This window comes from Neoarius graeffei, chromosome 3 (genome assembly GCF_027579695.1).
Source record: "Neoarius graeffei isolate fNeoGra1 chromosome 3, fNeoGra1.pri, whole genome shotgun sequence".
Lineage (NCBI taxonomy): Eukaryota > Metazoa > Chordata > Actinopteri > Siluriformes > Ariidae > Neoarius > Neoarius graeffei.
In genome coordinates, this window is record NC_083571.1 from 84,182,432 (window position 1) to 84,254,520 (window position 72,089).

General features: G+C 44.7%; 2 protein-coding genes across 2 annotated transcripts; both read right to left on the bottom strand.

The window, feature by feature from the left end:
• Window positions 1–2,671: 2,671 nt before the first annotated feature.
• caiap (CARD- and ANK-containing Inflammasome Adaptor Protein) lies at window positions 2,672–5,153 on the bottom strand. The gene is made up of 2 exons (XM_060916069.1): window positions 3,747–5,153; window positions 2,672–3,523 (listed from the first exon to the last, which is right to left on the bottom strand). The coding sequence occupies exons 1-2, from the start codon at window positions 5,151–5,153 to the stop codon at window positions 2,672–2,674; spliced, it is 2,259 nt and encodes a 752-aa protein (XP_060772052.1).
• A 2,786-nt stretch (window positions 5,154–7,939) lies between these two features.
• jun (Jun proto-oncogene, AP-1 transcription factor subunit) lies at window positions 7,940–10,176 on the bottom strand. Its single transcript, XM_060917543.1, has 2 exons — window positions 9,736–10,176; window positions 7,940–9,599 (listed from the first exon to the last, which is right to left on the bottom strand). Exon 2 carries the CDS (start codon window positions 9,597–9,599, stop codon window positions 8,649–8,651), a length of 951 nt encoding a protein of 316 aa, XP_060773526.1. The 5' UTR covers window positions 9,736–10,176; the 3' UTR covers window positions 7,940–8,648.
• Window positions 10,177–72,089: the final 61,913 nt, after the last annotated feature.

Consider the following 72,089-nt stretch of genomic DNA (forward strand, 5'->3'; position numbering starts at 1 on the left):
TAATTACAGGGTATCATTAATATTTGCACACTAATTCCGTTACCTTGTTATGGCTCCTTATTCTTCTCTTTTATTTCCGAGAAAACACCAATCAACGTTTCTTCTATCTAATCCATGTCTTGGATGGTTACAAATGATATATCTGTTAGTGATCATTATCTCCATCACATTATAAAGATATGAAGCGAGTATGATTGGTATATAACTTGGGTTATTAATTTCTTTTCCTGGCTTTCTTTTTGGAATTACTCATATTTACATCTAGAAGGTAAATTCTTTTTTTTTTCAAACACTGTTATACATGTACAAATGTTGTTTAATGTCTTATGATTTAAGTTCTTCAGCATTACATAACATAAAGATAATGCTTATCTGCGTTCAGCATTTAGACCCTTCTACTGCTTATCCCAGATTTTACTGTATATTCCAAACCCTATCCCTTTTGTACCATGCCACTTTTGTCCTATGCACCCGCTGTAAGTGGCAAGAATTTCTTTAAGAAAATGTGCGGATTACAGAGGAAGGATGTACGAACACCCTGAACATACCTTTCTATCAGTTTCGATATGAATGAAGTTACTTATACAGACAATTCACCCAAAAGGAAAAATTAATGAGTATGGAGTATATTAGTCTGTAATGGTAACTATGTAGAGTTTAACATTTTTATGTATTAATTCCACACCAATAATCACCACTATAAACCAATATAGCGTTTAGTAGGCTAAAATATTGAATCTTTACCTCATTGGGTTGTATAAAATGTGGCATTTTGGTGACACCTAGTGGCCAGATGGTTATGTAGAATTAATTTGAATAATAAATAATCTTACGTGCATTCCATGAAAAATAAGCCTTATGTGTACTCCATGTACAGTGTCTTGCAAAAGTATTCATTCCCCTTGGTGTTTGTCCTGTTTGGTCGCATTACAAGCTGGAATTAAAATGGATTTTTGGAGGGTTAGCACCATTTGATTTACACAACATACCTACAACTTTAAAGGTGAAAATTGTTTTAGTGTGACACAAACAATAATTAAGATGAAACACCCCCCCCCCCCCCCCAAAAAAAAAAAAAAAAAAACAGAAATCTGGAGTGTGAATAGGTATCCCACCCCCAGCTCTCCAAAAAGTCAATACTTTGTAGAGCCACCTTTTGCTGCAATTACAGCTGCAAGTCTCTTTGGGGAATGTCTCTATTAACTTAGCACATCTAGACACTGGGATTTTTGCCCATTCCTCAAGACAAAACTGCTCCAACTCCTTCAAGTTAGATGGGTTGCGTTGGTGTACAGCAATCTTCAATTTATGCCACAGATTCTCAATTGGATTGAGGTCTGGGCTTTGACTAGGCCATTCCAAGACATTTAAATGTTTCCCTTTAAACCACTCCAGTGTAGCTTTAGCAGTATGTTTAGGGTCATTGTCCTGCTGGAATGTGAGCCTTCATCCCAGTCTCAAACTGCTGGCTGACTCAAACAGGTTTTCCTCCAGAATTGCCCTGTATTTTGTGTCATCCATCTTTCCTTCAGTCCTGACCAGCTTTCCTGGCCATGCAGATGAAAAATATCCCCACAGCATGATGCCGCCACCACCACCATGCTTCACTGTAGGAATGATGTTCTCAGGTTGTTGGGTTTGCACCACACATGGCATTTCCCATGATAGCCAAAAAAAATCAATTTTAGTCTCATTTGATCAGAGAATCTTCTTCCATGTGTTTGGGGAGTCTGCCACATGTTGTTGAGCAAACTCCAAATGTGTTTTCTTAAGCAATGACTTTTTTTTTCTGGCAACTCTTCCATAAAGCCCCGCTTTGTGTAGTGTACAGCTTAAAGTGGTTCTATGGACAGATACTCTTATCTCCACTGTGGATCTTTGCAGCTCCTTCAGTGTTATCTTCAGTGTCTTTGTTGCATCTCTGATTAATGCCCTCCTTGCCCAATTTGTAAGTTTTGGTGGGTGGCCTTCTCTTGTCAGGTTTGTAGTGGTGCCATTTTCTTTCCATTTTGCTATAATGAATTTAATGGTGCTCCATGGGATATTCAAAGTTCTGGATATTATTTATAACCCAACCCTGGTCCCTGATCTATACTTCTCCACAACTTTATCTTTGACATGTTTGGAGTGCTCCTTGGTTCTCATGTTGCTTGCTTAGTAGCATTGCAGAGTCAGGGTCCTTCCAGAACAGGCTGATTTATCCAGACAAAATGCGACAGATCATGTTACACTTTGATTGCACACAGGTGGATCTTAATCAACTAATTATGTGATTTATGAAGTGAATTGGTTGGACCAGCTCTTATTTAGGAGTTTCATATGAAAGGAGGTGAATACCTATGCACACTCCAAATTTGTGGGGGTTTTTTTCATCTTAATTATTGTTTGTGTCACAATAATACAACAATTTCCACCTTTAAAGTGGTAGGCATGTTGTGTAAATCAAATGGTGCTAACTCCCCCCCCCCCCCCCCCAAAAAAAAGTGACAAAACAGAACAAACACCAAGGGGGGTAAATACTTTTGCAAGACACTGTATGTCGTTATATTATATTGCCTGGTTATAGTTCGTCAAATGTGCAGTGTCATAAAACAGATTTCAACCCCAATTTAAATAAGCTTTTAATCAACATGTTTTTTTTTCAACAAACCATTCTGACATGGCTTTATTTTTATTTAATAAGAAACATCTTCCTTTTCAGCAGTACAGCGATGTTCTGATGGTTTAGGGTGCCCTCAGCTTCTGCTACCTGCAGTGGTGTTTTATTCACATTGTTAGTAGCCTGGAGTTTTAATTTCTCCCCATGAGTCCAGTTCACCAGCTTTTGCACTGTACCCAGATGCCCTGTTCGACAGGCCCAATGTAATGGCATGTCTTTATTATTGTCAGTGGCATTAATCTTGGCTTGTCTTTCCAGCAGCAGACCAACCACAAGCTCCTGCCCGTGTTCTGCAGCCAAATGTAGAGGTGTCCTCCTCCAAACGTTCCTGTCATTCACATTTTTATTGCTACAATTGATGAGGAGAGCAGCAGCCACACGTACATGGCCATTGCTGGCAGCGTAATGCAGAGCCGTACATCCATCCATGTCTTTGGCTGCAACTTTTGCCTTCGCAGTAAGCAGTGTTGAGATGGTCTGAGTGTGTCCTGCCATTGCTGCTAGGTGTAATGGAGTCTTTCTTTCTTTCTCAACATCATTGACATTGGAGCCAGCAAAAAGAAGCAGTTTTATGATGTCTACATCACCTTGAGCAGCAGCCCAGTGTAGCGCTGTCCTAGCCTGTCTGTCCTTTGCATGGAGATCTGCCTTTCCTTCCAACAGCTGGGCTACAGCCTCCTTGTGTCCACTTTGGCAAGCAAGATGGAGGGCAGTGAACCCATCCTGAGTCACTGCATTGATTTGTGCCCCTTTGTGGAGCAGCAGGGTCATCAGTGCTGGTTGGTTGTGTAAGGCACTAAGATGAAGAGGCATCTGCTCTTTGGGACCAATCATGTTGGGGTCCATGCCCATATCTAGTAATATCTAGAAGAAACTTTTAGAAGTTACTTAAAGAAAATAATGGTGATACTCGGGTAAATAACGTATTTTGAGTTTTCAAAAGTTATTTGCTTTTATATGAATGTGAATATACATGCAAAGAGGTCTTTTACCATATACATAAATGATTTTGATTTACTATGATCATTGTTTCTGTCCAGCATAAATGTACTTTAATATGGATGTGATACCAAAATAATTAACATACCTCTGTCATTGGTGTACTGCCACTTTGGATGGCCAGGTGAAGAGCAGACATCTGATTAGGTAGTCTCTTATCCAGCTGGGCTTTATTTGAGACCAACACTTTAAAGACCTCCAAATTGTTCAGCTCTATGGCTAGGAGCAGTGGTGTGTAACCCAGGTTATTACACACATTAACATCAGCTCCACTTTCAATAAGAGCAGCTACAATCCTGTCCAAGTTCCTCTGTACTGCTTTGAACAGAATAGATTGTACTTCATTTTGAGACATTGCTGTCTTAATGTTCTTCAGAAGCAGAGACAGCACAGGTTTCTGGTTTAGTTCTAATGCAGCCTCAATAATCCCAGAATCTACCTGAGCTCCAGCTTGAAGAAGCACGGCAGCTGTCTTCTCATTTCCTTGGCTAATGGCATGGAACAGTGCCGTCTTTCTCTGGCCATCTCGGGTATCTACTGAGGCACCATTTCTCAATAAAATTTCTGCCAGCACAGAGTCATCATCTACCGCAGCCATGTGCAGGAATGTAGTCTTTTTCTTGAAGCTTCTTCTTTCCTCCAGCACCAGTGTTCTGACTGTGTTCTCATGACAATTTTGTGCTGCTAAATGTTGTGGGGTTTTTGAGGATTGGTCTGTGGCATAGATGTCAGCTCCAGCCCTGACAAGAGCCGCTACAGCCGATGTGTGCCCCATCTCTGATGCCTTGTGGAGGGCAGTGCGACCTAAGCAATCCCTCAAATCCAGTTTTGCTCCTTGACGAAGCAAAAAGTTTATAACTGACACTTGGCCGTGTTCTGCAGCAAGATGTAGGATGGTACCACAGGATGCATTTCCATCATTGATATTTATGCCTCTTATAAGTTCCTGCAGTAGAGGCATATCACCCATAGACACTGCTTTGAGAATTGCATTTGATAATCCTTTGGGTTTTGCAGAACTCTTCTTTAACTCATCTGAGGAAGAAGGCAGCTCTGTCTTTTTTGATTTATGCTCCACTTCTTCATTCAAAGGGTTCCTAGATGTGTCCTGTAATTTTTTTATTGGCCCTTCTCTATCTTTTTCTAGCAGATATCCAATCAACTGCCTTCGTGTATCCTTAAAGTTTTCATTCAGCTGGCCCAAACAGGTTTTCAAGTTCTGGTAGAGGTCAGGTTGAGCACTCTTCAGACAGGGGTAGAAGAAGATGCGACATGCCCTCTCCCCTTGTGACACCAGGATGTTCAGCATTCGGGAATTCTTTTCCTCTTGTGCTGTAATGCTGGACACAAGAACTTTGTTCTCAGGTAGAAGGACTCCATTAGAGACCAGAAGGTCCAGTAAATCTTCCGTGTTGGAGATGCCACCAACTAACTCTTTCCTTTTAGTTCGGATTACTTCAATAGCATATGGATTTGTAAACTTGGTTGAACCCATGGCAATTCTCTAAAACATCAGTAAATGGTTAGAGTTCCAGCAGTGTCTTCTATGCCAAAAATCCTTTGAGAAGTCTGAACATAGGTGTGGCTAAAATGGCTTCAGTTATTACCAAGCATGCAAATATATCTTAGCAACCACATATCCGCAAAATGCAGGTGAATGTCCATTTCATGAATGCATGTTGTCTTGAGTGTAATTCTTTTTATACTGTAGTTATTTGAAAAAAAAAAGTTTTATTTAAACATGCTATATATTTATGAAAACAACCCCTCTCCCACACGCTATACTTTGGAATAGTTTAATTCCACATCTTGTTTAAGGTGTCTCCTCCTATGTAATCTGATACATGACTACTGTACCCATAACAATAATTTGTTGTTTCATTTGTGTTCAGGTATTACCAAGACACACTTTAATATATGCAAATCTTCTCACATAAGGTCTTTGTGTAGCCTGCATTGTTGAAGAAATGTCAAACTATAGATTTTTTTTCAAAGGATAGAACATACTGAAATTAAGCTTGGGTCTTTATTATTATTATTATTATTATTATTATTATTATTATTATTATTATTATTTGGTCACAGCCTGTGCATATGAACATCAGTGTCTATATATAGCCTATATGTTTACTTTTTGAAATCATCACCCTTATATGTGATACATTAAGTGTTTAGCTAAGTAAACTAGTAATGTATTCTTGCAATGTTGATGTTTCTGGGAATATAAGAGAAATTTTAGTATAATATTAAAAGACATTTCAATCTTTTAATCTATATAACTACAATTCTTGAGAAAGAAAGAAAGAAAGAAAGAAAGAAAGAAAGAAAGAAAGAAAGAAAGAAAGAAAGAAAAAGACCCATTCTTCATCTAGTTATATATTTATTATAGCAAAAGCAAAGAGCGGTCAAAGACTGAAGCATGGACCACTGGCTGAGGAGTTCCACTTCCCGGAAGACACGCCTACTGTCTGCTGAAATGACGCTGGGCTTCCGACCCTTGTCTCGCCTTATTTGGGCATGTGGGGAACAGCTTTCCGGTATGATGTCACCCTTTAACAAGTGTGGCCCGTGAAGAGGATAAATATTGTATGAAATGATATTATAAATTAAATATTGCATGAAATATGACATCTGTTTGAAATGAATTTGAAATGGGGAAGGCTACACAGGAAAATTGCCTGAGTAAAATTTACTCAAATTGAAGTAATTTTACTCTCGCCAGATAACATTTGGTCCCTCTCAAAAAAAAAAAAAAAAAATCTTCAATTTGAGTAAATTTTACTCAGGGACATTTCCTGTGTACACTTCTTTTGTCAGCTTGTAATGCATTTTTTTTAAATATGAAATATTTATAAAATGTGATTTTATAGGCATTCTTTTAACCAACATAAATAACTAGAAACTAATGAATATTACACATATTAAATAACAGGTCTGGACTGCACTTGTTTTAATCTATATCAGAATTACGAGGAAAGTGACTCATTGTGCTTATAGACGTTAAAATAAAATAAGAGTGGACAATATAAAACAAATGTACATGAGTCTATCTATCTATCTTCTGATAAGCTTAAAGCTTATATACCCGAACAGTTTCAACTTTAAATTATAACTAGTACACGTTGTTTTGTATTGTAAAATTGTTCACATTAATCACAGTTCCATAGACTATTTTCATGCATATAAATGTAGTTGGATTGCATATTTTATTATTTATTTTCTGCTCTAAAAGAACTGATCAGCTGATCATCAGGCCATTACAGGGTTGTGGTAGTGGTTCTAGTGTAATGAAAACACTGTGTTTATGGCAGGTGTATAGTACTTCAGGGATGAGCAAACCTTCCCTGAAGTCAACCTGTGCTGATTTAACACGGACTGATGGCGACCTCTAGCGGTACAAAACGATTATTGATGAGAAACCAGCTGGTGAGACAAAATTATAGACGTGTCCAAGTTTTATAATCGACTTTATAAAGATGACTTATTACATGTTCTACAGTTACTAAATAAAAGTTATTGAATTAGAATATAAAATTAATTTGGATTTTAAGTTAATTGATAAGGTTTATTGTTGTTACAGTGATATAATTTATGGAATGTATGTTTATTGTGTACAAACCATGACATCCTAGCACTCTTTATGACTAAATGTAAACGTGGGCACATCTAAAATACTAATGCAGTGTCAGTAAAATTACTTTATTTTAATATGTTAATAGCTCAGGCCACTCTTTTGTAAATAAAATCACTAAGTGAAGGATGTAAGTGTTCCAAAATGGCACAAATATCCATTAAGTGATGCACAGTTACAGTCCAGAAGTTTGCTGAATTCTTTGTTCACTGACACTTCACTGAACATACCAGTTAATTACCAGGTTTACTAGGTCGCCTATTAAAGTAGATAAATCATTAATCTATGGACTCTGGCCCTTCATGACTATAGGCAGGCACTCCTGTATGAACACTACCTATATATTGTGAAATGTAACTACATGTAAAGAACATAATTAGGCTACTGGTGGTGCTGAATGCTTTATTCACAACACATTAGTTTAAAGTATTAATTGTGTATTAGATAAACTATACCAAAACAAGTGAACAAAACTTTTTATGTAGTCTATTTATGTGCTGTTCGAGTAGAGATACATTCAGCTTTGCTGTAATTTGTCTTTCAGGCCGTGTGTAAAATGTTCCTTGCACTAGTTGCTCATGGGTCAATATGTTTGTGTTGGCGCGAACACACACATTTCCACAGAAACAAGAGACATTATTTTCGTTCGACATACTTTTATTACAGTTCATAAATATTGTTTAGTTTCTGATGAGGCCAGAAAACAAACATAAAAAAATTATGTAGTACTTTTATTACAAATGGTAAACTTAAGTACTCCTCTTTGTCTTTATTTACACATAACAATGAGTGAAACCTCATTAAAAAAACTTTTTAGAAAAAGAAACTGCTGAAGCTCGACTAACTCAACGTCAATTTGATTCAGTTTAAGAGCAGTAAAAGTACATTGCAAGTCAGGAGTCAGGCAGCTTGTGTCGATTTTTTTTTCTTCCAGATTTAAGTGGACGCAAATTCCTGCTTTTGGCGCGCCAGTACAGGCGACAACGTTCTTATCACAGTTCTCTCTTCTAATACTGAGTGCTCCTGTAAAGCTTAGGTCCATGCACAACTTGGTCAAAAGTGAGCAAGGTTGAGTCTCTTTTTGTCATTAGGAAAAAAAGAAGAAACAACATGTAACAGTGCGAGGCTCTCATGCTGTCCGGTGGTATCCCAGTCTGTCACCAGTGGACGCAGTCGGTGGAGTTTTCAACTCCAATTCGGACATCCTTTTACGCGCCAAAGCGTAAAGGCGCGCGCTCACACAGTTCCCGGTCCTGGTGGACTATTGCCAGTAGAGATGCTTTTACCGGCCAGCCACCTCTGGTTTGCGTGTCCTTTCAGTTCGTTACGCGACAACTTCCATGTCTTCTCTGACCCTTTTCAGAATGTCTGCAGCTGCTGCGTCAACATGAGCTGACAGCCGCTGTTGACGTGGTTCATGACTTTCTGTTTGAGCTGGGCGACCTGTTCGCGCAGCATATTGGCGGTGGATGCCAGCTCCGAGTTCTGCGACTTGAGCGTCTTGACCTTTTCCTCGAGGCGGGAGATTCTCTCCAGTTTCCTCTTACGGCACTTGGAAGCGGCGATGCGGTTGCGCATGCGCTTGCGCTCGGCCTTGATGCGCTCCTGGCTCTCCATGTCGATGGGTGAGAGCGGCGGCGTCTCCCCGGGCATTTCGGGGACCGTTTGTGGCTCCTCTTTGAGCGCCTGCAGGCGCGGGTGCTGCACGGCCATGGTGTGCTGCTGCTGCGGTGGCACAGAAGTGGTCGTGTAGCTGCTCATGGCCGGATTGGCACTGGTGAAGCTGGGTGCCGTGGTGATAGCCGGGTTAAACGTGCTCAGGTCGGCGTAGACCGGTGGTTCCGAGCGCACGGTCGAGCTGTAAACGGCTGCGCCCGCCATAGACGACACGGGCGCCATGGAGTTGTTGATCGTAGTCTGAGGGGTCGTGGTGACGCTGCTGGGCGGCATGTGCTGATGATGGAGCTCGGCCAGCGCTCGCACAAAGCCCTCAGCGAAACCCTCTTGCTCGTCAGTGACATTTTTAGGACACAGGAACTGGGTTGGTGTGGGAGTCGTGGTGATCAGACCATTGCTGGACTGAATGATAAGGCGCTCGAGCTCAGGAGAGGCCAACTTGAGTAGGCCGACGTCCGGCGACGTGAGAATGTCATTGGCTTTTGGTCGCAGGTGCGGCTTGAGCGTGCTGCTCGGGTCCGACAGGTTCAGTGTCATGCTGTGCTTCAGCGCTTTGGCGTTGTATCCGAACGCGGCGCCGTCGTGCTGCGTGAACGCGCCGCTCAGAGAGTCGTCGTAGAAAGTAGTTTCCATCTTAGTAGACATAGAAAGAGAAACCAAAACTTTTGGCTCAAACAGTCGTTTCACTCACAGTCCCGATTCTACTTTAGTCTTTCTTCTTTCAGCTTTATTTTTGTTTTAAATAAAACAATAGTGTCAGGGAGCCTACCAACAGCAGGCGGCTTCAAACTTCAGAGTCCTTTTTTGGTTAAACTCCGAAAGTCCTGTAACAAACTTCAGCGAGAAATAATAATAATAAAAAAAGTTATCAGCACGAACTAAACCACTCGGAGACGAGATTAAAACAGATACACGAATATATCTGGCTCTGTTATGAGCTTTCAAAGTGTCGGCAGTCGGAAAGCGTATGATTCTTAAACTTTTTGTTTATGATTTCTGCACCGCTCGTCTCTCAGCTGTTCCTCTGTGGCGAAGTCTGTATACTCTGAGCTCCTCCAGCGTGGAGGCCAACCTTATCTGCTACCACTGCCACACTAAAAATAGGCCTCCCAATGATGTCATGCCTGAAGTCTCTTATTGGCTGGAGGCGATTCGTTGGGCGTTCCACAGTGTTCAGATAAGGCGCGTTGCCTAGACTACCATACCACCAGAAGATTCTTCTCTAGTCCTCGCAAAGCCTTATGGGATGAGGTAATGCTGCAAGTCGATGAACGGTGCATTATGGGATTACGTATTGTTTTTGAATATCTAGTTACGCGCTTAGCTGTTTCACATATACAAAGTCTGTGAGATGATATTGTGTTGCTGTGTTATTGTCACTCTATACGATTAGAAATAAAGTTTTAACAGTGTTTTGTACGTTTTTGTTACAAGTGATACTTTTCTGAAGGGGATGAACGCTTCAAGGATTATTTCGAAAGGAATATCCGATATAAGAAGTTATTCCTGGTGTTGATTTAAAATTAAAAAGAGAATAGACAAAACGCATTTAATTGAATTCTGGTAGAAACTTACTTGACTGTAATTGTTATATTAATTTTAAAGAAAAATCAGAAGTCGTAGTGAGACTAGCCTACTTCATGTCCATGTGTGTGATTGCGCGTTTCCCTGTTCAGCCAATGGGAATAGCAGAGGAGGCGGGTCCTCTAGTGGAGTGACAGCATGTCATAGGACTCATCGGCTTTAGGGAGCGTGTCAAAATTCCCTCTGTAGTCTTACAGCACTAACAACCAAACACGAAACATTTAATAGCGCAAATATTATAGGAAATACATGATATTACATAGACTATTATTACTTGAATTAAGTCTCTGACTGGTATATTCAGGATTCCATGTATAGTTTTGTAAACATTGGTTTTGTTTCTGTATCAAGACTTTTGCCATTCGCCCTAAAGCAACTTGACACTTGTTTACGTTCTCTGGCGCTTTTCAGTCTGTTGGATAGTCAGTTCACTGTCCCAAAATACCACGTAACCATGACGTTGTAGCCTCGACTACACATGTTCATGAACTATGATCCTAAATCAAATTGAACCCACACACACACGCATTAATGCCTAAAAGTTAGTGGCTGTACTTTTGATTCCTGACTCAATAAAACGTTCACAACAAAATAACTTTTAGTTTGACCTTTCCTCCATAAAGCTACAGTAGGTAATTTTGTTAGGAGCATTTTTGTTATTATTTCTTGAAATTCTCTTTACATCCTGACAGCAATGAATAAATAAAATGCTCTAACAATAAAAAGAAAAAAAATCCATTATCTGCGGCAGTTGCAGGGCTGTAAAAAGCCTGTCGAATAATTTCATTCGGTCCAAATGTAATGATTGAAAGGACTACCTGCCTGTCTACCTGTGCGCGCTCTGCCCTTGCAGTCATTGCACATGACCGGAGTCTTCCACAAGGCTAGGCAGACATCTTGCAGACATATCGCTAAAGCTAGTTGAACTAAAAATATCGCTAGAGCTAGTCGACAGCTGTGAGGACTAACAATAGCCGTGTTAGTTATTTACATTCATTATGATAATATTAGGGCAGCACGATGGTGTAGTGGTTAGCACTGTCGGCTCACAACAAGAAAATCCTGGGTTCGAGGCCGGTGAAGGCCTTTCTGTGTGGAGTTTGCATATTCTCCCCGTGTCTGTGCGGGTTTCCTCCGGGTGCTCCGGTTTCCCCCACAGTCCAAAGACATGCAGGTTAGGTTAATTGGTGGCTCTAAATTGACCGTAGGTGTGAATGTGAGTGTGAATGGTTGTTTGTGTCTATGTGTCAGCCCTGCGATAACCTGGTGACTTGTCCAGGGTGTACCCTGCCTCTCGCCCATAGTCAGCTGGGATAGACTCCAGCTTGCCTGCGATCCTGTCGAACAGGATAAGCAGCTACAGATAATGGATGGATGATAATATTAGGTGTTTTCTTACATGTGAATGAGACTTGAGGGAGTTGGATTTGACAACGAAGTGCTGCATTCCTCTCCCAACACTTCCTCATGGACTCGTCCACCAGCAGTAGTCAGGCAGTATGCGTTCATGTGTTTTGGAGGAGTCGCTTTGGACGGAGGACTGAAGGGAGGCTGTGGGATTTTTCAGTTGGATACTTTCAAAACCTAGCTTACTCTTGCTAGTTTCTCCAAAATTTAAAATTCTTTAAAAATGTTATTAAAGATATTGTTCTTGACTTATATAGGTTTAATAAAAGCCTATTTAATATTTAATAACAGAGGCTTATAGTCTACAAACTATTATACTGTATTAAAATATAACTAATGTCATATGATATTTCCATCCATCTCATCTCATTATCTCTAGCCACTTTATCCTGTTCTACAGGGTCGCTGGCAAGCTGGAGCCTATCCCAGCTGACTACGGGCGAAAGGCGGGGTACACCCTGGACAAGTCACCAGGTCATCACAGGGCTGACACATAGACACAGACAACCATTCACACTCACATTCACACCTACGGTCAATTTAGAGTCACCAGTTAACCTAACCTGCATGTCTTTGGACTGTGGGGGAAACTGGAGCACCCGGAGGAAACCCACGCAGACACGGGGAGAACATGCAAACTCCGCACAGAAAGACCCTCGCCAGCCACGGGGCTCGGACCTGGACCTTCTTGCTGTGAGGCGACAGCGCTAACCACTACACCACCATGCCGCCTACTTAAGTAATATAATATATTTTGACAAATATAAATATAATATATTTATGCAGGATTCTTTTCTGATTACTATGGTTGTAAAGAGTAGTTATTTACCATAAAGCTATTGTAGCCTTCCTGCTAATCTGGCCATTCTCCTCTGACCTCTCTCATCAAAAAGGAGTCTGAAAATTCTAGGAGTAGTTTCGAGCAAGGGGCGGCACGGTGGTGTAGTGGTTAGCGCTGTCGCCTCACAGCAAGAAGGTCCTGGGTTCGAGCCCCGGGGCCGGCGAGGGCCTTTCTGTGTGGAGTTTGCATGTTCTCCCTGTGTCCGCGTGGGTTTCCTCCGGGTGCTCCGGTTTCCCCCACAGTCCAAAGACATGCAGGTTAGGTTAACTGGTGACTCTAAATTGACCGTAGGTGTGAATGTGAGTGAATGGTTGTCTGTGTCTATGTGTCAGCCCTGTGATGACCTGGCGACTTGTCTAGGGTGTACCCCGCCTTTCGCCCGTAGTCAGCTGGGATAGGCTCCAGCTTGCCTGCGACCCTGTAGAAGGATAAAGCGGCTAGAGATAATGAGATGAGATGAGTTTCGAGCAATTTCCGAAATACTCAAACCAGCCCATCTGGCAGCAGCAACCATGCCACAGTCAGTCACTAAGATAGCATTTTTCATGATGCTTATGTTTGATGTGAACATTAACTGAAGCTCTTGACCTGTAACTGCACTGTTGCCACAAAAGTGGCTGATCAGATAATTGAATGAATCTACTTCCTAATAAAGGGGATGGGGAAAATATGTTCTAGACAGGAACATGTTTAGACACGAAAACAGATACATTGCAATGCCACTCATCCTTAATCCTTCCCAATGTGTCATCTGCAGTGTAGGGGCTAATAATATTTAAATCATGGATAATCCATCCATCCATTATCTGTAGCCACTTATCCTGTACAGGGTCGCAGGTGGCTACAGATCTGACTATGGACGAGAGGCAGGGTACACCCTGGACAAGTCACCAGGTCATCGCAGGGCTAACACATAGAGACAAACAACCATTCACACTTAAGCCAAGTTTACATTAGACTGTATCTGTCTCATTTTCTTCGTGGATGCACTGTCCGTTTACATTAAAACGCCTGGAAACGCCGGGAAACGGGAATCCGTCAGGGTCCACATATTCAATCCAGATCGTGTCTGGTCCGGTGCTGTGTAAACATTGAGAATACGCGGATACGCTGTGCTGAGCTCTAGCTGGCGTCGTCATTGGACAACGTCACTGTGACATCCACCTTCCTGATTCGCTGGCGTTGGTCATGTGACGCGACTGCTGAAAAACGGCACGGACTTCCGCCTTGTATCACCTTTCATTAAAGAGTATAAAAGTATGAAAATACTGCAAATACTGATGCAAATACTGCCCATTGTGTAGTTATGATTGTCTTTAGGCTTGCCATCCTTCCACTTGCAAGTGGTAAGTGATATGCACTGGGATCACACACACAGCGGCTCAGTCCCGAATCACTGCTCGTGCACTTCACTCACGCGCTCTGTGAGCTGCGCAGGGCCGGAGTGCGCACCCTCCAGAGGGCACTCGCTGTTCAGGGCGGAGTGATTTGGAGCACAGGATGCCTGCGGAGCCAAGCGTATCCATGTATTGACGTTGCTGTGTGCACGCGAATTGTGTATTGGCGTTGCTGTGTGCACGCTAATCGTTTTAAAAATGTTAATCTGATGATCCGCTGATACGGTCTAATGTAAACCCCACCTTACATTCACACCTACAGTCAAATTAGGCCCTGTCCACACAGCAACGGATTCAGGTGACTCCGATACAATTGCTTATCGTTTAGGCCTGGCGTCCACACGGCACCGGCATTTTGGGTGCCCAAAACACAATCTTTTTGAGAACGGGTTCCAGAGTGGAAAGATCTGGCAACGTTGCCGTTGTGAAGTCGTCTGGATGAGTAGAATGGATTTGTTTATGATGACGTCACAACCACATGACTGTGAGTGCTTCACGCCGGGTAGAAGTGTAACGAACTCAATGCGAGTTGTCAACAAATCCTGTAACTTGGTTCATGAAACGTGCTTACAAAATATTTTCACTGTGAATATTTATTGTGTAATGGTGCAAAGTGAGAGAGAGAGAGAGAGAGAGAGAGAGAGAGAGAATAGCCCTTAGGGCAGAGTCAATCCCGCCAGCAAAACTAGGGAAAAAAAGGAGCGATCTCACCTCTTCAGATGTTGGTTTAAGTCCTACAATACATTCCTCAAAAAGGGCATAGAAGAGCAAATTAATCCATCAACGTGTAGCATTCAATTTATTCCGGACCATTAAAGACGCCGCCTTCCGCGTAGAATCATACGTCATCCTCGCCGCCATACTGGATAGGTCAAAGCGGAGAATAAAGATTCATGTGCTGCGTTTAACTGTACCAACAGGTTTACTGTCCAAACGAGATCACATGGGCTTACCTTTCACAGGTGAGAAACAACAAATTAATCCATTAACGTTTAGCATTCAATTTATTCCGGACCATTAAAGATGCCGCCTTCCGCGTAGAATCATACGTCATCCTCGCCGCCATATTGGATAGGTCAAAGCGGAGAATAAAGATTAGCTGCGTTTAACTGTACCAACAGGTTTGCCGTCCAAACGAAATCACATGGGATTACCTTTCACAGGTGAGACTGGAAAAATACTTTTCATTGTATTTGGTCATTATAATGTAATTTTATGAACAGATTTTCCTGACTTTGTGGCTAATATGAAGTCTCGCGCATAATAGTTTATGCGCATGCGTCCTTACTTCTTCTATTGTTCTGGTGTCTCCGAAGGGACCGTCTTACAGCGCCCCTAGAGATGTGGCATGTGTATTGCATCGTTTTCAGCAAGCGTTGCGTTGCCATATGGATATGCCACCTGATATTTTACTGATCGTTGCCCATTTGGATGCGATATCTCATCTCATCTCATTATCTCTAGCCGCTTTATCCTTCTACAGGGTCGCAGGCAAGCTGGAGCCTATCCCAGCTAACTACAGGCGAAAGGCGGGGTACACCCTGGACAAGTCGCCAGGTCATCGCAGGGCTGACACATAGACACAGACAACCATTCACACTCACATTCACACCTACGGTCAATTTAGAGTCACCAGTTAACCTAACCTGCATGTCTTTGGACTGTGGGGGAAACCGGAGCACCCGGAGGAAACCCACGCGGACACGGGGAGAACATGCAAACTCCGCACAGAAAGGCCCTCGCCGGCCACGGGGATCGAACCCGGACCTTCTTGCTGTGAGGAGACAGCGCTATGGACGCGATATATTTTTAAATAACATCTCGTTGCCGTTGTCGTGTGGATGTAGCCTTAGAGCCACCAATTAGCCTAATCTGCATGTCTTTGGACTGTGGGGGAAACCGGAGCACACGGAGAGAACATGCAAACTCCACACAGAAAGGCCCTTGTTAACCGCTGGGCTCAGACCCAGGACCTTCTTGCTGTGAGGCGACAGTGCTAACCACTACACCACCGTGCCGCCCATGAATAATCACTGCTGAATGGAAATTTTTGGACTCACACCAACTGGTGCATGGATAAGCAGAGATAAAGAAACAACAAGAAAGTTAAGATTTGCATTCCTATTGGCAGTAGTAAAGATTAAGCATAACCAAAAAGAGGGAGGAGTATGTACCATCTGTATACTAGGCCTGTTAACAGATTTTCAGATAACAGTCAAGGATTATAGCCACTGAGCTTCGTATTGCTCAGTGTTCTGCCCTCAGGATCAGGACAGACAACACTCATACAAGAACACAGCATTTCAAAAACATATCTTGAGTGTATTGATTTATTATGAAGATTATAATGTTGTAAAGAAATACTAGTTGATAACAATGAATTACATAGTATTTTGTTCAAACAAACTCTGTAGCAACATATCCACAGATACAAGTTGAATTGTACTTTGTGTACAACTGATTTAATGAGAAACAAATAAAACAGTAAGAGTGATGTGCTAATAAACAGTAAATTACTACAGCATTCACTAAATGTTGATGTGTGGAGCAGCCATCTTGGATCTTGAGGTTGGGTTTGGTGAGGTTCCTCCAGCTTTCCAAGTTGGAAATCTGACTTCAGGGGCATTCCAGTTGACATTTCCGACTGGGAACTTGGAAATCCTGACTTCCCCATACAAATGGAACGCACCATATGTATGTAGACCCCATTTATAAAGTGTAGAAAGTCATAGTGTATTTACAGGTGCGTTACCTTTTACCGAATATAAAATAAAATGATTACGTAAAACATATCGGTTAACTATTCTTAAAAATGCTGGGCATGATGTAGCCATAGGTCATTCATACCCTTATTTCTGTGTTGTTCTGCCTACTAAGATTATTTTTGATTCACTTTTTAGAAAGTTTACACTTAGTTACAATAAGTAATTTTAAAACAGCAAAAACAATTGTAATTGCAATCAATTTTGTTTATATATTTAATTACATTTATTTTTTTACTTTTATTTTCTTAAAATGTATTTAATATAATTATCATTACATTAAGCAGGGTACATTTAAATACAATGTATTTTTCACTTAAATAAAACAGCTATGCTATGCATGTTATAATACAATTTAGAGCATTTTACTTACAAACATACTGCAACATTAAAATATATAATTATCAGCTAAACACAACAAAATTAAACGAACCACTGACAATGACAAGATGCATGAACTACTTTAGAACAGAACAAGACACTAAATTTCGCTCAGTAGTTTTGGTGACCAGACTTGTTATTCAGTCATGAAGACATTTGAGCACTGATGAGGGGCTTCCTCAGTTCTACCTACAGATGGGAAAATCCCCACCATTAAATTGCTCTTTGACTCACACCTGTGGCATCATGAAACTGACATGACACTGGAGTCCAGAGATGTGAATCAGAAGCAGACATGTCAACATGATGTGGTGGGTAGATGATAGATGTTGTTGGAAACCCTTTCCTTTGTTCTGAAATGGGTTTGGTCCACGGTTTTATTTTGAGCTGACAGGAAGGGAGAAAACAGTCTTTACACACAGAAAAGCATCAGAACACACAACACATCAAGCTTTGAGAGGTATAGGCTGTAACAGCAGAAGACCACTCCTGGGTCAGGGTCCCACTCCTATCAGCCAAGAACAGGAACGCAGGTTCTACTGTGGACTGTTCACAAAACTGGACTGTTAAAATTGGAAGGTGAATCTTGATTTCTGCTGCACATTGTAGGGTGGCGGCACGGTGGTGTAGTGGTTAGCGCTGTCGCCTCACAGCAAGAAGGTCCTGGGTTCGAGCCCCGGGGCCGGCGAGGGCCTTTCTGTGTGGAGTTTGCATGTTCTCCCCGTGTCCGCGTGGGTTTCCTCCGGGTGCTCTGGTTTCCCCCACAGTCCAAAGACATGCAGGTTAGGTTAACTGGTGACTCTAAATTGACCGTAGGTGTGAGTGTGAATGGTTGTCTGTGTCTATGTGTCAGCCCTGTGATGACCTGGCGACTTGTCCAGGGTGTACCCCGCCTTTCGCCCATAGTCAGCTGGGATAGGCTCCAGCTTGCCTGCGACCCTGTAGAAGGATAAAGCGGCTAGAGATAATGAGATGAGATGAGACATTGTAGGGTCAAAATTTGGACCTAACCTGAATTCAATAGAGTGCCTTTGGTATGTGGTAGAATGGGAGATTTGTAGCATTCATGTGCAACTGAGAAATCTGTCACAATTATATGATGTAATTATATCAACATGGACCAGAATCTAAAATATAGTCATATTTAGCTGTCTGTGAAATAAGGCCATGCAGAAAAATTTCTGAGTTCAACAAGTATAGAGTTAGCTAGATATAATTCACTTAATAATAAAATAATTGACAGGAATAACATAAAATGATTGCCTGTATTTCCAGGATCATCTCTGGATCCACCATGACACTATCCCTGATAAAGCAGGTGCTAAAGATGAATGAATAAATGAATAAAATAAAATATTTGATTCTGTTTTTTTTCTCTAGCCTTACTCTTGTGAATTGGACAGCAAGATTTCATCTCAGACATCTGCATCTAATATCATTCACATATACTCATATCATACATTCACTTATATCATTAATATAGTTGCCACATAGCATTTGTGTACAGCTCAGCTATCTTGACTGTTTAAGTGTCAGTTTAGCAGAACCTTGGGGAACAATAATATGTAGCCATGTTGGTCGTTTTTGCTATCCTTTTTTTGGCATTAAAACCTTATAAAAGCCTAATATAGTCCCAGCCGTGTTGCAGTGTCTGTATCAATGTCATTGTAGTTCATTGCCCTTTAGCCTGTTATAAGAAATCACCTAGATTCTAATGGAGGAGAGGTCAAAGATCACCAAGCAATTCTGTCAAATGTATGCTTACTGCCTAGGTGTGGCAGCGAGCTTAACGGTCATCTCCAGACTTGCCTAGGAGTAAATCAGAACACTGGCGCTGCACAGAGAGACAGAGGAGAGATAGAGAGAGAGAGAGTGTGTGTGTAAGAGAGAAGAGGAAGGTCTAAATTATTGTTTCATCTCCGCTATCTGCTTATAAAATCTCACCAACCAGAGAATATGATCTACCTTAGCTGATATATTCATAAAATAAGCACAAACTAGTGTGGGCTTGAAGACCGTGCCAGTCATTAACAACTACTCAAGCACAACTTGAGGCAACAGACACTTTAGTAGTTCAGAAAACCAAAGAATCCATCCAATTCCATTTAATGCTGTTCTGAAGTTTGCAGTCCATCTCTGAATGCCTGAGGTCAGTGTGTGGCTTAAAGAGCCTGTTTAAAAAATGTAATTTATAGCCCTGAGTTCAGACACATGGTGGCCAGAGGTTGGAAAGTCAGGGATGGTTGCTTCAGAGAAGGTATTTGTTGTAGTTGTACTTGATCACAGGCTGAGAAAATATAGACAGAGAGAAAATACAGACACTATTGAACAGAGCTGTACTCCACTGCTCCTAGTTCCTACCGCTAATCTGGCAACTGCAAGAGTTAGGAGTTAGCAGAGTTTTCTTATTTCAAGCTAAAATAGTAAAACTATTGCAGCTCTGCTAGTTCAAATGTGCAGGAGAGAATGGCATTTCATTTATGGCATGTTGTTATTTTGTGGATTCGTGGTCAGTGTAGTGAAAAAAAAAGCAAGTCTGATTTTATGGCTCTCTCATTATTATCCAGATTTCAGCACTGTCATTTCCTTTTAGTGCCTTTACTGAGAGAGTAATGAATATTTACCTAATGGGAAATGTGCTCATACAGTTGAAGCATGCGGTTTTATATGAACAGTCATGTCAGCTGAAGTGGTTAAGTCTCAGAGTGTATTTGTGTTAATTTAGTTTCTTTTTTTTCTTCTCCTGATTTTTTTCCCTCCCCATTTTTCCAGCAGTCCCTCAGCAGCTTACCAAAGCCAACATAAACGGGGGAGTGACCCATGCCATTGTGTTAGTGCTGCACATGGTCTCTTAAAGTAAAGAGAGGGAACACACACACACACACACACACACACACACACACACACACACACGTAGTCTCTGTACGTCTGTCCTTACTACAAGTACAGGCAGGAAATCCGTTGCCTTGAAAACAAGTTTTTAGTGGGGCTCCATTGTGTTGTGTTCTTTCCAGAAGAGCTGAGTGCACACGTGAGAGGGGTCAACTTCCTGAGCTCTCTCACTATCAACACATACAGTAATGAAACCACACTCTGTTTACTCAATACAGACATTCACACCCTTACATACATGTAGGTATGCACACACCCAAGTATGCATTCTGCACACAACTGGAATTCCTTTTATGTAGTATACACGTTGAAAACCGTCATACTGTGCACATCCATTTCCTCATATCCTTTGTATATTTTAAAACATCTTACTTTGAATTCAGACCATTACATGACATTACAGGCATATTGTATTGTTGTTACTCTAGTAGTGTGTGAGAGCGATAGCAGTGTGTGTATACTGGGAGAGATTGAGACTTTCTGTAGTTCTGCCTCGTGTCCTTTTCCTTGGCTTGGTATCAACATGATCACTAATTCCATAGAGGTTTTCCCCTCCAAGAACTGCTGTTGTTTCAGCTGTTAAGGAAGAAGAAGAAGAAGAAGAGAAGACAAAAAAAATCCTGTCCCTCAGTGAGCTGTTTGCTCAGCCAGCTGTGTCCTCATGGACAACATGCATATTTTTTCCTTTATAGCCGGTTTCACTACCTCACGCATAATACCAGGAAGGTTGTAATGAAATTGCTGGATATTTGAGCAGACTGATGCTACCTGTATTTGTTTCAAGCAAAATCATTCATCATGTTTGTTAAATTGAATAACAAAAAGATAAAAAAGTGCTCCTGTAATACAACGAAATCAAACCTGTTGTGCTCTAGCATGTCCCTGTTCTCTGTATGTCTGTAGTTAAAGGCTTCATAAAGGACAGGTGTTCTCCAGATGTAGTGTAGAGCTTTACCGGGTAGGACTGGGGCTATTAAATCCATCAAATCTCTGTCAAAATACAGCAGAGAAAATAAATGGAAACCATACGTGTGAGTAACATCTTTACATCTAATATCTAGCATTCAAGCTGAATTACTGATTTCTCAGAATTGAAAGCAAATGGTCAGTGGTTGAGCTTACTGAATAAAGCAGGAAAGAAGCAGGAAAGTGGACAAGGACTATTATAAAGGCCAGCAACTCTTTTTCTGTAAAGTGTATCCTAATAGAATATTATTCACATAGTACTTTTTTCTCCTTCTTTACCTCCAGTCTTGCTTTTTCTTTCAAATCATTTATTTTCTCTCTGTTTCTGCTCTAAGTTGTGGAAGGCAAGCACATTTAGTAAAAGACAGACAAAATATTTCAGATTTATGGTTTGGTGTGAGAGGGTTCTGGCAGATCAAAAGTAACTAAAGAAACTGTGTGGATTTTTTTTTTCAAATCTATCTTATTGTATGTTCTACATGGTGTGTGTGTGTGTGTGTGTGTGTGTGTGTGTGTGTGTGTGTGTGTGTGTGTGTGTGTGTGTGTGTGAGACACCTCACAAATATAAAATAGGGATGTACTGAACATAGAATGGTCAATATGTTTGCTTCTCAATTAAATAGTAAGGTGAGTGAATGAACATGCAAGTAAAAGAGTGAGTGACTGAGCATGTGAATGAAAGAGTGAGTGAAAGAGTGAGCATGTGAGTGAAAGAGTGAAGGAGTGAGTGACAGTGAACAGGTGAATGAAAGAGTGACCATGAGTGAATGAGTGGGTCACAGTGAGTATGTGAGTGAAAGAGCATGTGAGTGAGTGAGTGAGTGAGTGAGTGAGTGAGTGAGTGAGTGAGTGAGTGAGTGAGTGAGTGAGTGAGTGAGAATGTGACTGAGTGAAAGAGTGCTGAATTGCACAGTGCTGAAAAAAATTTCCAGGTGAAATTAACACTCATGCAGGGCCATAATAGTGCTACCATTGTGCTTGTGTGACTTGCACCAAATGTTCTGTGTCACCTAAGGTGTCACCTGCCACCCTCAACTGTTTAAAACAAACCCCTAGGTGAAGCTGTTAACCATGACCCAGCCACATAATTGAATATGGTGTGGGCCTCCTTAGTTCTATTACTTGGGTATCAGAAGCATACTCTAAAATGTTAGCTGTCTGCTAGTATTATTGTCTAATTTTGCAAATGTTTACATAATGTCTTTCTCTCTACAGTATGTAGTGAATGTCCAGATTTTAGTATTGACACAGAAGCAAATTTTCAGGTTTTAACCAAGGCCAAGTTTTCAGTGTCAGAATCACCTTGATTAGTTAAGTCATATTGAGCATGAACATTGATGAATGTTATGTAAAAGAAGTGGATGAACACGAGTCCATTTCTTCCTTTAGTTTACGGACCTTGCACTTGCACTGCCTGAAATATGAGCTGACTTATTAATACTGAACTAACTCTAGACATACGTATGCTACCATAATTTTTCTCTTGATTAAAGCAAGATTATATTAAGACCCCTCACTCAGTACTTTTATGTACTTTTAATTTTCAGTGTCACTGCAAAATATGAACGGCTGAAACTAAATGTCAGAGCAGCCTTTTACTTCCTGATTGATGGCATGGCAGTAAAGGGTTGAAATATCATGTCAAATCATTCAGCCATCGGTGTGCATGCACTTTTACAGCCTTTGCAGACTCAGGCCTGTCAGTTTTATGTCTTTTTATGGCTGCAGACAGTGGGATTACATTATCAATATTGTCTCCCTCTGCTTCAGCTTTTCATCCATCACCATATTGCCCTTCACCTTAGCAGAGAGGAATGCCTCTCCTTGTTTGATGACATGTTAAGAATTATCTCCCAGAGCTCCTTTAATTAGTGTAGTCGTAAAGAAAAAAAAAGAAAAGAAGTGCAGACAGTGATTCTCAAAAGGCTCCCAAGGGGAGAGAGGCGGGGCATCATTCTGAGTTTATTAGCGCTGTTAATTAATTGCCATTGAAGCATGTTGATTAATTGCTGTTACACTGTAGCCTATGAAATTCAGGGACTCATTGATTGTGCTTATTGCCTGTACGCTATAACTCAGAGTGAGACGTATTTTATGGCATCACTATGGAAACGGAAGGGTAGTATATTGCGGTTGGCTGATATTTAAATCTATAGGGCAATTAAAGTCCTACACATCAAGGCTTGAGGATGAGATGGACATTTAATAAGTTACATGTTTTAGTTTTTATTTGTAATGTATATTGCTTTCAACAGTGCACATGGATGTCACGTACACATAGCTGCACGTATCCGTAGAAAATAGCACAGTGGTAGAGGACCTCAAGCACTGCACCATATTACTTAAGGTGTAATATTTGGATTTGTTCTCCATGGCTTTAGAGGATAAGCAATCCGTTCACAGTAGGTAGTGGATAATTTATGGCCTGGAGCGAGCAAATGTATGTGTTCATATGTCTGTTCTCTTTCCAGCTAATTTACTTTATGAAACCAAATGTGTCCGTTAACATTTAAGTGAAATCATCCACACCCTAATGTTGGCAGTATGTTAAGGTTATGCAGGTCTATTTAGAGGATTGTCTATACACACATACACACTCTCACACTCACTCACAGAAACAGGTTCTTCTGGCCACACTGTGGTTGCTTTGTGAAGCTGCCAAGCTCCTTAATTGACCACCACTCCAACTTGTCTGCTCACAGGTGAACCAACTTTACTGGGTCGCAAACGTCTAGCTGTAAACCAGACGCTTATTTGGGCCTGAATCTGACATGTGACAGACAGGTTAGCCCCTTCCTAACAGGATATAATTCAAGGGGCCTGTTTGATTTCTTTCAGCTGGCAAGTTGTGTCAAAACCTTTAACAGAACTGTGAGTGTGTGTGTGCCTGGTTCAAGGGAATGATCAATAGTTATTACACAGCACCGTGTTGCTGAGCTCAGATGGGCCGTGTTGTTTGCACAGGTGCCCAACAATGCAGCGCTCTGCACTGAAGCTTTTCCAGCTCATATCCCCCCTGCATGGTGTATGGTGGCAGTCATCTTCAGTAGCCCCTTGCTCCAAACAGCACGCACACACACACACACTACTCTGAGTCTCGTTATTAATATGTATCCCATTATGTTTTTCCCTTTCTTATACACATGAAAATGTATTTGTGTCTGTATTCCAGACACAGACAGAAGTCACTGAGCGCAGCAATTGCTTTTACTTTTATCTCCATCTGGCAGATTAATTGTGTATTAATATTATTAACTCGTGGGATCTCTGTACATTGTGTAGTAAATACTTATAAACTATTATTGGAAGTTGTGTATGTGTGATTATTATTATTATTATTATTATTATTATTATTATTATTATTATTATTATGTCTGGATGGCATGAGTTGTCTTCTATGACACCATTACAAACATCAGACAAAAAAAAAAGCAAAAACCTATTTGTTTTAAACATTTGTAATTTGAAACTGTATGCTTGATATTATGCTTTTATATGCTAACTATGTGGAGATAAGTACCTTAATACTTACCCTACCACTAAGTACTTAATGATTTCTGCAAAGCAGTGTCCTTTGTAATGTACAGAGCTATGTGCTATGAATTATTAATGCTGTAATTGGGCCAGATGGCATGATATGCAAGGTTTGCACAAACATCTGATCTGCTCTCAGTGATGAGTAAATTGACTAAGTACCTCTTAATATGAATTATACTGACTGTAGATCAAAAACGATCATCATTCGTCTTATGATAATTGCTGAGTGAAGCGAGGCATTGGATATTTTTTTCTTCCTTTTCACCATTATGCCTTTTCTGGTATATTAATAGAATCAGTCTTGGAGGAAAACATACAGTACTATGGACTCTTTAAAACACACACACACACACACACACACACACACACACACACACACACACACACACACACACACACACACACAGGGTGTTTCAAAAAATTGGATATCATTTCACAATGTAATAACTTTGCCAATTCTTGTTCAACTGATGTCAAATTTTAACATTTTTTCTGAACAGGTCAAAATTTTAGGTTTAATGTTTTTTTTTTCTTTTTAGGTATAGAAATGGCATTGACTGGAAAAGAAAAGGCGTTTTGTGTGTTAGAGTACGCTCGAACACAGTCAAACAAGACTGTGCAGCGTGCATTTATGAGAGAATTCCCTAAAAATGCACCAACTGCAGTGAAGATTTAGGCATGGCACAAAAAGTTCAAAGAGGAAGGCTGTCTGTGTGTGTCTGTCTCTCAGGTGGTGTACATATTGAAAATTTGTGAAATCGGTCATGGAATCCACATACCTTTTAATTTCTCATTCAAATTTTGAGGAATAAATCTTATATTGCTCAACATTAAGCCTGTTCAGTTTCATTTGCCTCGACTATGTAGCATACCAGTAGTGCAGTAGTGTGTGTGTGCATATATATATATACAGTGGGGCAAAAAAGTATTTCATCAGTCACCAATTGTGCAAATTCTCCCTCTTAAAAAGATGAGAGAGGCCTGTAATTTTCATCATAGGTATACCTCAACTATGAGAGACAAAATGAGAAAAAAAATCCAGAAAATCACATTGTCTGATTTTTAAAGAATTTATTTGCAAATTATGGTGGAAAATAAGTATTTGGTCAATAACAAAAGTTCATCTCAATACTTTGTTATATACCCTTTGTTGGCAATGACAGAGGTCAAACGTTTTCTGTAAGTCTTCACAAGGTTTTCACACATTGTTGCTGGTATTTTGGCCCATTCCTCCATGCAGATCTCCTCTAGAGCAGTGATGTTTTGGGGCTGTCGCTGGGCAACACGGATGTTCAACTCCCTCCAAAGATTTTCTATGGGGTTGAGATCTGGAGACTGGCTAGGCCACTCCAGGACCTTGAAATGCTTCTTACGAAGCCACTCCTTCGTTGCCCGGGCAGTGTGTTTGGGATCACTGTCATGCTGAAAGACCCAGCCACATTTCATCTTCAATGCCCTTGCTGATGGAAGGAGGTTTTCACTCAAAATCTCACGATACATGGCCCCATTCATTCTTTCCTTTACACGGATCAGTCGTCCTGGTCCCTTTGCAGAAAAACAGCCCCAAAGCATGATGTTTCCACCCCCATGCTTCACAGTAGGTATGATGTTCTCTGGATGCAACTCAGCATTCTTTCTCCTCCAAACACGACAAGTTGAGTTTTTACCAAAAAGTTCTATTTTGGTTTCATCTGATCATATGACATTCTCCCAGTCCTCTTCTGGATCATCCAAATGCTCTCTAGCAAACTTCAGACGGGCCTGGACATGTACTGGCTTAAGCAGGGGCACTGCTTAATTTGGCACTGCATGATTTGAGTCCCTGCAGCGTAGTGTGTTACTGATGGTAGCCTTTGTTACTTTAGTCCCAGCTCTCTGCAGGTCATTCACTAGGTCCCCCTGTGTGGTTCTGGGATTTTTGCTCACCACTCTTGTGATCATTTTGACCCCATGGGGTGAGATCTTGCGTGGAGCCCCAGATCGAGGGAGATTATCAGTGGTCTTGTATGTCTTCCATTTTCTAATATTTGCTCCCACAGTTGATTTCTTCACACCAAGCTGCTTACCTATTGCAGATTCAGTCTTCCAAGCCTGGTGCAGGTCTACAATTTTGTTTCTGGTGTCCTTTGACAGCTCTTTGGTCTTGGCCATAGTGGAGTTTGGAGTGTGACTGTTTAAGGTTGTGGACAGGTGTCTTTTATACTGATAAAGAGTTCAAACAGGTGCCATTATTAATACAGGTAACGAGTGGAGGACAGAGGAGCCTCTTAAAGAAGAAGTTACAGGTCTGTGAGAGCCAGAAATCTTGCTTGTTTGTAGGTGACCAAATACTTATTTTTTCAAAGAATTTACCAATTAATTCATTAAAAATCCTACAATGTGATTTCCTGGATTCTTTCCCCCCATTCTCTCTCTCATAGTTGAAGTGTACATATGATGAAAATTACAGGCCTCTCTCATCTTTTTAAGTGGGAGAACTTGCACAATTGGTGGCTGACTAAATACTTTTTTGCCCCACTGTGTGTATATATATATATATATATATATATATATATATATATATATATATATATATATATATATATATATATATACACACACACACACACTGTTAAATATTCAATGTGGTCTATCAGGAATCCATTGCTCCTTGTCTGTCACACACTTGTGACTTTTGCAGTGTAAGGAATTTGCACTGTAAGGGAAAGACATTCTAATTCGACTCTAAATACCATTGTGGTATCGGGGGTGTGATCGAGTATTGCCTGTGGATAGAGAGGAAACAGGTAGAATCAATAGATAACACGTGATGGGTTTCACCTTTGTTTGATTACTGGCAATTTATAGAAAATAAACCTGAGGCTGAAGAGAAGATTGCTGAAAATACTGTATTATGAAATAGTCTCTGGTTCAGCAAGCAATTTCCCCTTAGCCAACCATACTTTCTCTCTTAATACAGAAATCACTCATCATCATCATCATCATTTCTTCCCACATGATTGGCCTTGGGGCATGCCATTGGAAAATTATATTCCAATAGACACTTGAGATTCTTTTTTGTCCATTATTATCTTCCATGCCTGCTGCTGATCTACTCCCAATAGGTCTGCCACATTTCTCCATATCTTGTTTGACCTCATCTCATCTCATTATCTCTAGCCGCTTTATCCTGTTTTATGGGGTCGCAGGCAAGCTGGAGCCTATTTCAGCTGACTACGGGTGAAAGGCGGGGTACACCCTGGACAAGTCGCCAGGTCATCACAGGGCTGATACATAGACACAGACAACCATTCACACTCACATTCACACCTACAGTCAATTTAGAGTCACCAGTTAACCTAACCTGCATGTCTTTGGACTGTGGGGGAAACCAGAGCACCCAGAGGAAACCCACACGGACATGGGGAGAACATGCAAACTCCAGACAGAAAGGGCCTTGCTGGCCACGGGGCTCAAACCTGGACCTTCTTGCTGTGAGGCGACACCACTACACCACCGTGCCGCCCCTTGTTTGACCTGTGTTTATCAAATAATGTTTGTTTCTGTAGTGCATCATTTTCCATTTGGCAAATGTGAGCCAAGCATTTAAGGAACTGTAACTGGCAGAAATCGTCAATGGGCTGTGAATTAGTGATTTCATCCAACTGTTGGTTTCATATCCTGAAAGCCCAGTCTAGCTGGCCTTTGTTTGAGTTACTGGGTTTATTCCTTTCTTCATATCTTTGTGCGAGGAAACCTTTCCATCCTGTTTCTAATTTTTGTACTTCTTTAGTGGAAAGATCCCATGCCTGGGTACTATAGTGCAACCGAGTGCTGACACATGCATATAAAATCTTTATGCATCTGTTCAGATGAATCTCACGATCAAGTCAAACCATGTTTTGGCTCATTCCACTTCTGGAAGGCAGAAGAGACTCCAAGGTGTAAGAATGCTGATGAGTTTTCGGATTGGTAATTTCATATCCAAGGTAGCAGAAACTCCTGACATTCTTGATATCATAGTTATTGACAGTTATTAAGGACTTCTTGTCCGTGATGGATTCATCCACGTTGAATGCAATAGCCTCAGTCATGCTATAGGACATTTGTAGGCCAACTCTTCTGAAAGTATTGTCTGATATCTCTAAGATTTGTTTAAGCTCTGTAATAATTTTTGAGAATATTGGCATATTATCAGCATAGAGAAGCTCATTTACACAGGTTTTGCCACTTGCAGGGGCTCAACTGTGAAGTTCACATGGTGACACTTCTATTGGTATTGCAAACTCTACCAAAAGACCAGTATCAGGAAGTTGTTTCAAGATATCACGTCTTGCACATTGCATGACAATGTCCATATAAATGTTAAAGATAGATGGTACGCTTAAGGGCAGCTTGACAACATCCTACTCAGGGCTCAAAATAATGGCTTGCACCCTTTATACAAGCTTTTGTCCCAGTGTAGAGAGCTCTCATGATTGAGACGAGCCTGGGGCAGTGAAGAGGAATTTCTAGAATGCCAAACAACGCTTCTCGAGGGATCCGATTGTCGGCTGCTTTAAGATCGATAAAATTTAAGATTGATGCTTTGTCTTTTGGTGTTGTCCTCTTTTCGTTCCATCTCATCTCATCTCATTATCTCTAGCCGCTTTATCCTTCTACAGGGTCTCAGGCAAGCTGGAGCCTATCCCAGCTGACTACGGGCGAAAGGCAGGGTACACCTTGGACAAGTCGCCAGGTCATCACAGGGCTGACACATAGACACAGACAACCATTCACACTCCCATTCACACCTACGGTCAATTTAGAGTCACCAGTTAACCTAACCTGCATGTCTTTGGACTGTGGGGGAAACCGGAGCACCCGGAGGAAACCCACGCGGACACGGGGAGAACATGCAAACTCTGCACAGAAAGGCCTTCGCCGGCCATGGGGCTCGAACCCAGACCTTCTTGCTGTGAGGTGACAGCGCTAACCACTATACCACCGTGCCACCCCCTTTTCGTTCCAATTCCTGAGGAAATCTTGCTGTCCTCAGAGTGATGTGGACTCTTCCTTTTTTTAAAATAAGCTGCACAATTGCTGCTGAAATCCTCTGTAAGCATTATAAATGTTGAGTTATTATTAGAGGGCTGCATGTTCTGTTTCACAATGGCTGTGGCTTTTATGGCTTTACTTTTAAGCCAGGAATCTCACAATTTTTCTCATCTGATTTGCATTAAAAGTTATGGAAAGTTGGTGTTCGTAATCAAAGCTTTCCATATGGATTGGTTGAAATGGAGCAAAATCATCTCACTTATTAAAATCTCTATCTCACAGGCGTGATGACAGTCATAAAGAGAAGATGACTGTGATATTTGTTAATTTGTGAGTGTTGAGGTTTATATGAAAGGCTATATGCTACTCCTGTGAAATTTTCACCTGAGCCTGAGATAAGCATGTACGTGTGTGTATTTCACATGCATGTGTAGCCTGTAAAAAGTGCTTTATATCTGAGAACAGTAAAAACAATTTATACTTCACCTCAAATGACATTTGTACACTGCTCTCAATAAGAGCCTGAGTAACATGGCCTCCTCCTGCTGCATCAGTGCTCTTGCTCTTCTCTTGTCCTCCCTCTTGAGCGGTGTATGATATTGATCTGTGATCACATTTCATAGCTGTTAGGTTCAATCCGATACACAGTGGCTCGGAGCATGCAGCCCTTATACCTACTCTGACACTCTAGTTCTCTCAGTGACTCTGGGGATCTGTGCTATCACAAGACCAAAGACCTCTTAAACACTCTCTCTCTCTCTCTCTCTCTCTCTCTCTCTCTCTCTCACACACACACACACCACGCAGGCTGTGTGTTACTTTAGCCCAAAGAGCACATTTCATGTTGCCTTACAAGATCAAATGTCTTGGGTAATGTAGTTTGTATTTAATATTGATCCCCTCAGATTTTAGACAGACAGGTTATGCGATAACATTTTTTAAATATCGCAATTGATGTAATCAGAAAAAGTTTATCTTCACGCTTATTCTGAAAGAGCTGTTATGATTGTGTTCCATTCCAATAATTAATCCTGTTCTCAAATTACACATCAAGAAGGTTATTCATCATGAATGTACGTGTACATACAGTATGTGTGGGCTTGTGTGTGTGTGTGTGTGTGTGGGGGGGTGTTCCTGTGTATGTACTTGTCTCAGAGTTCATAAATCTCAAAAAAAAAAAAAACAAGGAGAGAGGTCTGGTGAATATTTGAGTGATGGATGTTTGTTGTATTTATTACCTTCACCTCAGTGGGGCTGACAAGCAGCATGTCAGTGTGTCTTTATTACTGATTCACAGCACAACAGTTATGTGTGTGTGAGAGAGAGAGAGAGAGAGAGAGAGAGAGAGAGATTTCGTTGTCAAACTATTTGGCTCAGCATTGGTTGCCATGCCAACTGAAACAACAAATATTTAGGGCTATGTAGCACCTTCTATTGAAATTCCAGTTCCAGGCTCCAATCATCTGGAAAGTTCTCTTGTTGTCAAACCCCCTCTTTTTTTCTTCTTGTCACTAGAATGGTGTCTTTGTCCAGTGGTAGTGAACTTGAAAACATTGCCAAGGTGTGCAGTGTTTTCACTCAACACACACTCACATTCAAGTGGTTTTGGTCTCTCACCCGCTCTCTCTCTCTCTCTCTCTCTCTCTCTCAAACACACACACACTGTATCTCTCTTGTTCTCTGTCTCACTCTTTCTTTCACACTCATTTATTTCTCTCTACATCTCTCTCTCTTTCTCTCTTTGTCGTCCCCCTCCGTGTGTGTGTGTACTTTGTCAGTGTGGTTCTGTGTTTTTGGTCAGTCTGTGTTCAGGTAATCTGCCACGGTGTATTGTCGATTTAGGGCAGACCTGGGCATTTTCCAGCCCGCGGGCCGCATCCGGCCCTTTAGTTCATTCTGACCGGCCCGCGTAAGGTTAATTAGGAGTTACAAAATAAACGTATTTTCTAATTTTACCTCATACATGGACTGAATGTGCATTGCTTTTATTTTGAAGTTGTGTTCAACAAAAACGCAACGCGCGCGACATGAACATGACATGAAATCCCACGAAATCTAATCCCGCGATAACTACTTCCGTAATTTGTCCAGACCAACCACAAACTTGTACGGCATCCTTCAAACGCTCCAGCCAATCACATACAGTAGTGTGACGTCACCAGCAGGCGCCGGAGCCCGAGCCGATCTGTAGCTCTGATTCCTACACCGAATGGACTGATGATCATCTGTCAGCTGTGCTTCGCATCTCCACCTCAGACATTCAACCTGACTCTGATACACTCGTTAAAGACCAACAGAGACTAGATTTCTCTCACTGAACAAATAAAAAACACCAAATGAGGTGATTAGACTACAAATGTGGGCATCATTATTATAATATGATGTATCTTGTTTGATATTTGGAGTAGAAAGACAATATTGTGATGTCTTTATTGTGTTTTGGGGTGAATGTGACTGAAAAAAAATGGTACAAACGTTCACATTTTGTTAACCATTGTTTTGGGAAATTTGATTGAATAAATGACATTTTTTGTAAGGCAACCTTGTTTTTTCCATACTCTTACCAGTCTTAGCAGCTTGTAAAAACAATGATATTTATTGCTTTATATAAAGAAATACAATTAATATTATGCAGAATTTAGTTCAGCCTTATGGTCCGGCCCTCCACAAAATTTTCTGTTTCTCATGTGGCCCTATGGAAAAAATAATTGCCCACCCCTGATTTAGGGCAACTGCATGAACTGTTGGGTTTGTGTGTAGGACCAGCCAGGTAAAGGGATGCTATCTATCCACCTATCTATCATTTGTCCCCTGTACTTTGCTAAAAGTCACTGCTGTGATTTTTTTTTTTTTTGAAGAATAATTTGTAAAAAGCCTGGCTCTGGTATAAACAAAATACCTTCTTGAACTGGAACATTTTTATTGTTGCTGAAATGTTCACTCATTTTGCATTCCAGAAAGCTTTGGGTTATAAAAATCAGAAGGCATAATGTTCTTTTCTCTTAGCTGACCTTGACAGATGCTATCTGAGGAGCTGCAGCACAGGGATGTTGTGTGCTTGAGAAGATACAGTGATACTCTAAGTTCTGAAGTGTGTGTGTGTGTGTGTGTGTGTGTGTGTGTACATGCTTTTTTGCAAAGATTGTATGATGTGCAAACATCCATCCATTATCTGTAGCTGCTTATCCTGTTTTACAGGTTCGTAGGCAAGCTGGAGCCTATCCCAGCTGGCTATGGGTGAGAGGCAGGGTACACCCTGGACAAGTCGCCAGGTCATCACAGGGCTGACACATAGACAAACAACCATTCACACTCACATTCACACCTATGGTCAATTTCAAGGAACAAAAATAGTTCTACAGTTGAATGCAAAGGGGGACAATCATTTTTGCCTGAGAGAGAGAGAGAGAGAGACAGAACTTGTATAGTATGTCACCTCTTAAATGGTAGGTTAAAATAAAGAAAACCATTACACAAATAGTTTCTTTCACATTGGCAAAAAAATGACTATATCTAATTAATCTCTTAGATTTGGGCTCCTTTTTTGTTCTATCTATCTATCTATCTATCTATCTATCTATTTGCTGTGGTTAAGACTGTGGCTGTATTCAGAAAACCTTTCAGAAAAGCAATAGAGTGATGTCAAGCATTTGTTATATGCTGACCAATGAGGTTGCATCTCATTAGTAACCATTTCATCTTGTTCAGGATTGCAGTGTTGCAAGCAAAATTTCATGCTAATAGTTGACTAAGTAATGATAATGTCAGTTAAGTTGTATGGTGGTCTGGCTTTTAGTGTTAGTAATAACCTGCTGCAGTACTCTGGCATTATAGAAGGCCATAACATTACAGTCAGCACATATTCTTTAATGTTAGGAAACACATATCCAGATGTTTTTTTTAGGTCACTTACTTGTACGACATCCATCTCCCCGTAGTTCGGTCTTCTGAAAAAGTTCAATGACACTCCAATAAACATTTAGCCTTTATCAGGTGAGTATTTCTTTTAATTCAACCATAACCAAATCCACATGAACATCATCCACAAACAGTAAATAGAGATTGTGTGGCAGGATGTGGATTTGTAGCTTGAGCAAAGTTTGTGGAAGGATTTGTGTCAGAGGTCTTGCTTTGGTTTAGTATAAGCAATCACAAAACAGAGGGGATAGTTTACTGCTGAACTGCTGCTTTTGTCAGTAATCACAACTGGGCTTAGAAAAAGAGATTACATAATTAAAGGAATATAATTACATTAGAGAATCACAAAAGTTTAACATTTTACAGGGACTGAAATGAATGAAAAGGTGTGGGGTGGGTGATCTACAGTCACCTGTATGCTGTCAAGTCCATTTTCTCATAACCTTTGGCACATTTTATCACTTCAATTTAGAATATGACTGAGTTTCTATGGTTGTGTATTCAACTGTGTGTGTGCGCAGCATTTACAATTAATGAATACATGCTAGGAATGTGCCTCTGAAGTTTATCATTAATCAATTTTAACATAATGTCACAGAGGACAATTTCAGCAGAAGCCAAATTGTGTGTGTGTTCATACCACACAGTTTGGTATTTCACCCCATGCAGTCCAAGGTGAGTTTCGGGTGGAATTTTTTTCCCCCTGTTCTGTTTCTCCCTGCTGAACCAGTTGAACTACAGTCTTGCACAAATACATGCTCATACAAACCCACTGTCTTTTTCTTCTGTTTATTCTTTTATTTTTGCTCACATACTTCAAATGAAGACATTTTCATTTCTGTTGGAGTCCACTGGCTGTGTTTTTTTTTTTCAGTTTTGACATCTGATCTTTACATGAGACATTTGCGATTTTGTTTAAGAAGCATTTTGCCATGATTGCATAAAAACAAAATCAGTTGGAATTGTGATCGTCAAAGCAGGAAGCCAGACCTGATTTCTCAGATTGCGTGAAGACTGAAATAGGGGATAAAGAAACAGACAGGGATTGAATTATACTAATGCTTGAAATGCAAATCATCAGATATCAGATGCGATAAGCAGGACATGTTGTGCACAAGGAGGATAACAGAATACCAAAACAGGCTTTTCTGGTGAACTGAAGACTGGCAGACTTCCACAGCACAAGCCAAGGAAGCATATAACCTGAAAGCCATGAAATATTGACATCAACAAGTGGGGAAAAAAAAAGCAAAGTATCACATAGGCTGGTGGAAGATGGTATGGGAAGGCTATGAGAGATTCAAGAAATTACATACCCAACATGTCAAGCTGAAAACATGTAAACATGAGGAAATCAATCTGCAAGATGAGATAGGGAATGACGTGGATGAGTTCACCTGTATAGAACTAGATTTGTTAACCATGTCAAATCTCATGTGAGAGTAGCTGGCAAAACAAAGCTGCACATGCGGACCTTGTCTCATAAAATAACACATGTACCGTTATGTGTGCCAAGTCATCAGCTTATGTAAGGGACAGATCATAGTTTATAGGGAAAATTCTTAGATGGAATATTTAAATATATGGATTTAGCTTAAGCAAATCAAAGCTAATAGGTATAATAGTGATACAAAGATAAAAAAAAAAGTCTTCTCACTTTGGTCCATTTGGGAACTTTTTCTGAGTTTGTCTGAAACATCTCTGAGGTTTATATGAAAGTCTAGCTGCTGCTACGAAATTTCCACCTCACCTGGGCCCACCACTTGGTTGAAAATTGTTTAGCCCTGTTTGTTAACACGTGTATGTTTGTGTGGCTTGTAAACAGCATTGTGTGTAGGGGCTACGGTATGGAATGCCCCAAAAGTTATGCCCTTATTTTCATATCCTGTTAGTGAGACCAAGGACAAAGATAATGGTTGCTGTAAACTGTGTGATTCTAGGAAAGGTGTCTGTGGGGTGTTTGGGTCATGCCTCAATGGCTAAAGGTTTAACAACAGGAACTGGAAGGTTATTAGTTTGAATCCCAGCTGGACTACTAGGGGATGTAGATTTAGTAGAAGAGGATTTGGAAGTGCTAATTTTCCTGTTCTCTCTCTCTGATTCTTCATTTGAGGAAGATATTCTGTTTCTTCTGTGTGTTCCTGCCCTTGCCTTCTCCTGCAATTACATTCACTGCAAGAAAGAAGGCTAAACTGCTCAACAAATCCGTTAGAATAGATTGCATTCCTAAAAAAATAGTTTGTTCGAAGTAACCAATCATGATGAAAGTCCTTTCTGGTCTAGTTCCACCTCCTATTTACTGCAGTTGCCTTCACAGTTTGTAGCTGACATCAGACAGATGTGAGGAAGTGAAACTTGTTACAAAGAGTGTTTGGCTGTATGACTTTGTGTTCTAGTAAAATGCAGTTCTGTTTATGGTCATGTTGATCTTATCAGTGTAGCATGTGCTGGTAAAGGATGCAGTGTGCTAAATTTTGATGTACATGTTTTCATCTAATCATATTAATACAATTAATGTAACTGTGTGTACAGATGAGAAGAAAACAGGTTTTGAATCATTTACAAAACCAGCTGTAGCTAGGAATGATTGTGGCAAGTTAGCATATCAGTTAGCATAATGGGATCTAATACTGTTTGTACACACCTTGAGACAGCAGTTTAGAGAATGATGATTTATGCATCCATCCATCCATCCCACTCATCCATTGAGGGTCATAAGGTAGCTGGAGCCAATCCCAGCTTATTTCAGGTAAGAGGCAGGTACACCATGGACAGCTCACAGGGCTAACACAGAGACAAACAGCCATTCACACACCTATGAGCAAGTTAGAGTAGCCAGCTGACCTGTATTTTGGACTGTGGGAGGAAACCAGAGCACTAGGAAGGAACCCATGCAACATGCAAACTCCATACAGAAAGGCACGAGGTTCGAACCCAAAACCCGCTTCCTGTGAGGCAACAGTGCTAACCACCTTGCTGGCCATGATTTATGCAAGTTAACCAAATCAGTCAACAAAACTAAAAATGGAGGTCAGTACTTTTATCTGTGACACTTTTATTGATCAGAATTACTTTTTGATTCTTAGAGAGGAATGTAAATATCTAGTAGCCTAGGGAAACCTGTTGTATGGTGCCATGGATGAATTCTGGCAACAGAATTCTGAAAACAGTTCATTATTGCATCCACATTATTATTATTATTATTATTATTATTATTATTATTAATACCAGATATAAAAAATATCCAGAAACACCACCACCTTCTCTGGGCCTGAGCTCTTTTACAATGGACTGAGGCTAAGTAGAAAAATGTCCTGAGGTCTGATGAATCAAAAGTAGAAGTTTTTTGTTGAAATCATGGACACCACATCCTTCAGGGTAATGAGGAGAGGGACCATCTGGGTTATCAGTGCACAGTTCAAAAGCCAGCATCTGTGATGGTATGAGTGTGCATTAGTGCACATGACATGGGTAGCTTGTACATTTGGGAAGGCATCATTAATGCTGAATGATGTATACACGTTTCGGAGCAATATACTGTCATCCAGACAAAATCTTTCAGTGAAGGTCTTCTTTCTTTCAGCAAGACAATGCCAAACTGCTTTCTGCACATATTAAAACTGCATGGCTCCATAGTAAGAGAGTCCAGGTACTAAACTGGCCTGCCTGCCATCCAGACCTGTCTCCTATTTAAAACACTTGGCCCATTATGAAGCGCAAAATGTGACAAAGGAGACCCCAAACTGTTGAGCAACTGAAATTGTATATCAGGCAAGAATGGGACAACATTTCTCTTTCAATACAGCAATTGGTCTCCTCAGTTCCCAAACATTTACAGAGTGTTGTTAAAGGGGAACTGAAAGCAAATTTATCAAAATTCTATTTCTCATTTTATAAAATGTAGGAATGCATTTCTGACAACTATTTTGCCACTGCTATTGCAAGTTATGAGTGTTTGAAATATGCTATGTAATATATCAGTCCATATGGCAAAGCAACGGCTGTAAATGAGATTCGCTGAGACCTGTGCAAGACTTCATAGGATGGAAGTAAAAGGTAAAGCAGAAGTCAAAGTGACCAACATCTGCCAACGTTGTCAAAAGACGCATGCGCCCTCCTTCAAATGCTGATGTAATCAAGCCGGAAGTTTTCCCTGTATCTGAAATCGCTCCCTACTCACTATATAGGACACTATATAGTGGAGCCGCCATTTTGTAGTGCTGTCCGAAACTTTAGTGAGGATTATGTGGGAAATGTGCTCAGTATAATATGTATTTATCACAAAAATACATGCATGTATTTATTATTTTGAAAATCCACCAGCCGCCTGATCTGGCACGTTTTAATTGTGTGACGGTAATGACGTAAATACCAGCGCAATGGACTAGTCCTTATCCTGTCGTCTTTCCAACTCTTCTCTACTCCACGTTGGTTTGAAGACATATGGAATAATCTCCATCACTGATGAAGCTGGCAAATCTCGAAATTAATCTAAATTGGAATGATATGGTGATCTGGATGCTGTGTAAACTGTTTTCAAAATGGTGTTGCTGACACTTCATGTTTGAAGTCTCGCAAAGATCGCACGGATAAGCGACGCCTGCCATGGACCATATGAACTACATTCAACCTGGCTAAAAACTGAAAAGGCCAATAAGTGTAATATAATATGCCAATACGAGTCAGGATATAAGGTTAATAAAACTGAAAACATAATTGAATAACACATGAATTAAGAAATAAAGTGTGGCAGCAGGGGCGTGGTCTAGCATCGGTCTGTGACAGGAGGGCAGAGTTGGGGAAGTTAAGGGGCAGAATCACTACACCTGTTGTTAATGTGTTTGTGTGTCTTCCCAGTGACCGTGCCCTATTTAAGGAGAGAGAGGGAGCTCTCTCTCCACAACCAGACGGCTGATGTGTGTGCGGGTGTCTGAGTATGTGGTAACATATATTTAACGCTGAAAAGCTGAATAAAAGAGTTTGTGAAATCAGTTCTGTCCTGCCGTCCTTCTGTGCTCCACCCATCTACATGGACTGCTACAGTGGTGCCGAAACCCGGGACCCGAGCACAGAAGACAACAGCCCCATGGAGTCCTCCACCTTCGTCGACCTGATCCACGCCCTCGCCACGGCCCAACAGAGCCAGCACCAGGCGCTGCTCGCCCTCCGAAAGGAGCAAGAACAACGGTTCGAGGCCCTGGTGCTGGCGCAACAGGAAGATCGTCGGGCGTTCCGGCACCTCCTCGCATCAGCGGGGTCCACCATCTCCACCGCCACGGGCCCTTCCCCCCTCACCCTCACGAAGATGGGCCCGCAGGACGACCCCGAGGCATTCACCACGCTCTTTGAGCAGGTAGCAGAGACCTCGGGGTGGCTGGTGGAACAGCGCGCGGCGTGCCTCCTCCCCCTGCTAACGGGAGAGGCACAGCTAGCCGCGCTACAGCTGACCGCCGGCTGGCCTACGTGGACCTTCGCCGGGCCGTCCTCCAGCGGGTGGGACGCACCCCGGAGCAACATCAGCAGTGTTTCCGCGCTCTGTGCTTGGAGGAAGTCGGCCGGCTGTTTGCGTTTGGCCAGCAACTCTGGGACGCCTGCTGGCAGTGGTTGAGGGCCGACAGTTGTGACGCCGAGGGACTCATCGACCAGGTGGTACTGGAACAGTTCGTCGCGCGTTTACCAGCGGGAACCACAGAGTGGGTCCAGTGCCACCGCCCGGCGTTGCTGGATCAGGCAATCAAGCTGGCGGAGGATCATCTGGCGGCTGTCCTGGCAGCAGGACAGCAGATGGCATCTTCTCAGGTCAGGTCAAGTTTATTTGTACAGCGCTTTTAACAATAAACATTGTCGCAAAGCAGCTTTACAGAATTTGAATGACTTAAAACATGAGCTAATTTTATCCCTAATCTATCCCCAATGAGCAAGCCTGTGACGACGGTGGCAAGGAAAAACTCCCCCAGACGACATGAGGAAGAAACCTCGAGAGGAACCAGACTCAAAAGGGAACCCATCCTCATTTGGGCAACAACAGACAGCCTGACTATAATATTAACAGTTTTAACAGGTATAACCCTCAACTGTCCTCATGGGGCCGTCCTTCACAGGAGTGGGGCGATAAAACTCCGACCAGACACAGGGCACCAGGATGGATCAAGCAGGTCCGAGGGGCAGAAGAGGCCAGCATCTCAATCCCAGGATCAACATGTAACTCAGAGGGACAGATGGGGGGGGGGGGGGGGAGAGAGAGAGAGAAATAAAACACGTTGTTAGGTATGCCCTAAAAATGACAAGTATTTAAATCTGTGTGGTAGGCTCGCAGAGACGAGAGTCTTTACATCAGGCATAACACACAATGGCATGTTAATATGGTAAAAAATATATCATGACCTGCTCTGGCTGGATGCTTGATTGGGTGATGGGAGCACACTCCTCAGCAATGATGAGATGCAGATGGGACCCTTAGGCCTGGCCAAGACAATTCAGTTACATTTCACCAGGTCTGGGACATGCGACAGAATGTCTGACGGCCGATTCCCTGCAGGCTACGATAGCCAGTCGAGGTCCCCACCGTCTCCACCAAAAGATTTCCTGTTGACTCCATGTAACTCAGAGGGACAGATTTGGGGTGGGGGGGAGAGAAAGAAAACACAGGTGGTTAGGTATGCCCAATGTCACCTGAATAAGTAGGAACAGTATACATATTGCACCGAGTACAAGCAGGGACTCCGGCAACTAACTATGACAGCATAATTAAAAGGAGAGAGCCAGAAGGTAACACAGGCATGAGGGAGCCCCGGGACATAAAGCAGCCAGCCACTACACCGTCAACAAACTCGAGTGAGCAAGCGAGTGGGGACTGACAGCATCCATACATCCCAGTTTACCAAAACACTCTATGTCTGAGGACCCTCCAGATCTACTCCTTTACCTCATAAACACCATTAACAAAAGGCTTGACTAAACAGATATGTTTTCAGCCTAGACTTAAATGCTGAGACTGTGTCTGATTCCCGAACATTACTTGGAAGGCTGTTCCATAACAGTGGGGCTTTGTAAGAAAAGGCTCTGCCCCCTGATGTAGCCTTCACTATACGAGGTACCAGCAGATAGCCTGCACCTTTTGATCTAAGTAGGCGTGGCGGGTCATAGAGGAGCAGAAGTTCACTCAGGTACTGTGGTGCGAGACCATTTAGTGCTTTAAAGGTCAATAGTAGTATTTTATAATCAATACGAAACTTGATTGGGAGCCAATGCAGTGTGGACAAGACAGGCGTGATGTGGTCATATTTTCTAGTTCTAGTAAGGACTCTTGCTGCGGCATTTTGAACTAACTGGAGCTTGTTTATGCACTTATTGGAACATCCAGACAGTAAGGCATTACAATAATCCAACCTGGAGGTAACGAAAGCATGGACTAGTTTTTCTGCATCATGCAATGACATTAAATTTCTTATCTTTGCAATATTTCTGAGATGAAAGAAAGCTATCCGGGTGATGTTATCAATGTGAGTTTCGAATGAAAGACTGGGGTCAATAATCACTCCGAGGTCTTTTACTGCTGCACGTGAAGAAACAGAAAGGCCATCCAGAGTTACTGTGTAATCAGAAAACTTACTTCTAGCTGTATGTGGTCCTAGCACAAGTACTTCAGTCTTGTCAGAGTTAAGCAGAAGGAAATTAATAAGCATCCAGTGTCTAATGTCCTTAACACATACCTCAATTTTATTAAGCTGGTGTCTCTCATCAGGTTTTGCAGAGACATACAACTGTGTGTCATCAGCATAACAGTGGACACTAATACAATGTTTATGAATAATATCGCCCAGAGGTAACATATATAGAGAAAAAAGCAGTGGACCCAAGACAGAACCTTGTGGAACACCAAACTTTACCTCGGTACGTCTAGAAATATCACCATTTATATCAACATACTGATAACGATCAGTTAGATAAGACCTGAGCCAGGAGAGGGCCATTCCCTTAACTCCCACAACATTTTCTAGTCTATCCAGAAGAATGGAATGATCAATGGTATCAAATGCTGCACTAAGGTCAAGCAACACAAGTAGCGAGACACAGCCCTGATCAGACGCCAACAGTAGATCGTTTACTACTTTAACCAGTGCTGTCTCTGTGCTATGATGAGGTCTAAATCCTGACTGATACATTTCATGGATGTTATTCCTATGTAAATATGAGCATAACTGCTGTGCCACAGCTTTTTCAAGGATCTTGGAGATAAAGGGGAGGTTTGATATTGGCCGATAATTGGACAGCTGACAGGGATCAAGGTCAGGTTTTTTAATCAGGGGTTTGATAACTGCTAGTTTAAAGGATTTGGGTACATAGCCAATCATAAGAGAAGAATTTATTATTTTTAGAAGCGGTTCAATTACTCCAGGCATTATCTGTTTGAATAGATGTGTCGGTAAGGGATCTAGTACGCAAGTTGAGGCTTTTGATGTAGAGATTAATGAAAGTAATTCAGTTTCTTTTAGGGGAGTAAAACATTCTAACTGATGATCTGATACAGTTATATTGTTAACTACAAGGTCACTTTCATTGTCTAACCTTAAATTAGTAGTTTGAATTTTTTGTCGGATATTCTCAATTTTGTCATTAAAAAAATTCATGAAGTCGTTGCTACTACATACTGCAGGTGTGCATGTGTTGATAGTGGACTTATTCCTGGTTAATTTTGCTACAGTATTAAATAGGAATCTAGGATTATTTTTGTTATCTTCTATTAGGGAGGAGAAATATGTTGATCTCGCAGCACTAAGAGCTTTTCTATACTTCAGGAAGCTCTCCTTCCAAGCTAATTTGAACACTACCAATTTTGTTTGACGCCATTTACGTTCCAATTTTCGAGTGGTCTGTTTTAATGTGCGAGTGTCATCATTATACCAGGGTGCTAATTTTTTGTCTCTGACCATTTTCCTTTTTAGAGGAGCTACATTATCTAAAGTATGGCGGAATGTTGACTCTAAGCATTCAGTTGCCTGATCAAGTTCTGCAGGGGCTGACAGTGACCCAATCAAAGTTGACAGCTCTGGGAGATCATTTATAAAACTCTGTGCAGTAGTTGACGTGAAAGTACGTTTAATACAGTAGCGTGGTGAGGTGCATATATTATTACTCAGACATATTTTGAATGAGATGAGACAATGATCTGAGATAACTTCAGACTGTGGAAGTATGACTATATTGTCTACGTTTAATCTGAATGTTAGTATTAGATCAAGGGTGTGACCACCATTATGGGTCGGTCCTATGACATTCTGCTTAATCCCGACTGAATCTAAGATGGACACAAACACTGTTTTTAAAGGGTCTTCTGGGTTATCGAAGTGAATATTAAAATCTCCGACAACTAAAGCTTTGTCTAAGGAAATAACCAAATCTGAGATAAAATCTGCAAATTCAGAAAGAAACTCGGAATATGGCCCCGGGGGCCTGTAAATAATAAGCAATGGAATTAACTGGGTAGACTTATTTTTCGAGGCTACATACATTATATGAGTATGAAGAACTTCAAATGTATTAAATTTATAACCAGGTTTGTGTGTTACACCTAGATAATCGTTATAAATAACCGCGACGCCTCCTCCTCTGCCAGTTAGCCAGCCTCTTCTCTTCTCTCCTCTTCTCTCTCTCTCCCTCCTCCTGTGTCCCGTCCTCTCCCCGTTCCCCCACCGCAGAGGCGGGGGCCGGCACCACCCCAGCCGGCCCGCCGCACCCGCGGTGCCCTCCCATTTCTCCTTTCTGTGTCTGTCTGTCCCCCACCTCAGGTGAGTGAGCCCCAGATCACTGGTGCAGAGGAAAAGCCCGGGCCGGTTTGCTGGCGCTGCGGGGAGCCGGGCCACCTTCAACAGCAGTGCACGGCGATGGAGGTGGGCGCGGTGGTTCGGATCCCCGACGCGCCAGAGGCCGCCCTCGATCAAGCCGGAGCATATCGCATACCGGTGAGTATCCAAGGGGCTACATATCAGGCGTTGGTGGATTCTGGTTGTAATCAGACCTCAATTCGCCAAAGCCTGGTTCAAGACGAGGCATTGAGGGGGAGCACAAGGGGTGAAGGTGTTGTGTGTGCACGGGGATGTTCACCGCTACCCTTTGGTGTCGGTCCACATTATTTTCAGAGGGGAGAAATTTATAGTGAAGGCGGCGGTTAATCCTCGCCTTACCCACTCTTTAATTTTGGGGACTGATTGGCCGGGATTTCGGGGTTTAATGACACGCCTAGTAAAGAGTGGGTCCTGCCATTTGACAGGGGGAGGTCCCGGTGTCGCTTTGGCGGGAGCAGCTGTCACAGAGCCGTCTATGTCATCTCCACGTCAGAGTGAGGAGCCGCTAGCTCCTCCTCTCTCTATTGGGGAATCCTTCACGGATTTCCCATTAGAGCAGTCGCGAGACGAGACTCTGCGGCATGCATTTGACCAAGTGAGAGTAATCGATGGTCAAACGCTCCAGCCGAACGCCACCCCGTACTTCCCCTACTTCACGATTATGAAGGATAGATTATACCGAGTGATGCAGGACACTCAAACTAAAGAGCGAGTCATGCAGCTTTTAATTCCGAAGAGCCGCCGGGAATTGGTATTCCAGGCGGCTCACTTTAATCCCATGGCTGGACACTTAGGGCAGGATAAAACACTAGCCCGAATAATGGCCCAATTCTATTGGCCGGGGATTCGCGGCGATGTCCGTAGGTAGTGTACGGCGTGCCGCGAATGCCAGTTAGTAAATCCAGCGGCCATTCCAAAAGCGCCTTTGCGCCCTCTACCGTTAATCGAGACCCCGTTCGAAAGAATTGGGATGGATCTCATTGGGCCATTAGATCGGTCAGCACGAGGGTACCGCTTTATATTAGTTCTGGTGGACTATGCAACGCGATACCCGGAAGCCGTGCCTCTTCGCAATATCTCAGCACGCAGTATTGTGGAGGCGCTCTTCCGCGTCATCTCCCAAGTTGGAATCCCGAAAGAGATTCTGACTGATCAAGGCACCTCGTTTATGTCACGAACACTGAACGAACTGTATGGGTTATTGGGGATTAAGCCGATCCGCACCAGCGTGTATCACCCACAAACGGACGGTTAAGTGGAATGGTTTAATCGCACCCTTAAAAACATAATTAAAAAATTTGTAAGTGAGGACGCGCGTAACTGGGATAAATGGCTCGAACCCTTGCTCTTTGCAGTGCGAGAGGTCCCCCAAGCCTCCATGGGGTTCTCCCCGTTTGAATTATTATATGGGCGTAAGCCGCGTGACATTTTAGACGTGCTGCAAGAAAATTGGGAGGAGGGACCTTCACCAAGCAAAAATGAAATTCAATACGTTATTGACCTGCGCGCAAAACTCCACACACTCACACACCTAACCCAGGAGAATTTGCGGCAGGCCCAAGAATGGCGAACCCACCTGTACGACAAGGGTACGCGCCTTAGAGAGTTTGCACCGGGAGAGAAAGTACTCGTACTGTTGCCCACATCGAGCTCTAAATTAGTCGCCAAGTGGCAAGGACCCTTTGAGGTCGCACGGTGAGTCGGGGACGTCGACTATGAGGTGAAGCGAACGGACAGGGGTGGGGCGCTACAGATTTACCACCTCAACCTACTCAAACTCTGGAATGAGGAGGTCCCCGTGGCATTGGTGTCGGTGGTTCCGGAGAAGGCGGAGCTGGGGCCGGAGGTTCAAAAAGGAACATTAGCATCATGTCCCTCTCCGGTCCCCTGTGGAGACCACCTCTTCCCGACCCAACTCGCAGGAGGTTGCCCAGTTGCAGACCGAGTTTTCAGACTTGTTCTCACCCCTGCCCGGCTGCACTAACCTCATAGAGCACCACATTGAGACGCCCCCGGGGGTGGTAGTGCGTAGCCGCCCTTACAGGTTACCCGAACACAAGAAAAAGGTGGTTCGGGAAGAACTTGAGGCCATGCTCGAAATGGGCATCGTCGAGGAGTCCCACAGTGACTGGAGCAGCCCGGTGGTCTTGGTACCCAAGGCCGACGGGTCGGTCCGGTTCTGTGTGGACTATAGAAAAGTCAACGTGGTGTCTAAATTCGATGCGTACCCAATGCCTCGTATTGATGAGTTGCTCGATCGGCTAGGCACGGCTCGTTTTTACTCGACACTGGATTTAACAAAGGGTTATTGGCAGATCCCCTTGACTCCATTATCCCGTGAAAAAACGGCCTTTTCCACACCGTTCGGCTTACACCAATTCGTCGCACTTCCTTTTGGGCTGTTTGGGGTGCCCGCTACGTTTCAGCGGCTGATGGACAGGGTCCTCCGCCCCCACGCCACCTATGCGGCCGCGTACTTGGACGATATCATTATTTATAGTAATGACTGGCCGCGGCACCTACAACACCTGAGGGCCGTCCTTAGGTCACTGAGGTGGGCGGGTCTCACGGCCAACCTGAAGAAGTGTGCGATTGGGCGAGTGGAAGTACGGTATCTGGGCTTCCACTTGGGCAACGGGCAGGTGCGTCCCCAAATTAACAAGACTGCAGCGATTGCGGCCTGCCCGAGGCCCAAGACCAAAAAGGGGGCGAGACAGTTCCTGGGGCTGGCTGGCTATTATCGTAGGTTTATACCTACTTATTCGGACGTCACCAGCCTGCTGACTGATCTGACTAAAAAGGGGGCACCAGATCCAGTCCAGTGGATGGAGCAATGCCAGCGGGCTTTTTCTAAGGTTAAGGCTGCACTGTGTGGGGGGCCACTTTTACACTCCCCTAACTTTTCTCTCCCCTTTATGTTGCAGATGGATGCGTCAGACAGAGGGCTTGGGGCCGTTTTGTCCCAGCAAGTGGAGGGGGAGGATCGCCCCGTCTTGTACATTAGTCGCAAGCTGTCGGTGCGTGAGGGGCGCTACAGTACCATTGAGAAGGAGTGCCTGGCGATCAAGTGGGCGGTCCTCGCCCTCCGGTACTACCTGCTGGGACGCCCTTTCACCCTCTGTTCGGACCACGCGCCCCTCCAGTGGCTCCACCACATGAAGGATGCCAATGCGCGGATCACCCGTTGGTATCTGGCACTCCAACCCTTTAACATCAAGGTGATCCACAGGCCGGGGGCGCAGATGGTCGTGGCGGACTTCCTCTCCCATCAAGGGTGGGGGAAGTCGGCTGCAGGCCGGACGGCTGCCCGGCTTGAGTTGGGCGGTGGGGGTATGTGGCAGCGGGGGCGTGGTCTAGCATCGGTCTGTGACAGGAGGGCTGAGTTGGGGAAATTAAGGGGCAGAATCACTACACCTGTTGTTAATTAATGTTTGTGTGTCTTCCCAGTGACCGCGCCCTATTTAAGGAGAGAGAGCGAGAGCAGAGGGAGCTCTCTCTCCACAACCAGACGGCTGATGTGTGTGCGGGTGTCTGAGTGTGTGGGAACATATATTTAACGCTGAAAAGCTGAATAAAAGAGAGTTTCTGAAATCAGTTCTGTCCTGCCATCCTTCTGTGCTCCACCCACCTACATGGACTGCTACATAAAGCAAGTTTAAAAATGACTTCAGTTCCCCTTTAAAAGTGGAGGTGATCCAACACAGTGGTAAATATGCCCCTCTCCCAACTTTTTTTGAAACGTGTTGCTGACATCAAATTCAAAATGAGCATATATTTTTCAAAAAACAATCTCAGTTTCACCGTTTGACATGCTGTCTTTGTATTATTTTCAATGAAATATAGGGTTTCTGTGACTTGCAAATTATTGCATTCTGTTTATATTTACAGTTTAGACAGCATCTCAACTTTTTTTGGAATTGGGGTTGTAGTTATAGACCTTGTGCATGTGACATCATGGTTACGTGATTATCTGTTTACACCACCATATTGGGGATCACTTTCGCAAATTTGTAAGTGATACCCGCTGTCGCGATGTTGCCTTCTCAAGTCTGCCTCTCAACTTATGCTGAATCCCTGGATGTCACAGCAAAAACAAACAAACAAACAAACAAACAAAAAAACAAATCGCTATACAGATAAGATTGCTGTCTTAGGGGTCAACCCATATCATTAGTAAGAATGAAACCAAATCTGTCCTTGATTGTTCAAGTAATGAGCTGCCAGATGCAAGTTACCCCGATGTACATCACTATCTAATCAACACGCCAGGGGGTTACAGTGGTCAGTCACTAAAAGCCTACAAGTCACTAGAAGCTTACAGATATTTCTCCTCAGGATGGGTATGGAACGTGCTAGTTCATATGCGTGAAAAGCGTTTTGTTATTTCTTCACAGGTGTGTACCATACATTGACTTTTCAGAATAGATCTTATTTGCATATCGCTATTATCGATGTTGAAACGAAACAATCCTGTTTGAACAAAAATAAGAACTTATAGTAATACAAATAGTACCAGGGTCTAGGAATACTGTAATAGTAATAAATAATTAATGACATTCAGTATTATATACTCGTGTCCCAGTCTAATCTCCATGTTTATAATCATAAAGGTGTTACACTCAACGTCTCAGCAACAAATCACTCGATGTGTGGATCATGTGCGAGCAGGATGGTGTTATTGTGAGTGGCCACTGCACATGTATGGCAGGTCTGGGAGAAGTCTGCTCATACGTAGCACCAACACTTTTTGCTGTTGAAACTTGTAAGCTATTTCCTTTTGAGTATGGCACAGCTTTAGTGTTTCTAATATTAATTTTCAACTATTTAAATCAAATTGAGTAATTATATTTCATGTAATTGGATCATGAAATATAAAGCGAGTGTTCGCTTGGTTCCCAGTCAACACATTTAACGGCAGCAATCCACTTCTTCCTCCGCTCTTGATCAGGGGGGAACTGGTAAAACGATAAACCCTTCGTGCTTTCTGTTAGAGCACCCTATTGCCACACAAGCCATTCTGACTGAAAATGTTAATCACTCTCCAAAAATTTCCGCGCGTGAAGTGAGCTGCGGCTTGATACCCAATATGGCGGATAAACAAACTTGACCTCTGACCTATGACGTAGGTGCACAAGGTCTATATGCTGTAGTAAAACTGACAAAAGGATAATCAGTTCAGTTTGTGATCAAATATTGATCTGTGATTTTACTTATGGTTGAAATATGTGCAAAAGAGAAACAGTTTAGGGTCAGGAAAATCTGAAACACCAGGTCTTGTTCATAAAGATTCAGGTGGTGTTTGGTTGATTGACAGACTGAGTAATTAATAACAGAAAGGAATGATGGGGGGGGGGGGGGGGTCTGGTGAGTAACTTTTGTTTTCTTAATCTGGCGAATGTCAAACTCCAGCAATCATCATGGCAATCTACACTTGCTATTAGGAGAGTGAGCGGCTATTTTCTGCAGCAAGGAAATCATTACTGTTTAAATGGCACAGAAAATGTCATTTAACTGATGAAAAGGTCAGTGATCAAGCGTGTGTGTGTGTGCCCTTGACACCACTGACACCAAAGATACCACAAGTATAGTTAGACCATAAGGCACGGTAACTGTCAGTGTAATTATTATAATGGTTGGTATAATATTTTCTCACTGTGTGTCTGTATGATCATGTGTGTTTTTGGGAACTAAAGAGCACAGTAGGAGTAGAGGAGGATAGACGTCACATTCAGTCATATGTAGGATCTGACAGACGTGCAAAACTCCCACCAACTAATTCTTATCTGATGCCCATTTTCTGTCTATGCGTGCGTGCGTCTGCTGAGTACCTGTGATGTCAGAGCGTGGTGGGATTCCACTGCTCTGAAGCATATGGCTCCACCCCCTTGTGTTGAAGTTGGCTGAGCAGAGAAGAGTTTTGAAAGAGAGAAACAAACTTTGGTTTCAGAGCACGTCACAGCACTGTTTCAGCCCCCACTGCTTACACACAATGACATTCACCAACATTTAAATCTACAGAGTCACTCTTTATTTGCCTTTCAAATTTTGTGACCTGTTCAACTTTGGCACTGGCTTTTTTTTTTTAAACAATGTGTTTGATTGGATGAAACAGATAGTGGATGAAGTGCATGGTATCATACAGATACTCATATGGTTAATCCTTTGAGTTTTAATATAGCACAAGATTTTAAATCTAAAAAAAATCTAAAAAAGTGAAATGAGCAAATTAGAGGATGACATGATGCCTAATGAATTCTGCTACAGAATGTGCCTGCTAAGCTAGGTACTGAATGCTAAGTAACCAATTAGCAAAATCATTCTTAGAATTAAGATTTTTGCCATGAATTCACATTATTACTATATAATTAACTGAGAATATGGCACTGTAAATTAAGATGAAAATACTGAAACCCTGACATAGTGTAGCAGACAACTAGTTAGCAAGCTAATTTAGCATCAGTGTAATGGTATATTTTGACAGGATTACCTATTGTTAAAGAAATTACTGAGAATATACCCATGCAGATCAAGACATATATTGAAATCCTACTTGTCTCCTTGTGAAAATTATGACATAGCTTACTAGCAGATGATGAGCTAGCTAGATATTTAAGATGGCAGGAGCACATTGTATTTCTAAATTGTACCTTAATGCATTTTTGTAATTTTATGAAATTGTAGTTACAGTAACAGTCAGAAGTTTGGACACACCTACTCATAAGTTTCTGTATTTTGACTTTTCTACATTGTAAAACAATACTGAAGACATCAAACCTATGAAATAACATATGGAACATATGGATGTTAGGAGTGGCAAGATGAGGTGCAAGATTAGGATCCAGAAGCAGAACACAGACAGTAATCCAATAAAATAAGATGATTTAATCCAGGGAAAAGGGCATGGCAAAGGACTGGAGACCAGAGGTTTCAGCTGTGATACATGAAGGGTGGGATGAACACATCGCATGGTGAGTGGTAATGCCAGTCTAACGGAACATGGGTTGATTACCTTCTTGATGGGAAAGGGTCCAAGGAACCTGCATGTTAGCTTGTGGGAGACGGTTCTAAGTGGCAGGTGGAGAGCATGAGTCGTTGTCCTACCCGGTAGGTGGGTGCCTTGGAGCAGCATTTGTCAGCCTGCCTCTTGGATGCGAGGGTGGAGCGAATGAGTCTTCTCCAGGCCAATGCCCACGTCCTCCTACAGTGACGTATAAAGAGCTGGGCTGAGGGTATGGCGACCTCCTCCTCTTGGCTGGGGAACAGTGATGGTTGGTAACCTAGGGAGCACTGGAATAGAGAGAGACCTGTGGCAGAGGAAGGGAGAGTGTTATGAGCATATTCAATCCAAGGTAGGTACTTACTCCAAGCACTGGCATCCCTGGACACCATGCACCTGAGTGCTACCTCCAAAGCTTGGTTCACCCGTTCTGCCTGGCCGTTGGTTTGCGGGTGGAAGCCTGAGGAGAGACTACAGGTGGTACCGATGAGTTTGCAGAAGGCCCTCCAGAATTGTGCAGTGAACTGAGGACCCTGGTCAGAAACGATGTCAGTGGGCAGTCCATGTAGATGGAAAATGTGCTGGATGAGTAGTTCAGTGGTTTCTTTGGCTGAGGGGAGCTTGGGGAGAGGGATGAAATGAACAGTCTTAGAGAAATGGTCAATAACAGTGAGGATGCATGTGTTGCCACCTGAGTTGGGGAGTCCTGTGACGAAGTCTAGGGCGATGTGAGACCAAGGTTAATGCAGGGTCGGGAGGGGTCTTAGAAAGCTGGCAGGGGGTCGATTGGCTGTCTTGTTCCGGGAGCATGTGTTGCAGGCTGCCACGAACTCCTGAATGTCTTCCTTGATGGATGGCCACCAGAAGCGCTGCTAGATGAGTGCCAGGGTTCAGGCAGCTCCCGGATGACAAGCCAGTTTGGAGCCATGACCCCACTGCAGCACCTGGGTTTGCACAGGACAGGGAACAAACAGATGATTACGTGGAATGTCGTTGGAGTTACCTTCTCCAGGGTCCTGCTCCAGGGCCTTCTGCACTAGCGTCTCAACCTCAAGTATGGTGGCCCCCACCAGGCAGCGTGGAGGGAGGATGGTTACGGGCAATTTGGACTCCTCCTGGCAGGAAGAGAACATCCTGGACAGGGCATCGGGTTTGCCGTTCTTGGAGCCTGGGTGGTAGGAGAGCGTGAATTTGAACCGGGAGGAGAAGAGAGACCATCGGGCTTGTCCAGGATTGAGGCATTTGGCAGACTTGAGGTACTCCAGGTTTTTATGGTCGGTTCAGACTAGGAAGGGAAGCTCAGACCCCTCGAGCCAGTGCCTCCACTCCTCCAAAGCTAGTTTCACAGCCAGTAGCTCTCTGTCGCTGATGTTGTAGTTACGTTTGGCTGGGGACAGCTGGCGGGAGAAGGAGCACGGGTGGACCTTGTCATCACTGGCTCTCTGGGAGAGAATGGCTCCAACCCCTGACTTGGAAGCATCGACCTCGACGATAAACTGCTTGGTTGGATCAGGTATAGTGAGGATGGGTGCTGTGGTAAACCTGTGCTTGAGCATGAAAAAGGCTTTCTCCGCTTCCTCCCCCCACTTGAACTGGGTCATGGTCAAGGTCAAGGCTGAAAGAGGTCTGGCCACCGTGCTGAAGTCGCGGATGAAGCGTCTGTAGAAGTTGGCGAACCCCAGGAAGCGCTGAAGCTCTTGTCTCGAAGATGGGGTGGGCCAGTCAGCGACTGCCTCCAGCTTGAGGGGGTCCATCTGAATCTTTGCTGGAGAGATGATGAACCCCAGGAATGAGACAGAGCTTTGGTGGAACTCGCTTTTCTCCGCCTTGACGAACAGCTTGTTTTCTAGCAGGCGTTGGAAGACCTGCCGGACATGACCCTGATGTTCCTCCAGGGAACGAGAGAAAATCAGGATGTCATCCAGGTACACAAAGACAAAGGTGTTAAGGAAGTCCCTCAAGACATCATTAACTAGTGCCTGTAAGACCGTGGGCGTGTTGTCAGGCCAAAAGGGACCACAAGGTACTCATAGTGGCCTGTGGTGGTGTTAAAGGCCGTCTTCCACTCGTCCCCTTCCCTGATCCTAATGAGATGGTAGGCATTGCATAAGTCCAGTTTAATAAACACTTTGGCTCCCTGGAGTAGTTCGAAGGCTGTGGTCATGAGCAGTAGTGGATAACGATTCTTGATCATGATAGCGTTGAGACCCTGATAGTCAATGCAGGAGTGGAGTGACTTGTCCTTTTCAATGAAGAACCCTGCCTCTGCTGGAGAAGAGGAAGGGTGGATGATCCCAGCTGCCAGCAACTTCTATTTTTCCATGGCTTGTCTTTTGGCGGGAGAAAGAGAGTAGAGGCATCCTTTGGGTGGCACTGTCCCAGGCAGGAGGTCAATACCACAGTCGTAGGGTCTATGAGGAGGGAGGGACACTGCTTGGGTCTTACTGAAAACTAGCTTAAGGTCCAGATATTCCGGAGGCACATGAGAGAGGTCGGGAAACTTGCTGGCTGAGGGCTGTGGCGGTTTGGTGGGAGGCAGAGCGGAGTTCAGGCAGGAAGGACTCCAGCCTAGGATGGCATTATTAGTCCAATTTAAGTGAGGGTTGTACTGTGTCAGCCAAAGTAGTCCTAGAATGACAGGAACGTAAGGGTCATTCATGATGTGAAATTAAATAGTTTCAGAGTGATTGCCTGAAATCCTTAAGGTGAGTGGGGCAGTAAGGTGAGTGATGGTCAAGCCAGTGCCATTGAATGTCAGGACGGTGAGAGGAACCTCGAGGGCGAGTAACGGGATTCCGAGATCCTTGGCGGTGGTAGAGCAGATCAGGTTCCTGTCCACCCCGAGTCGACGAGTGCTTGAAGACGGTGATGCTGGTTGTTGTGGGTGATAACAGGGAGCAACGGTTGGTCAGCAGGGGACTGGTTCTGAGCATTGCCCACCAGGGCCCCTCGATTTACTGGTGGGCTTGTCCTTTTAGCGGGCGAGCTCGGCAGAGGTGTCTTTGCTGACCACAGTAGAAGCAGGCCCCCGTGCTCTGCCAGCGCAGTCGTTCCTCCGCTGACACCCTTACCCAATCTAGCTGCACGGGTTCGACGGACGAGGTGGAAGATGGAGAGGAGATGAAGCTGGGGCAGTTCTTCTCTCTCCTCCATTGTTGAATCCAAGCTTTGATGCGATTGGCAAGGTCCATGAGGCTGGAGAGGTTCGACGGCAGTTCCCGAGAGACTAGTTCATCCTTAATGGCGTTGGACAGGCCATGTAGGAACGCATCGACTTGGGCACTCTCATTCCAACCGCATGACGCTGCCAACGTCTGGAACTCGATGGCATAATCCGAGGTAGATCGGGACCCCTGCCGCAGCTCCATGAGCTCCCTAGCTGCTTCCCGGCCAGATAGAGAACGTTCGAATGTTCGTCTCATTTCCTTGGAGAATTCTTTGAAGCTGGAACACAAGGATGCATCAGCATCCCAGACCACTGTTCCCCATTCCCTGGCCTTGCCAGTGAGGAGCATGATGGTATAGGCTACCCAGGAGTGTTCTGTGGGGAAGGCCAGAGGTTGTAGCTCCAAGATCAGTGAACATTGAGACAGAAAAGATCTGCAGGTACCGGATTCTCCACTGTAGGGCTGAGGCAAAGGGAGTCTCAGTTCGTGGAGAGCAACGGTGGCAGGAGGTGAAGGAGGCGGCTGGGCAGGGGTAGGCACGGCTTGGGAGTGCTGGAGTTGCGTGGCTAGAAGGTTGAGCGAATTGGACAGGGTGGAGAGGTTCTGGGTAATCTGTTGGAGCTCCTGTTGGTGGGTCCCGAGGAGAGCTCCTTGCTGCTGTATAGCCATTCTCAGCTGGATCCATGTTGGTCAGAACGTACTGTTAGGGGTGGCAAGATGAGGTGCGAGATTAGGATCCAGAAACAAAACAGACAGTAATCCAATAAAATAAGGTGATTTAATCCAGGGAAAAGGGCATGGCAAAAAGGTAAATAAACAGGATGAAAAAACAAATAGCAAAATAGTCCAGGTACAAAGAGACAAAAAACTTTGACAAAACAACGAGGCAGGCAAGGACAAAAAATGCCAGTGCAAAAAACCATGAACAAGAAAAAACGCTTAGTGAAAAAAATCATAAACAAGAAAAAATGCTTAGTGCAAAAAAAAAAAAAAACATAACCAAGAACAAACGCTAGAGAGAAAAACCATGAGAAGCATAAGAGGCACAGAAACAGCTAGAGTAACAAGCAAGACATTCTGGCAACATCCCTGTCTGAGAATGGCGTTTATATACACAGCAGAAAAAAACAGGACGTGAATGCAGGCAAGATGGAATTCCTGTCCCGGATCCGGATTAGCGCTGACCTGGGAGATAAGTAATCTCCGGAGTGGAAGTCCGGGGCGGAGCATGACAATGGAATTATGTAGTAAACAAAAAAGTGTTATAAACAAAACGAAAAACCTTATATTTTATATTCTTCAAAGTAGCCAGCGTTTACCTTGATGATGCTTTGCACACTATTAGCAATATCCTAACCAGCTTAGGTAGTCACCTGAAATTTTTTTCAATTAATAGGTATGCCTCGTCAAAAGTTAATTAGTGCAATTTCTCACCTTCTTAATGCATTTGAGATCAAACAGTAAATAGTAAATAATAAAAATACAGTAAATAGCCCTATTCCACAACTGTAGTAATCCATATTATATCATGAACCACTCAACTAAGTAAAGAGAAATGACATCCATCATTACTGTGATACATGAAGTGTCTTTTCATTAATAAAATACAATATAACATATAATTCTCCTTATCCTTATTTTAATTGAACTGTACTTGTATAGGCTTACAAATAAATATGCATTTCAAGAAAGATGATTACTGAAGTGCTACATATTTGATAGTTGTGATAGTTGTGTCTCTCATGTGTTATCATTTTGACAGTGTTCTTTCCAACTTTTCCTCTTTCACTACCTCTCTCCATGTCTCTCATTTTTTTCTTTCTCCTTTCACAGTTAGATATGGAAAATATCCAAATTCCCATCTGACTCTTGAGTGTGTGACCCACATCTGCTATGTGTCAGGAACGCGTTGATAGATGAAGCATTTTGTTCTATCTGGCAAAGGGTATTTTTGGGACACTGGGGTAAGCTAGCATTAAAAATGATGCGCTCTCTCTCTCTCTCTCTCTCTCTCTCTCTCTCAGAGGCCTGAAGACTTTGTAAAAGTATAATTAACACTACAGACTCTTAAAGTTTACCATCTTAAAGAGATTAGAGGCATGCCAAAGGTGTGTTACAAATGTGTTTATATTGTTCCCTGAAACAGGTGTAGCAGGTGGCAGATTTAAGGGGGTTTAAACACAAACCCACTGATGGTTTATTAGACAGAAAACCACTCTCTCAGCCACATCAAAGTGGAGGTGGGCAACTAGCAAAGCTACAAATTTAATGGCAGTGTTGTAGTAATTAAGACATTGCATTACCAATACAAGTTGATTCTCTTGATGCACAAGTAGTATTCTGTCTCATTTCATTAAAAAGGACAACAGTAAAAGTAAGGCATTTTGATGTGCCTTTTTATTATTATTATTATTATTATTATTATTATTATTATTATTATTACAACCAATGCCACTGTAGGAAGGCTTTTATAGATTACTGAAAAAAAGGTGGAAAGATGGAAACTTATAAGAATGTACAGGCCTACAGCTGTTTTCTTACGTTTGGTCTGTATACACTTATACATCTTTGATCACACTGTAGTGCTCTGAGACATTTATAATGATGGAAAATTGCTTGCAGTGTGTGTGTGTGTGTGTGTGTGTGTGTGTAGATTGTGGTGCCTGTGTTCCAGCCCCATCAAAAGGATGCTTAAGATTGTGAAAGTGCTGGAAAATCTCTCTCTCTCTCTCTCACACACACACACACACACACACACACACACACACACACACACACACACAGAACAGCTAATTTTGCAATACATGTTGTAAGACCTTATTTTGTGATAAATACTAAACTATAGGATGGAAAAATATGAGGAAACACTGTGCGGTCTATTATTGTCATCTATCTCCTTTTCACTTCACTCTTTAAGTTGTAATTACAGTCAACTGACCGAGAAGTAATTTCTTTTTCTTTTTTCATCTCTTCTTTTCTGCTTATTTTAAACATTCGTTCTAAACCTGAGCCACTTCCTGTGGCAGGCTGCCAGCTTCCGATGTGGCCATTTAGACATTATCTTTAGCTGTAAACCACCATCCAGCTGTTTCCTCCTCTAACCAGAGAGAGAGAGAGAGAGAGAGAAGGCTTAAGCTTAGCTTCCAGTTCCTAAAACTTCCCTAGCTGCCACTAATGGAATATTATTCAGTTAGAAGCTAAGGAATGTCAGGAACAACCAATAGGTGTTTAGGAATAAATATTAATATTACTGATCTGTGTGAACTCTGAGCACAATCACCAGATATGTTTATATGGTTGCTGTCGTGAATCCCTGATGTGGGTATGTGGGTGGAGTACAGAAGCACGGCAGACGGGAACTGAAGTTCTTACAAACTTTTATATATATATATATATATATATATATATTTTTTCTGCTCCCCCCCCCTTTATGCTCCATCCTTGCCACAACCCCCCCCCCCCCCCCCAAACATTAATTGACAGCGGATGGAATGACTTACCCACTTATCTTTCCCGACCCCGCCCTCCATTCAAAAACTGCTGCTTGGCCACGCCCCCGCTGTCACATACCCCCACCGCCTGGCTCAGGCCGGGGAGCAGTCCGGAGTGAAGCTGACTCCCCCCTCTGATGGGACAGGATGTCCGCCACCACCATCTGTGCCCCCGGCCTGTGGACCACCTCGAACTTAAAAGGCTGGAGGGCAAGATACCAATGGGTGATCCACGCATTGGCATCCTTCATGCAGTGGAGCCACTGGAGGGGTGCGTGGTCCGAACAGAGAGTGAAAGGGTGCCCCAGCAGGTAGTATCAGAGGGTGAGGATCGCCCACTTGATGGCAAGACACTCTTTTTTGATGGTGCTGTACTTGCTTTCATGCACTGAGTTTATGGCTTACAGCACAGGGTGCTCCTCACCCGCCACCTTCTGGGACAAAACGGCCCCCAGCCCTCTGTCCGATGTGTCAGTCTGCAAAATAAAGAGGAGAGAGAAGTCAGGGGAGTGCAAAAGTGGCCCCCCACACAGTGCAGCTTTTACCTCAGACAAAGCCTGTTGGCACTGCTCCATCCACTGGACCAGATCTGGAGCCCCCTTTTTAGTGAGATCGGTTAGTGGGCTGGTGACATCCGAATAATTAGGTATAAACCTATGATAATAGCCAGCCAGCCAGCCTCAGGAACCGTCTCACCTCCTTTTTGGTCTTGGGCAGACTGCAATTGCTGCAGTCTTGTTAATTTGGGGACGCACCTGCCCATGACCCAAGTGGAACCCCAGATACCGTACTTCCACCCACCCAATTGCACACTTTTTCAGGTTAGCTGTGAGGCCCGCACGCCTCAGTGACTTTAGAATGGCCCTCAGATGTTCCAAGTGCCGCGGCCAATCATGGCTGTAGATTATTATATTGTCTACATATGCAGCTGCATAGGCAGCGTGAGGGGGGAGGACCCTGTCCATGAGCTGCTGGGACGTAGCGGGCACCCCAAATAACCCAAAAGGGAGCATGATAAATTGGTGTAATCTAAACAGTGTGGAAAAGGCTGTTTTCTCTCGGGATAGAGGAGTCAAGGGGATCTGCCAATACCCCTTTGTTAGATCCAGTGTCAAATAAAAGCGAGCGGCGCCTAACCAATCAAGCAACTCATCAATGTGAGGCATTGGGTATGCATCGAATTTAGATACCATGTTGACTTTTCTATAGTCCACACAGAACTGGACCGACCTGTCGGTCTTGGGAACAAGGACCACTAGGCTGCTCCAGTCACTGTGGGACTCCTCGATTATGCCCATTTTGAGCATGGCCTTGAGTTCATCCCAAACCACCTTTTTCTTTTGTTTGGGCAAGGGGTAAGGGCGGTTGCACACTACCACCCCTGGGAGCACTTCTATGTGGTGTTCTATGAGGTGGGTATGACCAGGAAGGGGCGAAAACACATCAGAAAATTCCTTTTGCAACTTGGCTACCTCCATGAGTTGGGCCAGCGAGAGGTGGTCTCCACAAGGGACCAGAGTGGTTCGAGATGTTATCTTTTTTACCTCCAGCCCCAGCTCCGCCTTCTCTGGGACTACCAACGCCAACGCCATGGGGATCCCCTCATTCCAGCATTTTAAAAGGTTGAGGTGGTAAATTTGTAATGCCCCGCCCCTATCTGTTCACTTCACCTCATAGTTGATGTCCTCGACCCGCCGTGTGACCTTGAAGGGCCCTTGCCACTTGGCGATTAATTTAGAACTCGACATGGACAATAATATGAGCACTTTGCCTCCCATTGTGAACTCTCGAAGGTGTGTGCCCCTGTCATACAACCGGATTTGATGTTCTTGTGCTTGCTGCAAATTCTCCTCAGTTAAGTGCGTGAGGGTGTGGAGTTTTGCGTGCGTCAAGAACATACTGAATTTCGTTTTTGCTAGGCGAAGGTCCCTCCTCCCAATTTCCTCGTAGCACATCCAGAATGCCACGTGGCTTACGCCCATATAATAATTCAAATGGAGAAAACCCCATAGAGGTTTGCAGGACCTCTCATACTGCAAATAACAGGGGCTCGAGCCACTTATCCCAATTATGTGCATCTTCACTTACAAATTTCCAGATTATGTTTTTGAGTGTTTGGTTAAAATGCTCCACTAAGCCATCCATTTGTGGGTGATAGACACTGGTGCGGATAGACTTAATTCCCAGTAACCCATATAGTTCATGCAGTGTGCATGACATAAATGTAGTGCCTTGGTCTGTCAGGATTTCTTTCGGAATCCTGACCCGGGAGACAATACGGAAGAGCGCTTCTGCAATACTGTGTGCTGAGATATTGCGGAGAGGCACTGCTTCCGCATATCGCGTTGCATAGTCCACCAGAACTAAAATAAAGCGATATCCTCATGCCGACCGATCTAATGGCCCAATGAGATCCATCCCAATTCGCTCAAACGGGGTCTCGATTAGAGGGAGAGGGTGCAAAGGCGCTTTTGGAGTGGCTGCGGGATTTACTAATTGGCATTCATGGCATGCCGCACACCACCGACGGACATCCCCATGAATCCCTGACCAATAGAACTGGGCCATTATTTGGGCTAGTGTTTTGTCCTGCCCCAAGTGTCCAGCCATGGGATTAAAGTGAGCTGCATGGAATACAAGTTCCCTACAGCTCTTTGGGATTAATAATTGGGTTATTCGTTCACCAGTTTGAGTGTCCTGCATCACTCAGTACAATCTATCTTTAATAATAGCAAAATAAGGGAAGGCCAGTGTTGCGCTTGGCTGAAGAGTTTGACCATTGATTACTCTTATTTGGTCAAACGCATGCCGCAGAGTCTTGTCTCGCGACTGCTCTAACGGGAAATCCCCAAGGGAATCCCCGAGAGAGGGAGTAGGGGCAGGCTGCTCCTCACTCTGACGTGGTGCTGACGTATACGGCTCTGTGACAGCTTCTCCAGTCAATGCCACACCGGGATCTTCCCGTGACCTACTAGTGCAGGACCCACTATGTGTTAAATATTCCATCAGCTTTTTAAACCCTGGCCAATCAGTACCCAAAATCAACGAGTGTGTGAGACGAGGATTAACTGCCACCTTTATTCTATGCATTTGGCCCCAGAATAGAATATGGACAGACACTAAGGGATAATTGTGAACATCCCTGTGCACACACAACACCTTCACCGCTTGTGCTCTCCCCAATGCCTCACCTTGCACCAGGCATTGGTGAATTGCGGTCTGATTGTGGGTGGTGTAGTGGTTAGCATGGTCACCTCACAGCAAAAAGGTTCTGGGTTCGAACACAGCGGCCGGTGAGGGCCTTTCTGTGTGGAGTTTGCATGTTCTCCCTGTGTCTGCATGGGTTTCCTCCGGGTGCTCCAGTTTCTCCCACAATCCAAAGACATGCAGGTTAGGTTAATATGGGGTGGCCTTGGGCTGAGGTGCCCTTGAGTGAGGCACCTAATGCCCAACTGCTCCCTGCTGCTCTGGGTGTGTGTGTGTCCATTGCGCGTGTATGTGTGTTCACTGCTTCAGATGGGTTAAATGCAGAGAGGAAATTTCACAAGTGTGCGATGAATAATGTTGTGCTTTCTTTCTTTTCTTTTTGATTACAACCGGAATTCACCAAAGTGTGACTGTGGCAGCGGGGGCATGGTCAAGAGCCGGTCTGTGACAGGAGGGCGGAGCCAGGGAAGGTGAGTGGCAGAATCGCTACACCTGACGGTAGTTAACCTGTGTTTTGTGTGTTTTCCCAGTAACCGCTCCCTATTTAAAGAGGCAGAGGGAGAGCAGAGAGAGTGCAACCCGGGACCAGAACGCAGAGTGTGTGTGTGCGCATCTGCTTACGCCGCATTTAAACTGAAAAGTTGTTTAATAAATAGCCTTCTCTGCCTCTAAGCGTTGTCCTGCTGTCCTCTGTGCTCCACCCACACTTTGTAAGCGCTACAGTGGTGCCAAAACCCGGGAAAAGGTGGAGCACCAACTTTGCAGCCCCATGGAATCCTCCCCATTCGCGGACTTGGCCCACGCCCTCGCCACGGCTCAGCAGAGCCAGCACCAGGCACTCATCACGCTCCGAAAGGAGCAGGAGCGCTGCTTCGAAGCCCTGGTGCTGGCCCAGCAGGAAGACTGTGAGGCGTTCCGGCATCTCCTCGCGTCGGGCGGGGTCCACCAGCGCCCCGGCCGCGGGCCCGTCTCCCCTCACCATAACCAAGATGGGCCCGCAGGACGACCCCGAGGCGTTTATCACCTTGTTCGAGCAGGTCGCCGAAGCCTCGGGGTGGCCGATGGAGCAGCGCGCGGTGCGCCTCCTCCCCCTCCTGACGGGAGAGGCGCAGCTGGCCGCACTACAGCTCCCCGCCGACCGCCGGCTGGCCTACACCGACCTTCGCCGGGCCGTCCTCCAGCGCGTGGGGCGCACGCCCGAACAACAGCGCCAGCGCTTCCGCGCGCTGCGGATGGAAGAAGTCGGCCGGCCGTTCGCGTTCGGCCAGCAGCTCCGGGACGCCTGCTGGCGGTGGCTGAGGGCCGACGATCGCGACGCAGTGGGAATCATCGATCAGGTGGTGCTGGAGCAATTCATCGCCTGCTTACCAGCCGGAACCGCGGAGTGGGTCCAGTGCCACCGCCCGGCATCGTTGGATCAGGCCGTAGGACTGGCGGAGGATCATTTGGCGGCTGTTCCGGCGGCAGGACGGCTGACAACGCCGTCTCTTCTCTCCTCTTCTCTCTCTCTTCCTCCCCCCCCTTCTGTGTCCCGTCCTCGCCCCATTCCCCCACCACGGAGGCGGGGGCCGGCTCCACCCCAGCCGGCTCGCCGCACCCGTGGTGCCCTCCCGTTTCTCCCTTCTGTGTCTGTCTCTCCCCCCCCTCAGGTGAGTGAGCCCCAGAACACAGCTGCAGAGGGAAGGCCCGGGCCGGTTTGCTGGCGCTGCGGGGAACCGGGCCACCTGCAGTCAGAAGCTGCCCTCGATCGGGCCGGAGCATATCGCATACCGGTGAGTGTAAAAGGGGCTACATATCAGGCGTTGGTGGATTCGGGTTGCAATCAGACCTCGATCCGCCAAAGCCTGGTGCAAGACGAGGCATTGGGGGGAGCACAGGGGGTGAAGGTGTTGTGTGTGCAAGGGGATGTTCACAGCTACCCTTTGGTGTCGGTCCACATATATTTCAGAGGGGAAAAATCTATAGTGAAGGCGGCGGTTAATCCTCGCCTTACCCACTCTTTAATTTTGGGGACTGATTGGCCGGGATTTCAGGGTTTGATGACACGCCTAGTAAAGAGTGGGTCCTGCCAGTTGACAGGGGAAGGTCCCTGTGTCGCTTTGGCTGGAGCTGCGGTCGCAGAGCCGTCTACGTCATCTCCGCGACAGAGTGAGGAGCCGCCGGCTCCTCCTCTTTCTGTTGGGGAATCCCTCGCGGATTTCCCACTACTAGAACAATCACGAGACGAGACTCTGCGACACGCGTTTGACCAAGTGAGAGTAATTGATGGTCAAACGCTCCAGCTGAACGCCACCCCCGTCCTTCCCCTATTTTTCCATTTTGAAGGATAGATTATACCGAGTGACGCAGGACACTCAGACGAAAGAGCGAGTCACCCAGTTATTAATTCCAAAGAGCCGCCGGGAATTGGTATTCCAGGCGGCTCACTTTAATCCCATGGCTGGACACCTCAGGCAGGATAAGACACTAGCCCGGATAATGGCCCGATTCTATTGGCCGGGGATTCGCGGCTACATCCGTAAGTGGTGTACGGCGTGCCGCGAATGCCAGTTAGTAAATCCAGCGGCCATTCCAAAAGCGCCCTTGCGCCCCCTACCATTAATCGAGACCCCGTTCGAAAGAATTGGGATGGATCTCGTCGGGCCATTAGATCGGTCAACACGAGGGTACTGCTTTATATTGGTTCTGGTGGACTATGCAACGCGATACCCGGAAGCGGTGCCTCTTCGCAATATCTCAGCACGCAGTATTGCAGAGGCCCTCTTCCACGTCATCTCCCGGGTTGGAATCCCGAAAGAGATTCTGATTGACCAAGGCACCTCGTTTATGTCACGAACACTGAGCGAACTGTATGGGCTACTGGGTATTAAGCCGATCCGCACCAGCGTTTATCACCCACAGACGGACGGTTTAGTTGAACGGTTCAATCGCACCCTCAAAAATATAATCAAAAAATTCGTAAGTGAGGACGCACGTAACTGGGATAAGTGGCTCGAACCCTTGTTATTTGCAGTGCGAGAGGTCCCCCAAGCCTCCACGGGGTTCTCCCCATTTGAATTATTATATGGGCGTAAGCCGCGTGGCATCTTAGATGTACTGCGGGAAAATTGGGAGGAGGGACCTTCACAGAGCAAAAACGAAATTCAGTATGTTATGGACCTGCGCGCAAAACTCCACACACTCACCCACCTAACTCAGGAGAATTTGTGGCAGGCCCAGGAACGGCAAGCCCGCCTGTACAACAAGGGCACGCGCCTTAGACAGTTCACTCCGGGAGATAAGGTACTCGTCCTGTTGCCCACGTCGAGCTCCAAGTTAATCGCCAAGTGGCAAGGACCCTTTGAGGTCACACGGCGAGTCGGGGACGTCGACTATGAGGTAAGGCGAACGGACAGGGAGGGGGCACTACAGATCTACCACCTCAATCTGCTGAAACTCTGGAACGAGGAGGTCCCCGTGGCATTGGTGTCGGTAGTTCCGGAGAAGGCGGAGCTGGGGCCGGAGGTTCAAAAAGGGACATTGGCATCACGTACCTCTCCGGTCCCCTGTGGAGACCACCTCTCCCCGACCCAACTCACGGAGGTCGCCCAATTGCAGGCCGAGTTTTCGGATGTGTTCTTGCCCCTGCCTGGTCGCACTAACCTCATAGAACACCAAATTGAGACGCCCCCGGGGGTGGTAGTGCATAGCCGCCCTTATAGGCTACCCGAACACAAAAAAAAGGTGGTTCGGGAAGAACTTCAGGCCATGCTCGAAATGGGCATCGTCGAGGAGTCCCACAGTGACTGGAGCAGCCCGGTGGTCTTGGTTCCCAAGGCCGACGGCTCGGTCCGGTTCTGTGTGGACTATAGAAAAGTCAACGTGGTGTCTAAATTCGACGGGTACCCAATGCCTCGTATTGATGAGCTGCTCGATCGACTAGGCACGGCTCGCTTTTACTCGACACTGGATTTGACGAAGGGATATTGGCAGATCCCCTTGACTCCATTATCCCGGGAGAAAACGGCCTTTTCCACACCGTTCGGCTTACACCAGTTCGTCACACTTCCGTTTGGGCTGTTTGGGGCGCCCGCTACGTTTCAGCGGCTGATGGACAGGGTCCTCCGGCCCCACGCCACCTATGTGGCCACTTATCTAGACGATATTATCATTTATAGTAATGACTGGCAGCGGCATCTGCAACACCTGAGGGCCATCCTTAGGTCGCTGAGGCGGGCGGGTCTCACTGCCAACCCAAAGAAGTGTGCGATTGGGCGGGTGGAAGTACGGTATCTGGGCTTCCACTTGGGCAACGGGCAGGTGCGTCCCCAAATTAATAAGACAGCAGCGATTGCGGCCTGCCCGAGGCCCAAGACCAAAAAGGGGGTGAGACAGTTCCTGGGGCTGGCTGGCTACTATCGTAGGTTTATACCTAATTATTCGGATGTCACCAGCCCGCTGACTGACCTCACTAAAAAGGGGGCGCCAGATCCGGTCCAGTGGACGGAGCAGTGCCAGCGGGCTTTCTCTGAGGTAAAGGCTGCACTGTGTGGGGGGCCACTTTTACACTCCCCTGACTTCTCTCTCCCTTTTATGTTACAGACGGATGCGTCGGACAGAGGGCTGGGGGCCGTTTTGTCCCAGCAGGTGGAGGGGGAGGATCGCCCCGTCCTATACATCAGTTGGAAGCTGTCAGTGCGTGAGGGGCACTACAGCACGATTGAAAAGGAATGCCTAGCGATCAAGTGGGCGGTCCTCGCCCTCCGTTACTACCTGCTGGGGCGCCCTTTCACCCTCTGTTCGGACCACTCGCCCCTCCAGTGGCTCCACCGCATGAAGGATGCCAATGCGCGGATCACCCGTTGGTATCTGGCACTCCAACCCTTCAACTTCAAGGTGGTCCACAGGCCGGGGGCGCAGATGGTCGTGGCGGACTTCCTCTCCCGTCAAGGGGGGGGGGGGAGTCGGCTGCAGGCCGGACAGGCGCCCGGCCTGAGTCGGGCGGTCGGGGTATGTGGCAGCGGGGGCGTGGTCAAGAGCCAGTCTGTGACAGGAGGGCGGAGCCAGGGAAGGTGAGTGGCAGAATCGCTACACCTGACGGTAGTTAACCTGTGTTTTGTGTGTTTTCCCAGTAACCGCTCCCTATTTAAGGAGGCAGAGGGAGAGCAGAGAGAGCGCAACCCGGGACCAGAACGCAGAGTGTGTGTGTGTGCGTCTGCTTATGCTGCATTTAAACTGAAAAGTTGTTTAATAAATAGCCTTCTCTGCCTCTAAGCGTTGTCCTGCCGTCCTCTGTGCTCCACCCACACTTTGTAAGCGCTATGGTGACATGTATCCCCTTGAACACTTACCGGTATGTGATACATTCAGGCCCGATCGGGGGCGGTCTCTGGCATGTTGGGAATCCAGATCACAGCTTCCACCTCCCTTGCAGGGCTCTGATTCTGGAGATGCTCCGGCTCCCTGCTGCGCCAGCATACCGGCCCAGGCTTTCCCTCTGCACTGGTATTATGGGCGTCACTCACCTGATGGGGGAAGGACACAGACATGGAAGAGGGAGATGGGAGGACACCACGTGTGCGACGGGCCAGCTGGGGAGGAGTTGGCCCCCACTTCCGCGGTGGGGGAATGGGGCAAGAGGAAGAGAGAGAAAGAGAGAGGAGAGAGAGAGGGGGAGAGAAGAGAAACGAGGAGAGGCACCTTTGCCTTGTCCGCCTGTCATCGGAACCACCACCAGATGGTCCTCCGCCAACCCGATGGCTCACTGGAGTGACGTCGGGCAGTGACACTGGACCCATTCCACCATTCCTTCCGGAAGCCGAGAGATGAACTGTTCCAGTGCCACCAGGTCGATGATCCGGTCAGCGTTGCAGTCTTCCGCCCTCAGTCACTGCCGGCAGGCATCCCAGAGTTGTTGGCCAAATGCAAACGGTTGGCCAACCTCCTCCAGTGTCAGCTTCCAGAACCGCTGGCGATGTTGTTCTGGGGAGTGGCCGACCCGCTGCAAAATGGCCCTCTTGAGGTCAGCGTAGTTGAGCCGGCTGTCAGCAGGGAGCTGCTGTGCTGCGAGCTGCACCCCGCCTGTCAGGAGTGGGAGGAGGTGAGCCACACGCTGCTTGATTGGCCACCCCCACGCTTGGGCCGCTTGCTCAAAGAGATCGATGAAAACTTCGGGCTCATCATGCAGGCCCATCTTTGTGAGGGTGATGTGAGGGGAGTCCATGGTGGTAAGGGTGGACACCCCTGCCGATGCCAGCAGATGCCAGAACGCCTGGCAATCTTCCCGCTGGGCCTGCATCAAGGCTTCAAAGCGTTGTTCCTGGTCCTTCCGGAGGGTGGTCAGCACTTGATGCTGGTTCTGCTAGGCAGCAGCGAGGGCATGGACAAGCTCCATAATTGGGGAGGACTCCATGGGGTGGTTCCCTTCCGTACTCGCTCCCGGGTTTTGGCACCACTGTTGTGAATCCAGGATATGTGGGTGGAGTACAGAAGCACGGCAGGTGGGAACTGAAGTTCTTACAAACTTATATATATATATATATATATATATATATATATATATATATATATCTTTTCAGCTGATTCACTCCCACACACGCGCACACACACATGCATTCTGGTCGGGAGAGTTCCTCTTCTCTGCTCCCCCCTCCCCCTTTATGCTCCATCCCTGCAACACACACACACACACACACACACACATTAATTGACAGCAGGTGGAATGACTTAGGTGGGGTTTACATTAGACCGTATCAGCGGATCATCAGATTAACTTTTTTAAAAACGATTAGCATGCACACAGCAACGCCAATACACGGATACGCTAATCACATGACTAATTCGGCACGTAAGTTGAAATGTGTCAGTGCGGCTCATCGCTTCCTCCTCAGCGACTGCGCTCCAAATCACTCCGCCCTGAACAGCGAGTGCCCTCTGGAGGGTGCGCACTCCGGCCCTGCGCAGCTCACAGAGCGTGCGAGTTAAGCGCACGAGCAGTGATTCGGGACTGAGCCGCTGTGCGCAAGTCACTTACCACTTGCAAGTGGAAGGATGGCAAGCCTAAAGACAATCATAACTACACAATGGGCAGTATTTGCATCAGTATTTGCAGTATTTTCATACTTTTATACTCTTTAATGAAAGGTGATACAAGGCGGAAGTCCGCGCCGTTTTTCAGCAGTCGCGTCACATGACCAACGCCAGCGAATCAGGAAGGTGGATGTCACAGTGACGTTGTCCAATGACGACGCCAGCTAGAGCTCAGCACAGCGTATCCGCGTATCCTCAATGTTTACACAGCACCGGACCAGACACGATCTGGATTGAATACGTGGACCCTGGCGGATTCCCGTTTCCCAGCGTTTCCAGGTGTTTTAATGTAAACGGACAGTGCATCCGCGAAGAAAACGAGACAGATACGGTCTAATGTAAACTTGGCCTTAGCCACTTACCTTCCCCGTCCCCGCCCTACATTCACAAACTGCTGCTTGGCCACGCCCCTGCTGCCACAGTTGCCAACTATAAATGTGATAATTCTCAGGACTAACACATACTCCAACAGGGTATGAATACTCTGTCAGCACTCATTCGAGTGTCCAGTGATATGGTTGATGATCCATTAATAATCCTTCCTTTTAAGATACACTGTACTTAAAGTATGCTGTTGTGGATATTACTGCTCTTCTTCTTCTTCCTCTTCTTCACCCTGATATCCTAAATTTGTACATCAGTTCATTTCTGTATTTCTATCTATTTGGAGAAGTTTGGTGTGTTTGCTTCTCTAGGGTTTGGTTTTGTCAGGCTTCTTTGGCAAGACTTTGAGAATGCTGACCTTTGCGTGTGTGTGTGTGTGTGTGTGTGTGTGTGTGTGTGTGTGTGTATGTTTGTGTGTATATGTAGAGGGATGTGGCACTGTTTTCTGTTTTGTTGTTGTTTTTTTCTTTTTGTTTCTTTTTATTTGTTTATTTTATTTTTATTATTTTTGATGATCTTAACTTTGCAATGCTTTGGGGGAAACTAGGCCCAGGACTGCAGTGTTTTAGAAGAACCAGCTAACATCATAGAAAAAAGTGTGTGTGTGTGTGTGTGTGTGTGTAGGGATGTGGCACTGTTTTCTTTTTCAGACAGGAAGCGGGGATCCCAAACCCATCCACCATGTTTGCTAGAGAACATCTGCTCCTCATTTGTTTCTGTCTCGCTTGTTTTTATTCCTCCGTCCGGCCCACCCTTGTGTTCTGTCCATCCCGACCTGCATGTTGACTCTCGCTGACAAATCACGTCTCTTCCTTAATGTGTTTGTCCATCCGACCCTTTCTCTCTTGTCTTTCTCACTTTTTCCATTTGTCTCCTCTTTAGCAGGGAATAGGTTTATAGAAGTAAATGTTGCATTTGGAGGACACTGAATTTTTGGTGGCTCAGAACTGCACAAGATGGAGAGGTTGCACTTTGCACTCTTCCCCCTTCACAGACTTCGCAGTGAAGAACAAAGTGTTCATCAATAAAACTCCTTTTTGGATAATTCTCTCTCTCTTACATCTCAGTTTTAGAGTGTTAGAAATTTAGAGAGTGTGTCCATGTATGTGTATGCACTCAATTTAACTTTGCTCTATAGTGAGCAAACCCAGAGAATGTGCAAGAAATAAGAAAATTGTAGCCTAGTAAACTAGACCCAACGGCCTAGCGGCCAAAAATATTTTTTGCCTAGCGAATGGGTCTAGCCTCGCACCATATAAACAAAAACACCCCGGGCATCAAATCGTGCCCGCCAATCACAATGCAAGGTTTTGTTTGGATTCTTTGGGCGGGCTTTTGCAGGAGTGACGACAAAGCTGCACGACGCTGGATAAAGCGCAACAGGAAAGATGGCTACGGGCTAGTGAACAGCGCGCGTTTGACTCCGCTTTGGAATCAGTTTTAGAAGAATTAGACTTGGAGTTTTCGTTGAAACATGAGCAGGAAGAGGCTCTCCACTCATTCCTTTTCAAGAAGGACGTTTTTGCTGTTTTGCCGACCGGCTGTGGCAAAAGTCTGATCTACCAGCTGGCTCTGCTCGTAGCCAAAAGGATGGGCTAGTTTGTGCAGTACGAAGAATTAATAAACAGCTTTGAAACATTACTTTTTGATTGTTTCTTATTTTCCCGTTATTTTAAATTTAAGGGAAATTATTTCACCAAACACCACTAAATAAAAACTCTCAAAAACAGTTTAAGCAAACCCTTGAAAAACACTTGGAAAAAAATGTGTATGTGGTACAGACTCCAAAATTGTGGTCATTATCTCCAAACTTCTTAATATCTAGAACCTGTTTATTAATTAATACGCATTTTGAAAAATTATTTAATTTCAAGGCCTCCCCCACTGCTTTCTGTCGCTCTGACTACGTCACAGTCACTGTTGCATTGATTGGTCAGAGCATTGGCCTATACGCACAGAGACAGTTTGAAAGACAGCGGTTTGTTCCTCCTACCCGCTTCGGAAATGTCTACGGATCGAGGCCAGACTAAATATTCACATTTAGTCTGGCTTGCCAGGCTAAGAAAATTGGTCATAAGAAAGGCAATATTCAAAAGCACATACACAGGACTGTTGAGATTAAATTATATATATATATATATATATATATATATATATATATATATATATATATATGGGTGGCACAGTGGTGTAGTGGTTAGTGCTGTCGCCTCACAGCAAGAAGGGCCGGGTTCGAGCCCCATGACCGGCGAGGGCCTTTCTGTGCGGAGTTTGCATGTTCTCCCCGTGTCCACGTGGGTTTCCTCCAGGTGCTCTGGTTTCCCCCACAGTCCAAAGACATGCAGGTTAGGTTAACTGGTGACTCAAAGTTGACCGTAGGTGTGAATGGTTGTCTGTGTCTAGGTGTCAGCCCTGTGATGACCTGGAAACTTGTCCAGGGTGTACCCTGAGAGAGCCCGGGCTGGTTGGCTGGTGCTGAGGGGAGCCGGGGCACCTCCAGCATCAGTGCTTGGCAATGGAGGTGGGTGCGGTGGTCTGGATCCCCGATGCACCATGAACCGCCCTCGATCGGGAAGGAGCATATCGCATACCGGTGAGTGTCCAAGGGGATACGTATCTGGCTTTGGTGGACTCCGGCTGTAATCAGACCTCAATCCACCAAAGCCTGGTGCAAGATGAGGCATTGGGGAGAGTATTGTGTGAAGGTGTTGGGTGTGCACGGGGATGTTCACAACTACCCTTTAGTGTCGGTCCACATTCTATTTCGAGGGGAGAAATTTAGTGTAAAGGTGGCGGTAAATCCTCGCCTTGCCCACTCGATAATTTTGGGGGCTGATTGGCCGGGATTTCGGGAATTAATGACTCATTTAGTGAAGAGTGGGTCCTGCCGTAGTTCAGCAGGGGGAGGTCCCGGTGTGGCATTGGCGGGAGCAGCTGTCACAGAGCTGTCTACGTCATCTCCGCGTCAGAGTGAGGAGCAGCAGGCTCCTCCTCCCTCTCTCGGGAATCCCTCGCGGATTTCCCATTCGAGCAGTCGCAAGACGAGACTGTGGCATGCATTTGACCAAGTGAGAGTAATCGATGGTCAAATGCTCCAGCCAAACGCCACCCTGTCCTTCACCTATTTTTCCATTATGAAGGATAGGTTATACCGAGTGACACAAGACACTCAGACTAAGAAGCAGATCACACAACTTTTGATCCCAGAGAGCTGCCGGGAATTGATATTCCAGGCGGCTCACTTTAATCCCATGGCTGGATACTTGGGGCAGGATATGACACTAGCCCGAATAATGGCCCGGTTCTATTGGCCAGGGATTTGCGGTGATGTCCGTAGGTGGTGTACGGTGTGCCGCGAATGCCAGTTAGTAAATCCAGCGGCCATTCCAAAAGCGCCTTTGCGCCCTCTACCATTAATCGAGACCCCATTCGGAAGAATTGGGATGGATCTCGTCGGGCCATTAGATCGGTCAACACGAGGGTATTGCTTTATTTTAGTTCTGGTGGACTATGCAACGTGATACCCAGAAGCAGTGCCTCTTCGCAATATCTCAGCACGTAGTATTGTGGAAGCACTCTTCCACATCATCTCCCAAGTCGGAATCCCAAAAGAGATTCTGACTGATCAAGGCACTTCGTTTATGTCATGCACTCTGTGCGAACTGTATGGGTTACTGGGAATTAAGCCGAGCCGCACCAGCGTTTATCACCCACAAACGGACGCTTTAGTCGAAAGGTTCAATCGCACCCTCAAGAATATAATTAAAAAGTTTGTACGTGAGGACACATGCAATTGGGATAAATGGCTCGAGCCCCTGTTATTCGCAGTGCAAGAGGTCCCACAAGCCTCCACGGGGTTCTCCCCGTTTGAATTATTATATGGGTGTAAGCCGTGCGGCATCCTAGATGTACTGTGGGAAAATTGGGAGGAGGGACCTTCACCAAGCAAAAATGAAATTCAATACGTTATCGACCTGCGTGCAAAACTCCACACACTCACACACCTAACCCAGGAGAATTTGCGGCAGGCCCAAGAACAGCAAATCCGCCTGTACGACAGGGGTACGTGCCTTAGGGAGTTCGCACTGGGAGATAAAGTACTCGTACTGTTGCCCACCTTGAGCTCCAAATTGATCGCCAAGTGGCAAGGACACTTTGAGGTCACACGGCGAGTCGGGGACGTTGACTATGAGGTGAGGCAAACGGACAGGGGTGGGGCGCTACAGATTTACCACCTCAATCTGCTCAAACTCTGGAACGAGG

Excerpts from the sequence above, each read along its gene's own strand:
- caiap (XM_060916069.1), bottom strand. The coding sequence starts at position 5,153 with ATGGGTTCAACCAAGTTTACAAATCCATATGCTATTGAAGTAATCCGA. Across the intron at positions 3,524-3,746 it reads GCAGTACACCAATGACAGAG|ATATTACTAGATATGGGCAT; the intron begins GTATGTTAATTA and ends AGTTTCTTCTAG.
- jun (XM_060917543.1), bottom strand. The coding sequence starts at position 9,599 with ATGGAAACTACTTTCTACGACGACTCTCTGAGCGGCGCGTTCACGCAG.